The sequence below is a fragment of the Prunus persica genome, chromosome G3 (genome assembly GCF_000346465.2).
Source record: "Prunus persica cultivar Lovell chromosome G3, Prunus_persica_NCBIv2, whole genome shotgun sequence".
Classification (NCBI taxonomy): domain Eukaryota; kingdom Viridiplantae; phylum Streptophyta; class Magnoliopsida; order Rosales; family Rosaceae; genus Prunus; species Prunus persica.
In genome coordinates, this window is record NC_034011.1 from 3,235,323 (window position 1) to 3,303,315 (window position 67,993).

At 37.1% G+C, this 67,993-nt stretch overlaps 11 protein-coding genes across 19 annotated transcripts; 6 read left to right on the top strand and 5 right to left on the bottom strand.

Moving 5' to 3' along the window:
• Positions 472 to 5,654, top strand: LOC18781751 (U-box domain-containing protein 52). Its single transcript, XM_020559270.1, has 11 exons — positions 472 to 643; positions 1,091 to 1,188; positions 1,577 to 1,698; positions 1,835 to 2,070; positions 2,204 to 2,209; positions 2,292 to 2,313; positions 2,654 to 2,921; positions 3,212 to 3,313; positions 3,411 to 3,839; positions 4,064 to 4,846; positions 5,123 to 5,654. The coding sequence occupies exons 1-11, from the start codon at positions 472 to 474 to the stop codon at positions 5,168 to 5,170; spliced, it is 2,286 nt and encodes a 761-aa protein (XP_020414859.1). The 3' UTR covers positions 5,171 to 5,654.
• Positions 6,812 to 7,882, top strand: LOC18783605 (mitochondrial import inner membrane translocase subunit TIM23-2). The gene has a single exon (XM_020560216.1). The coding sequence runs from the start codon at positions 6,966 to 6,968 to the stop codon at positions 7,533 to 7,535; it is 570 nt and encodes a 189-aa protein (XP_020415805.1). The 5' UTR covers positions 6,812 to 6,965; the 3' UTR covers positions 7,536 to 7,882.
• Positions 10,188 to 16,681, bottom strand: LOC18782859 (dihydrolipoyllysine-residue acetyltransferase component 3 of pyruvate dehydrogenase complex, mitochondrial). Its single transcript, XM_007215484.2, has 19 exons — positions 16,292 to 16,681; positions 15,364 to 15,445; positions 14,784 to 14,860; positions 14,505 to 14,599; positions 14,386 to 14,426; positions 13,650 to 13,705; positions 13,490 to 13,564; positions 13,267 to 13,359; positions 12,889 to 13,134; positions 12,720 to 12,792; positions 12,431 to 12,525; positions 11,895 to 11,980; positions 11,738 to 11,813; positions 11,332 to 11,399; positions 11,188 to 11,254; positions 11,008 to 11,103; positions 10,822 to 10,924; positions 10,651 to 10,746; positions 10,188 to 10,541 (listed from the first exon to the last, which is right to left on the bottom strand). The coding sequence occupies exons 1-19, from the start codon at positions 16,328 to 16,330 to the stop codon at positions 10,471 to 10,473; spliced, it is 1,635 nt and encodes a 544-aa protein (XP_007215546.1). The 5' UTR covers positions 16,331 to 16,681; the 3' UTR covers positions 10,188 to 10,470.
• LOC18782232 (telomere repeat-binding factor 4) lies at positions 24,223 to 28,786 on the top strand. Of its 6 annotated transcripts, none has more exons than XR_002270682.1 (8): positions 24,223 to 24,591; positions 25,047 to 25,330; positions 26,060 to 26,144; positions 26,582 to 26,671; positions 26,823 to 27,108; positions 27,205 to 27,246; positions 27,346 to 27,423; positions 28,318 to 28,786. XR_002270682.1 is itself a non-coding variant. In XM_020559424.1 (7 exons), exons 1-6 carry the CDS (start codon positions 24,442 to 24,444, stop codon positions 27,234 to 27,236), a joined length of 927 nt encoding a protein of 308 aa, XP_020415013.1. In that variant the 5' UTR covers positions 24,223 to 24,441; the 3' UTR covers positions 27,237 to 27,246; positions 28,318 to 28,786. The 6 variants fall into 6 exon arrangements, 3 of the variants coding, with proteins under 3 accessions (XP_020415013.1, XP_020415015.1, XP_020415014.1); XR_002270683.1 differs by having other exon boundaries at positions 28,325 to 28,786; XM_020559424.1 differs by lacking the exon at positions 27,346 to 27,423.
• Positions 29,458 to 32,338, bottom strand: LOC18783585 (glycylpeptide N-tetradecanoyltransferase 1). Its single transcript, XM_007215348.2, has 2 exons — positions 32,110 to 32,338; positions 29,458 to 31,324 (listed from the first exon to the last, which is right to left on the bottom strand). The coding sequence occupies exon 2, from the start codon at positions 31,297 to 31,299 to the stop codon at positions 29,995 to 29,997; it is 1,305 nt and encodes a 434-aa protein (XP_007215410.1). The 5' UTR covers positions 31,300 to 31,324; positions 32,110 to 32,338; the 3' UTR covers positions 29,458 to 29,994.
• On the top strand, positions 34,863 to 38,370 carry LOC18782110 (eukaryotic initiation factor 4A-11). Of its 2 annotated transcripts, none has more exons than XM_007215393.2 (5): positions 34,863 to 35,016; positions 36,356 to 36,425; positions 36,512 to 36,618; positions 36,877 to 37,307; positions 37,419 to 38,370. In XM_007215393.2, the coding sequence occupies exons 2-5, from the start codon at positions 36,358 to 36,360 to the stop codon at positions 38,052 to 38,054; spliced, it is 1,242 nt and encodes a 413-aa protein (XP_007215455.1). In that variant the 5' UTR covers positions 34,863 to 35,016; positions 36,356 to 36,357; the 3' UTR covers positions 38,055 to 38,370. The 2 variants fall into 2 exon arrangements, with proteins under 2 accessions (XP_007215455.1, XP_020414798.1); XM_020559209.1 differs by having other exon boundaries at positions 34,873 to 35,016; positions 36,353 to 36,425.
• LOC18782151 (eukaryotic initiation factor 4A-6) lies at positions 40,500 to 42,712 on the top strand. The gene is made up of 4 exons (XM_007217706.2): positions 40,500 to 40,625; positions 40,993 to 41,112; positions 41,381 to 41,811; positions 42,022 to 42,712. The coding sequence occupies exons 1-4, from the start codon at positions 40,502 to 40,504 to the stop codon at positions 42,661 to 42,663; spliced, it is 1,317 nt and encodes a 438-aa protein (XP_007217768.2). The 5' UTR covers positions 40,500 to 40,501; the 3' UTR covers positions 42,664 to 42,712.
• On the top strand, positions 44,507 to 45,246 carry LOC18784395. Its single transcript, XM_007215101.2, has one exon. The coding sequence runs from the start codon at positions 44,676 to 44,678 to the stop codon at positions 45,027 to 45,029; it is 354 nt and encodes a 117-aa protein (XP_007215163.1). The 5' UTR covers positions 44,507 to 44,675; the 3' UTR covers positions 45,030 to 45,246.
• Positions 47,542 to 49,105, bottom strand: LOC18781878. The gene is made up of 2 exons (XM_020559271.1): positions 48,549 to 49,105; positions 47,542 to 48,312 (listed from the first exon to the last, which is right to left on the bottom strand). Exons 1-2 carry the CDS (start codon positions 48,999 to 49,001, stop codon positions 47,791 to 47,793), a joined length of 975 nt encoding a protein of 324 aa, XP_020414860.1. The 5' UTR covers positions 49,002 to 49,105; the 3' UTR covers positions 47,542 to 47,790.
• Positions 50,313 to 55,840, bottom strand: LOC18784485 (casein kinase 1-like protein 2). 2 transcript variants are annotated; one of them, XR_002270674.1, is made up of 15 exons: positions 55,374 to 55,783; positions 55,228 to 55,268; positions 54,199 to 54,268; positions 53,956 to 54,104; positions 53,783 to 53,878; positions 53,586 to 53,656; positions 52,663 to 52,724; positions 52,491 to 52,554; positions 52,324 to 52,408; positions 52,092 to 52,218; positions 51,908 to 51,990; positions 51,771 to 51,834; positions 51,347 to 51,489; positions 50,685 to 51,180; positions 50,313 to 50,543 (listed from the first exon to the last, which is right to left on the bottom strand). XR_002270674.1 is itself a non-coding variant. In XM_007217161.2 (14 exons), exons 1-14 carry the CDS (start codon positions 55,447 to 55,449, stop codon positions 50,884 to 50,886), a joined length of 1,428 nt encoding a protein of 475 aa, XP_007217223.1. In that variant the 5' UTR covers positions 55,450 to 55,840; the 3' UTR covers positions 50,313 to 50,883. The 2 variants fall into 2 exon arrangements, 1 of the variants encoding a protein (XP_007217223.1); XM_007217161.2 differs by having other exon boundaries at positions 50,313 to 51,180; positions 55,374 to 55,840.
• Positions 57,198 to 64,422, bottom strand: LOC18783861 (probable phospholipid-transporting ATPase 4). Of its 2 annotated transcripts, none has more exons than XM_020559359.1 (11): positions 64,001 to 64,422; positions 61,421 to 63,359; positions 61,211 to 61,321; positions 60,449 to 60,725; positions 60,270 to 60,358; positions 60,047 to 60,134; positions 59,740 to 59,976; positions 59,475 to 59,600; positions 58,583 to 58,681; positions 58,196 to 58,387; positions 57,198 to 58,108 (listed from the first exon to the last, which is right to left on the bottom strand). In XM_020559359.1, the coding sequence occupies exons 2-11, from the start codon at positions 63,235 to 63,237 to the stop codon at positions 57,437 to 57,439; spliced, it is 3,708 nt and encodes a 1,235-aa protein (XP_020414948.1). In that variant the 5' UTR covers positions 63,238 to 63,359; positions 64,001 to 64,422; the 3' UTR covers positions 57,198 to 57,436. The 2 variants fall into 2 exon arrangements, with proteins under 2 accessions (XP_020414948.1, XP_020414949.1); XM_020559360.1 differs by having other exon boundaries at positions 59,740 to 59,949; positions 64,001 to 64,421.

Below are 67,993 nucleotides of genomic sequence, written 5' to 3' on the forward strand. Positions count from 1 at the left end.
CCTTAAAATACACATGTCATATATGCACGTCACGAAACATCAAATCTATGATATGTGTCTTTACAACTCATTTCATGCCGCTTGAGCTAAGACTCGTAACAATCCATAGTCACGCCCAATTCTTTTTATTTTTATGAATTCAATTGCAGTTGCTAGATGTTCAGTTAGTACCTAGACAACCAGAAAAGGCAGGCTCTCTACTTCTAGAAGTGTGGCCTGTGAGAACAACCAACTCCAAGTTCCAGCCCATCACTTTGCAATGCTAGCTAGAAAAGAGAGGATAGCATTCTATAAATTGGTTAGTGGAAGTTGGTTTTTCCCATGTCACACCATCCAAATATATAGCACAACAGCAATAACCAAAACACCACTTTTCCTCCCTTTTTTTTCTTCCTCAACTCTCAATCTCCCTCCTTGCAGCTACTTGCTTCCGTGGCAGAGGCGGCAGCAGCAGGCAGTGCTTGGGTTTAAATGGCGCTTTTCAGATCAAGATCAGTGGGTGAGGACGTCGGCCCCACCCTGGTTGCCATCAACAAAGATAAGAACAGCCAGTGTGCTGTAAAATGGGCAGTTGACAACCTTTTGGGCGACAAGAACGCTCATTGCACCCTCATTCACGTTAGAAGCCACAGCTTTCATCATCGTAGGTATCCGTCTCTTCATCACCATCATCATGATCATATCATCACCACCATAATTAATAATTATCATCATTCTATGTGATCACACTGAACATAATATTAATTGGTTGCATTGGAATTTGTTTGGTATATAGTTTTTTTAATTTTTTAATTTTAATTCTCCTCTCTTTTTTTGGATTTGGGAGGGGGCATTTGCCCTTCAGTGCATGGTTTATGGTCACAATGCAACATATGACAGTCATGGTTGCATATCCAAAAGCCCTTTTTCCTTTTCTTTTTGTGCAAGTAGAAGATTAATTCTTAACCCCACTATAAGCCTTGTGTATTGGAATTTTGTGTCATTAATTTTGATGTTAAATGTAATGATCATGCATCATCATTTGACTTTTCATGGTCATATATCTCATTAAGATTGTGTATGTGCTTGATATGTGCTCTTGGTTTTGCAGATGATCATGGAGCAGTCTCTAAAGATGGCCGCCCACCAACTGAAGCCGAGTTGCAACAGTTCTTTCTCCCCTACCGAGGATTCTGTGCACGAAAAGGGGTTAGTGATTGATCATTTGATTTCCATATAGACTGAAGCCTTTTCAACCCTAGTAGCTCACCGGGAACACTTAATTGGAAGTGTTTGTTATGGTGGACTATAAAAATATATAAGCTTTTGTTTAATTAGTCCTTATGCATATGCTTTTTGGCTAGTTTTTGAATCGTTTAAACTTACAATTTCTCTCTTGATAAAACACAATCTTGTATGGCCTTCAACACAGACTTGGTTAGTTCATGTGTGCTAAAGAGCAGGCCAGGGATGTGTAGATAGATATATGTATGGAAGGTTAACAAGAACTGGCCAAATCTTTTCACATGGATATTGTCTGATAGATTAAGATCATGATGTGACCTGGTTTTTCTGTTATTGACAATGAGCTTTTCAGATTGTAGCCAAGGAAGTTGTCCTCCACGACATTGATGTTCCAAATGCGCTTGTCGATTATGTTGTTCGCAACTCCATATGCAATATTGTTGTTGGTGCTTCCCATCACAATGCTCTGACAAGGTCTCTCTCTCTCTCTCTCTCCCTCTCCCCACAGTAAAGTAGTAAATAATTTCTGTGATAACTAGTATTAGACCATGTTTATGTTTTTTTTTTTTTTTCTATTTAACAGCTACTCTTGGTACTTGTCTTGATGCAGAAAATTTAGGCCTGCAGATGTGGCTACTTCCTTACTCAAATCTGTACCAGAAACCTGTGCTGTATATGTTATATCCAAAGGAAAAATTCAGACTTCACGGTCAGCAACTGGACCTCAAACACCGAAAAGTAATGGAGCTACTCCCAGGAATAATAGCTCGCAACGGACACCGCTTTCCAGCTTTCTTCACGGTGTGTCAGCCTTCGAAGATGTGATCAGGTATCATTTTATGCTTGGTGGATAATATAACTGGACATCAAATCTATAAATTCCGGGCCACTAATATGCACACTCTTTAGTGATCATTGTTAAAAGTTAGTAAACAGGAACTTGATGTTAGCCTATTCTGACTAATTGTGTCCATTGTAGATGATGGTAATGAGACTGATTCAAAATGTTTCTGCATGACTTAATATTATCAGTTCTATGATTTCTTATTAAGACTTTGTTGTTTCAGCAAGTAAAAAACACATCGACTGGTATCTTAATAAAGTTCAGCAGATCTGGCAGTAGGCAAGAGAAAATAGAGGGAAAAGATTGTTAGTTTATGTAGCTTATCAGGAACTCAGGATCTTCAATTTCCGGATGTCATTAGGATCATGAAATGTCGTATCGAATATGAAAATTAAATAAATTTATACTGACTCTATCCACATATATGTACTCCTTGGATGGTAGACAGTGAATTACTCACATTTGCAAATCCTGCATTTACATGTTTTATGTTGTATCTCCCCCACAAACAAGTTTATGCTGCTTGGTTTTTTTTTTTTTTTTGTTGTTGTTGACTTTTTTCCTGCATTGCACAATACATTTTAGTCAAGGGAGTTCAGCTGGTAGAATACCTTTGGATAAAAAAGCTGATTTTAAGCACGTCCCGCCAAAAGCACATAGGTCTGGCAGCAAAACAAATTCACCAACGCAGTCAGTTACATCAGTTACGTCAGATAAGCTATACCATGGGAATTCCATGTCAGGTGGTAGTGATTTCTCAGGGCCACTTAGTTTCCAATCAAATGGATCTGACAATGTAGACTTCTCAATGAACTCGGAGGGTTCCATTAACTCTTTCTCCTCACATACGCCGGTAAGTACAATGATCGTAAACTTGTAAGACCACTCTATTTTATTATCTATCCAGATCATGACAGCATACTGTATGAGAATTGACCATAAAAGGTATTGTATTGGATGGTTATAGTTCACATGGTAGGAAAATGTACTACCTACGCTGTTGTCAAATAACAGAAAAGAAGGAAATTAAAGAGAAAAGTGAATGCTGACATGAAATACATGTTCATTTCAATGGTTTGAACTTATTTCTTTTGATAGTAAGAGGATAGAGGATTGAAATGCATGTTGTTGCATGAGTTACAGTCCGCCTTGGATGCTGAGATGAGGAGATTAAGGCTTGAATTGAAGCAAACTATGGATATGTATACTTCAGCTTGCAAAGAAGCTTTGGCAGCTAAGGAAAAGGTAAGAACATGTTAGAAGATATGGTTATGATTTTTTAACAGTCTCCAATATTGTTTACTCCATTGAAAACCTGAAAATGTGGTATTTGTGCATCCAGACGCGGGACCTGCAAAAATGGAAGACATCAGAAGAGCATAAGCTAGAGGAAGCCAAGCTTGCGGAAGAGGCTGCACTGGCTTTGGCTGATGTGGAGAGGCAGAAGAGCAAGGCTGCAACGGAAGCAGCACAGATGGCACAACGACTAGCAGGTATGGAAACCCATAAGAGAAAAATTGCAGAAAGGAAAGCCAAGCAGGAGGCTGGAGAGAGAAGGAGAGCAATGGATGCTTTGGCACATAACCACATTCGGTATAGAAGATACACCATTGAAGAAATTGAACTTGCAACAGATTACTTTAAAATTTCAAACAAGGTAGGGGAAGGTGGATATGGACCTGTTTATAGAGCCTGGCTTGATCACACTGCTGTTGCCATCAAGGTCTTGAGGCCAGACATATCACAGGGGCAAAGGCAATTCCAACAAGAGGTAAATTATGGTCCTTGTACATTTTTACAGGAAGCAGATGTATGGAAACAAACGCACATAGACAGACAACATGCACAAAGATTAGGAGAAAATCCACTTAACGCATAAGATAACTTAAATTATTGATTTAATGGAGTACAAGATCACAGCATGGAAAAAGCTTCTCATGTATCATTTTTCGAAATCGCATAATCTTTTTTTGCACAATGATGTTTCCAATGCAGGTTGAGGTTTTGAGCTGCATTAGGCATCCACACATGGTTCTCCTAGTAGGTGCCTGCCCAGAGTATGGCTGCCTCATATATGAGTACATGGAAAATGGAAGCTTAGAAGACCGGCTCTTCCTGAAGAGCAACACTCCTCCAATCCCATGGGGAGTCCGATTTAAAATAGCTGCTGAAATTGCAACTGCCCTCCTTTTTCTTCACCAGACAAAACCAGAGCCGTTGGTGCATCGCGACCTCAAGCCAGCAAACATTCTCCTAGACCGAAACTATGTGAGCAAGATTGCTGATGTAGGCTTGGCTAGGCTAGTTCCACCATCTGTAGCTGATGCTGTCACTCAATACCGCGTGACAGCAGCAGCCGGTACATTTTGTTACATTGATCCAGAGTATCAGCAAACAGGAATGTTGGGTGTGAAATCAGACATATATTCTTTAGGGGTGATGCTACTGCAGATCATCACAGCAAAGCCTGCAATGGGTTTGTCCCACCAGGTTGAGGAGGCTATTGAGAAAGGTGCATTTGCTGAGACACTTGATCCTGCAGTGACAGACTGGCCTGTTGAAGAGGCTTTGTCGTATGCAAAAATGGCCTTGAAATGCTGTGAACTGAGGAGGAGGGACAGGCCAGATCTCAGTACAGTCATCTTGCCTGAGCTGAACCGGCTAAGAGATCTTGGGATGAAAAATGAAGCGAGTGAAGTTGCCAATGGACAAGATCCATACGTGTCACAATTTTCAACGTCGCTTCCACCAGTTGGATCAACCTCATCTGCAAGCCAGGTTAGTCATAGCTAGCTTTAGTTGTCCAGCTTCCTTCAAAGGAAAGTTAACTTGTTTAACATGAAAAGGCCTCTCACAAACTCACATGCATGTTGAGCACCTAGAGAGAGAGAGAGAGAGAGAGAGAGAGAGAGAGGGTTGATTTGATACTTAGCTACTTCTCTAGACTGGCATTTTGGACACCACATAACCATTAATTAGTAAGCATTTTCTAGAATAATTAAGCCTTCCCCTCAACTAGATTTTCAGCTGTAAATTTTTATTATGTATAATCAGGAAGGAATGAGAGAAAATCCTAATGTGGAAAATGGAAATTCAACGTAGATCAATGTAAGAAGGCTGCTGCGGATGGAGTCTGTGGGGAAAATGTGGAGCTTCAAGAACAATTTTCAGCTCAAACGCGGTTCTGCTACATCATGCAGCAGCAGCAGCAGCAGCAGCAAAAAACATGCAGGAAAATTAAACAAGAAGCAGATGGAGGGTTGTTGGTCGTTTGTAAGCAATTGCTCTTCTGTGCCTCATGCTCCACCTTTGAAGAGGTTCAGTTCATTTGGATTCTAATGAAGTGAACTCATTCTTTGATGCCTTCATTGAAGACATTTGACATGGAACTTGTTATGTTACTGTGATGTTAAGTCAAAACAAACGCAATAAGCAGTTTCCAAACAGAGAAATATAAAACTAGAGAGAGAGAGAGAGAGAGAGAGAGAGAGAGAGAGAGAGAGAGAGAGAATAAATCCATTTGGAGTGATGTTGCCAAAAGAAGAAGAATTTTGAGTGAAAACAGGGTCACTCGAACCGCGTCACGTCATTTTAAATTCATGTCAGGTACTAATCAATTCGTACATTGTGTCGCATTAGCATTGATACACAAACGGATCACACATATATCCCTATAAAATAAGAAGTTGGTTCAATCACAATGTTTAGCAAAACCAATCAAGAGAGAAAATTCCATTTTTGAAAGGATCCATAAAATTTGAGATGAAGTTATATAAAAGAAAATTAATATTTTCTTCATCTAATAAAAGTTAAAATGATTTTTCATGTTATAATTTATAATCGAGTTACTCGTCTTTAATATCAAACTTTACTTATTCATTAGCCATGTTAGTATGTCTTGATGTATGTATTTATGTTTTAAACCCAAGGTTTTTTTTCTTTTATCAAAGCGTTTTAATCGAAGGTTAATTAGTCTTTACCCAATATTTTAGTGAGTTTTAATAATAAAATAAATAAAAAGTCGATATAAAAATTATTAAATCTATATCTATATATATAAAGCAAAAGGCAGAGAATTATGAAATATTCAAAATGCCAGAAAATGCCCTTAATTCATGCAAACATTAAGGATTAAAATTATTAATTAATTAAAAATAACATGGTAAATTCACATTTTTTATATTAAAACAATTAAAATAAAAATCAAATAATTGATTCTATTTTTATGAAACACAACTATTCATTATCTTTTTTAATTCTAATTTAAATTTAAATTTTTTTTAAAAAAAACCTCTCGCAGATCCAAAAATGCGTGCGAAGAGCATAGTAAATAGATAATCGTTGATATTTTCAAGTTTATCTATATATATAAAGCAAAAGGCAGAGAATGGTGAAACATTCAAAATACCAGAAAATGCCCTTGGTTAATGCAAACATTAAGAATTCAAATTATTAATTAAATGAGGATAATATGATAAATTCACACTTTTTCATATTTAAAAAAATTAAAAGAAAAAGAAAAAGCAGATAATGGATCCTATTTTTATGGAACACAATTATCCATTATCTTTTTTAATTCTAAAAATAAAATAAAAAAGAAAAAGAAAACCAATTGGCACATGCGTGAGCATGTGTCAAGGGGCTAGTACCAAGAATAGGAATATTATTTTTCGCCCGACGAAGGAGTTAGAACCCGACCCAATTAACCCCACCGACCTTGTACTTATTCTTCTCTTTTTTCTTTTCTACTTTTAATTCGATTTGGGGAACACGTAAAAATCCTCTCTTTCTCTTCGCGCGAGGCAGCCAAACCCTAACCACTCTAACCCTAGAACTAGAAGCCTTTTCTTTTCTCTCTCTCTCTCTCTCTCTCTCTCTCTCTCTCTCTCATTTCACCATGGCTCATCACATGTCCTCTTCCGATCACGACCCGAACTCAGATGCGTCCAAGGCCCGCCTCTACAACCCGTACCAGGACCTCCAGGTCCCGATGCGAAACCTCTACCAGCTCCCAACGTCCCCGGAGTTCCTCTTCGTCGAAGAGGCTCGCCGTCAGCGTCGCTCCTGGGGAGAAAACCTAACCTTCTACACCGGCTGCTCCTATCTGGCCGGCGCAATCGGCGGCGGCACAACCGGTCTCGTCTCCGGTGTCCGCTCCTTCGAGGCCGGCGACACCACCAAGCTCAGGATCAACAGGGTACTCAACTCCTCGGGCCACACGGGTCGGGTCTGGGGAAACCGGCTGGGCGTGATCGGGTTGATCTATGCGGGTATGGAGAGTGGGATTCAGGCGGTGAGAGATACGGACGATGTTTTGAATAGCATCGCGGCCGGACTCACCACCGGCGCGGTGTACCGAGCTGCGAGGGGCGTGAGGTCGGCCGCGGTGGCCGGAGCCGTCGGAGGAGTCTTGGTCGGTGTGGCTGTCACGGGGAAGCAGGCGCTCAAGCGATACGTGCCGATATGATCAGGGAGGGTTCGTTTGTGATGCCAGTGGTGTGGTATTATTGGCTTTTTCTCTGTCTCGTTAGGGTTTGGAAATTTTGATAGTCCCGTTAGGAATCGGAATTTATGATAAATGAATATATGTGGGCAATGCATGGTGTTGCTGTGCTTGGAATTTTAAATGGAATTGATTATTTGATTAACAAGTAGTTGAGCATGGGAGTGACCATGCTTTCATACTAGTTTTCTTGTTAAAAGTTCTATTGTAATTTGTCGAATTGTCCTGATGATGAATAATTGGGATGCATTTAAACTTCTGGGTTGCATTGTATATTCAATGATTTTTCAAATTTGCTTTCTTTGATAACATGTGATGTTCAATGTATTTAGTGATTACTTATTCTGCGGTGGAATTGTTTTGGTTTGATGTTCAGTCGACATCTTTTGTATCTATTGTTTTCAGTAGTTGATTCATTATGTCTGTAGCATGTTCTGATTTTAAAGATTGTCAAAGGATGTACGTTGCTAATGCTACTTTAAGCAAGATGAAAGGGTTTCCTCAGATGTTGATCATCTATTTTTTTTTATGTCAAATTTGTTTCAATCTGTCTTCGTTTCATGTTCGAAATTATGAATCCCTTCAGGGCTATTGATGCTAGAGAGAGGGCCATTGTGGCCTTTGGCATTCATATTGTTAGAATCTCTCTTATGTTACTGGTTCGCTTATACCTTTACGGAGATGTGAAGATTGGGTGTGGATACTGTTATGGTAGATATTTGTTGAGTGGTGCAGGGCACCCTTATTTTGAGCGAATTTAGGAATCTGATAAATTTTGATTTGGGAATAATAAGATTCTTGTTTTGTGGTCTTCTATTAATGTAGGTTGCATACATCAAGAAAGTGAAATATAGACATAATAGCACATCTTTATGAACTACTTTGATACCGTAGCTTTGTCACATTGTCCGTAGTGGTAATATTACTCTTGTATTCCACTAGGTGCAGTATCTTACGAAATTGAAATCACGCCTTTGACGTTTTCTCTCCATATATTATCGTATCTTGTTTTTTTGCCTTGTATTTGAACCTGGTTGAGCCAAAAAAGCTACCAGTTTTGTCACCTGGAATGCTGTCATCTCTCACCAGGAACCCTATAAGTGTTTTACTAGCTACTGCAGGTGGTGTGGGTAGTTTTGAATGTGAAACCAACGACGAAGTACTAAGAATCTCAACTCCAATTTGAATTTCTTGGAGCCATCCTAAGGATCAGCAGTCTAATACGATGAAATTATCACAAATCGTATTTGTATGATGTTGAAAGTAGGTTTACTGAGTTCATACAGTGCTTTATGATTAGATAATTTGCTTTGGCAGTATTTCTGACCGGACAATCTTCAACCATGGAAGGTCCTCCCTCTTTCAATGTTGGATTGCCATAGTTGTGATTTACTTCGAATTTGTGAGAAGGTTAAGCACAATAATACATGACATCTGGGGAGTTTACACTTCTAGATTAATAGTTTTTTTTGTGAATTGGGGATGTGAAGAGAATCAGTGAAGTTGATTTGTGAATTTTGCTCATGAGCTATTTTATTGAATAATGCTACAATTGGTCTTCCGGCCTAGTGGATGCTTTTCCTCGTTAAGCATACGAGAGGGGTGAGGTTTGGAATTTGGAGTTCAATATCTGCCCTGTGCAAGATTTCCCTGATTAAAAGAAGAAAAAAAAAAATCTAAATAGAGATGGAAGAGAAATGGATTAAATTAGAGTGGTATGTTTGTCTTTTCAAAACATCCTTCTAGTGTTAAAGATAATGATCATGGTCGTCGTCGTCGTGGCCTCGGCTCCATCCATTTTGCTCTCCGCTGTGCGAAGTGCAGGAGAACAGTGCACGATGGGAGGTGATCCCTGAAGTCGTCCCAAAAGCACATTTGGGATCATCCCCTACTAGAAGTTAATAGTGGCTCCATTATCTATGCACACTACTATCCTCATCCACCTCAACGCAAAGGTTGTATGAAACATTTCAGACCTATATATCAACTACTGATATGAAAACGTTTCGCCCAGTTTTTTTAGACTTTTAAGAATTTTAACCAGTCAAGGAAGTTCGAGCATTCAAGAACGGCTCATGACTCATGAGGCTATATTTCTCAAGATGTATTAATGAAAATGTTAGTTTTCAGAATTTCCCAAGATTTGCACATGAAGAAATGTGAAATGTATTTCTGAAGGCTATAATTGATAGCTATAACCACGTATAAACCCTAAACTGCTATAAAAGTGAAATGTGACTCGCATAGAAGAGGTTATGGCCACTTAATGGAGAAATACTTACATGAAACAGAGATAACACTATTTTGCTCTCCTCAGCCAATCACAGTATGCCGCGCGTGATGACTTTACTACGTAACAGTATGTAACTGGTTGGGGATAGCATTGTTTCATACAAGTTTTTCTGCACTTAGTGAGGCCTAGTTACCACTTTGTGATAGAAAGAGCTGCATGGTGAGGGTAGTAAGAATACATATTACAAATGCAAATAAAGAGTGATGAGCTAGGACAGGATAACAACAATGTTATTTACGTAAGAAATCAATATTTGAATAGAAGTCGTAGCATTATAACCAAATCTAAACCTTCCAATATTCACAATTATCTGAGGAAAAACATGGGTTAAAGTCAAATTTATTCTCGCATACAACGGGGTATTGTACTCTACATGAGCAAAATTACTTCCGAAATCTGAACCCTCGATCAACCCCTTTTATTTCAAAAAGCTATGCCAACTTTGAATTAAAAATGAACCCTACAAAGTGAATTCCTCAGTTATACAATCATCCGAAGCCCAAGTTAAAGACTGAGAAGAAGAGCTGGGTATCATACAATTCCCTCGTCTTGACAAATCACACAAGGGAAAAAATTATTGGAATTGAAGATCAAAAAGCCGTTTATTTAGAGCAACATCGACTCGGGGTTCTCAATGTAGCCTTTGAATGCTTTAAGCCATTCCGCACCGATTGCACCTAAACAAGAGCAAGCGGCATTAAGTTGTTATGTATTTCAGAGACGTATACAGCTAGTCCTAATGATTTGAGATTTTCAATTCCAAGAATACATCAGAGATGGACATACCATCAATAACACGATGATCACAGCTTAGTGTTACAGACATGAAGGAAGCAAACTGGTATTGCTCGGGCCCAGAACTAGGTACAACCCTCTTCTCAGCTGCTCAGGGACAACACAGAATAAACATAAGAATAATTTTGGTCCAAAGAAGACATAATTAAGTTCCAAACATACCTGATCCAACTGCAAGAATGCCTGATTGAGGAGGGTTAATGATGGCACAAAATTGCTTGATGCCAAATGGACCTCCCAAATTCGTTACTGTAAATGTGCCTCCCTTCAAAGAGTATAAAACAATTTTAGATCAAAACCACAAGGTTATTACCTGCAGACAATAAGGGACATAGAAATGTTACTAACCTCATAATCTTCTGGCTTTAAGCTGTTCTCTCTGGCTTTTTGGGCCAGCTGCCTGACCTCCTCAGCTATGCTGGAGAGTCCCTTCTTGTTTGCATCCTACAAATTTTACAATGTACAATCAGGTAAACTGCCGTTATAACTAAGTATTCCCAACAGCACAGGACCAAGCCAATCACTCACCCTAACGACAGGCACAAAGAGTCCATTTTCTGTCTGCACTGCAACATTAATGTTCACATTGTGAAACCTGAGAATAGAAAACCGCAAAGTGTTATTTCAACTGTAATATGGCAACTTAATTAAGACTTTTGTATCTAAACTCACTGGCGGATGTGATCATCTGTCCATGAACTATTGCATTGAGGAACCTTTTGAAGAGCCAAAGCAGCAGCCTGCAGTAATAGTAGCATTTGGAGTGAATATACAGTCATAAAGGTGTTATATACCATCCAGTATACTTCATTTTTTATTTGCTCTTACAAGAACTTATAACTTATCTGGGTTCTAGTGATCTCTAGACCCATCAGTCTCCCCCTTCATATACCTTTTTTGATAGACTAGAAGCCACTCTAATGATCATGAAATTTCATTTCATCATTCTAGAGATCACAAGTACCCGTTATCTCATTCTGCATTCAAGCACCTCATAAATTCCATTGGTCTTACCATGGATGGAAATTTGTACCTCAATTGGGTTCTCAAAAAATTCAGTGAAGAAAAAATTGTGTACCTTAATTACGAGATCATTAACAGATAACCGCTTCCCACCTGATGCTTCTTGTAATGCATTGAGTTGGCCTCTCAAACTGCAGATAAAATAAGAGTTAAACGTATTGCAAGATACGCAATTAGTACAATCTTTAAATTGTTCAGAAAATTATACTCACTCCATGAGTCTGTCAACACATGTATCTACAGTCAAATAATAATGAGGAATTGTTTGCTTTGATAATAATAATCTCGAAGCTGTGATCTGCAAAAATAAGACCAGATATAGCTTCAGAAAGAATAAACTTTGAAGTAACAACAGAGAATAAACAATTAATAGATGAAAAGTCCTTTGAAACATGTAAGTGAAACAAACCAAAGAAACATGTCCAACATTTTCAGAGACAGTACTTCAGGTACACCAAAGAAATAAATATAGCAGTGAGAAGGAATGGATAGAAACAATTTTGCCACAAGGAAAGGGCAATAGCAAGAAAAATAAACAAGAAGGAATGTTATGGCCCTGATGAGGTTGGAGCCAAACACGATTCATGCAGTAGACCCCAGTAGTTAAGATCAACTACAAGTACAAATCTTGACACATGAAACAAACAGAAGATATTGGCCTAGATATCACATAAAAACGATTCCATGCATCCTCTCAAAACCATTAATTATGACATAAAATAAGTAAAATAATTACTTCTAATATTACCTTCCGTATCTGAGAATGAGGGATATCGGTGTAATCTAATGCTAATGCTGCAGGTGCCCCGCCCTTAGCTTTGGGAGCTTCCTTCCCACGGGAAGCTACATAATTATGAGAAAACAAAAGAAAAAGATCAAACACAGTTTTTAATCATCAGCTGGATTAGATTTTTCTTCACAAGAAAAATATGGTAGACAAAACGTTTCAAGGACGAAATGAACCAAAAATAAATTAAAGTTAAAATAAAAAAGAGTGACAAAAGTATTAATTATTAAACACGAGTCTTGGATAATACCCAAATACTCTTCAACATCAGCCTTCACAATGCTTCCATCAGGACCCGTTCCTTTGATACTTGATAGGGGCACCTAAAGCAACACAGAAGTCAGAATTGGCTCAATGACGGTAAGTGTTTCCTACCATCAAATGATAATAACTCAGCCACAGCAGTTTATATGGCATACCTTGTGCTCTTCAGCCAAGTTTCTTGCAAGAGGACTAGCAAATATGCGATCACCAGAAGGGGCAGCTGCAGTGGGCTTTGAAACCTTTGGCTCTGGAGAAGTAACTGGTTCTTCAACCACCTCCTTTTTGGGAGGGGTAGGCTCAGGTGACGCTTTAGCTGCAGCAGCGCTGGCACCTGATGCTGATGGTGTGTAATCTTTAAATTTTGCAATATCTTCCTCATCTTCAACAGTTATTGCAATCACCTATGTGCCAACACCATTAGCAAGTACTCACATTATGCCAAGATGTTTCTTTCTATTTAGTCTAATTTACTCCCATTGGAATGATGAAGTAAACATCTACCCAAGATCCGTAACAGTTAACTAAATCAATACCTCACCAACTTTGATTCCTTGGGTCCCATCTCCTCGTACAATCTTGGCAAGATAACCGTCTTCCATGCTTTCCATCTCCACTGTAGCTTTATCCTTAACACGTAAGTGGATATAAAGTACATGTCAGCTTTCCATCATGAAAAGAAGCACATAAAACTAACAATATGCAGATACGCAATCAACAGACTCAACAGGTAAGTGGATGTAAAGTACAGGAACCTACAGTTTCAACTTCACAGAGCACTTCACCAGGAGAAACTTTATCGCCCTCTTTCTTCAACCACCTTGCAATATTACCCTGCATATCATAAAAGCATGACTTAGAAGGAAACAGTAAATTTTGGAAGGTATGACATTCCAATAAGCCTCAAAACAGCATGTACCTCAGACATAGTGGGTGAAAGAGAAGGCATTCCAAGTTCTTGGTGTGGAGGAAGGGCTGAAGGGTGTTGCACAGATGAGTTAGATGATCATATGACTCAAGATAACACTTTTGAGGATGACCAATTCAAAAGTACAAAATGAAAGAAGATCGCACTTCAAAAGGAGATGCATATCCCAAAAATAATCAAATAAAATATTCACAATAATCTCATAGTTTCACACAATTCCTTTTGGAATCCTGCTGTGCAATTATGCTGAACAAACTAGAAGATGAGAAATGTTGATCCATGCACACATGTGCACGCACTCACAATAAGTTGAAATAAATTCACATTAAGAAAACTACTTCCCTATGCATTAAAGTAGCACGGATCTTGAAAATATAATAAATAAATCATTATTAGAAGATTAATGGCTAGTACCTACCATCGAATCAAAATATCCAAACAGAGTTATGGGAATAAAAAATTAACCAACACAACAAAGCCAGTCATTGATGACAACAATACACTTTCTATTTCCATCATGACTAACCTAGAAATAGATGAGCTTGAGAAATCTCTGAACAGATAATAAATTATTATGGCTCTATGCTAGAAACTTGTGTAGTTGAAACAGCTCTCTATAAGGAACATGAAATGCATCATCATAATAGGAGATCCAAAAGCCAATGTTCACTCAAGGACACAAAAGTGCATAACAAAATTAGATAGATGCAAAAGACCAAGATCATACCTGCATCGGATGAAAAGCCTCTCCTCAATTGCACCTGCATACTGATAAGGGGAAAAGCAGATGTATCAAATAAGAATTTTCCACACAGATACAGAGTAACAAAATCTAGGACAGCATACCATGAAAGCTGTTTGTTGGATACCGAACCAGAAATTGAATTTCCTAGTTTCGTTGTCGTTGAGACATCCCTGGTAAATGTACCCGACAATGATTTCTACAAAACATGACATATGATGGTGTTATATAATTGATACAAAGTTCACTTTGTAAAAAATAAAAAATAAAAAATAAAAAGTTTTTGAAAAGATTAATAATAAAAATAAATATATAAAAAGATAAACGATTAAAACTTTTGCATCTATTGCCATATTAACATGATGGAAACTAGTTTAACTTACAGTGGTACTGCTGAAAGACCTACAAACTCTTGCTCTTTCTGAAGGCACATAACTGTGGCGATGGGCCTTCCGTATATCTGAGATAAAATTGATCTTGCTTAAATCAACTAAACAAAATTTCAGAAGCAATTTGAGAAATAATCCAAGTGGCAAGTTGCATCCAAATGACGCCATATATCTTGTGTCGCACATTGTACAACAAGAAACCTTTAAAAAAACCAACTAGGAAATCCTTGGACTCCAGCTTAAAGACAGCCATAGTAAACTAATGCAGTTAGGTCATCAGGTCAGCAAGTTATTACTTATTTCATTTTCACACGGAAAACAAAACAAAAATAATAATAAATAACATAGGATCACCTTCATCATCTCATATCTACAAGATCACCTTATTTAATCTGCTTAATTCTAACCATCAGGTCTGAACAAATATATTCATGGTAACAATTTATCAGGATTAGCTACTTCTGTAGTCATAAGCAAGATTAGCTTGAGAAATTGACAGGAAGAACTAGTTAACACTTGAAACAAATACATACGTATACCACAAGAAAAAAAGGGGGCATTCCAATTCACTTACCAATAGATGGTTGAGCATCATGAGAAAAAAAACGAACCAAGAGGGCCTGCTCTTGCCGTAGTAAGTTGGAAGCATTCCTTAACTGCAGTGCACACAAATATTGTACAAAATTACGTCTTAAAAACCATAAGTTACATAGATTAATACTTGAAACATACCCAAATCAATTATATAAAGCACCTACAAACAGAAAAACAAAAAAAACAAAAAACAATAGCAATACATTTTATATAATTGCCTATCTTAATTCGGCAATGTTAGCTAGTAAACACTATTTGGTTAATTGGGCAATGTTAGCTCGTAAACACTATTTGGTCATGGTAACTACAAACAAAAATAGAAAAACTTGTATCAACAACCAACACTGAAAAACTAGACTTCAAAAAGCATGATACTCTGCCTACAATTCCAAAACTAGTGAAATTCAAATTAATGACACCCTGGACATAGTATAGCTAAATTACCCATTTGAGAGAATTCAGTCTGAAAGTAACACTACCTACCTCCATCTATATAAACACACGCCCAGCCTCAACAAACGAAGAAACTAAGGCCATATAAAGGAAATATATACAGAAGACAGTCCCTACCTGCTACCAAATTTCGAGTTACTCAAAAAGAATGAAAAGGTATGCTGAAGTATAAACAGTATCCTCCAATTACTACCAAGTTAGAGAATTTAAGTCTTCGAGTGAATTAAAATCACTATAATCAATCTAAAACGAGGCTGAGATTCAAGATTTGTGAAACTAAAACAGTAAAAAAGTAGTGCCTGGCGACAAACCCATTAACACAATAAGCTTTAAATTGAGAATCTCAATGCCTGAATAAAAACCAATCGCTAAAACTCTGAAAATTATCACCAAAAGGCAAAAAGTGAAAAAATAAATAAAATTTTCATGAGATAAATGGTGAAATTGAAGCTCACCTTTTTCGAGTGGTGGATGATATGAGATGCGTAAGACATTTTTCTGGTACCAAACCGATCAAATAAAAAGTACCCAAAAAAAAAACAGTGAAGCAGGGTTTTTAGGGTTCGATGATCGAACCAGATCGCACTGACTTTGTAAAATATATATAGGTTTTTGTGAATTTTATTTGTGCGTTGGAGAGACTGAAATGGAGGAGGAGATGCAAAGAGAGAGTTTTTGGGCTGGGCTTTGTTTATTTGTTTGTTTGTTTGTTGAGATGAGTAGGCGCCCGCCTTTCTGGAATTACCTAACTTTGTTTAAGCTTCCAAAACTCACTCCCTCACTTGAGTAGGTGCGTCTGCTGTATTTCACGAGCCGTCAAATTTTTACAGCTGAAATGGTCCTTTTTTTGTTGGGGCCATAGTCTAGCAAAAATAAAAATAAAAACGTGATTGTTATAAAATAACCTGGAATATGTGCGAATTTTGAGCTGCACATAAAGTAGATGAGACACAGTATTTAACGAGGTTCGGCTACGCCTACGTCCTCGAAGAGCAGCAACAGTAACTTTTCACTATATAATAATATGACTACAATAGTGTTTACAATATGCGTGACTCACTGAATTTTCTCTCTGCTTACTTACCCTCTTCTTTCCTCTTCTTTCTCTTTCCTCCTTTCCTTTTATTCTTTCCGTTTCCTATCTCTTTCTCTCTTTTTCTTTTCCTTCTTTCCGTTTCCTATCTCTTTCTCTCTTCTTCTTTTCCTATTTTCTTTCTCTCTTCTTCTTTCTCTATTTATAGACATGTTAAATGACACCCGTGATTCTACAATACACATCCGTGAGTGTGCAGCTGATAAACCTCCAAATACTTTGCTTAATTTTCTTTGTGGGCCCCATAAATGTGGGCTCCACATGTTTCTTCTTTACAACACTCCCCCTTGGAGACCACATGTCTCTAGATTGGTTGCCTCATTAAAACCTTGCTTGGAAAAACCCAGTGGGAAAAAACCTAAGCGAAGGAAAAAGAGTACAACGTGCATATGTCCTATGTTAGAGGACTTTTGAATGCTCCCCCTGATTTTGCATGCTCCAACTTGATTGCTTGCAGAGTTGTCGTAATCCGATGTCATGCACTAACTTTTGGAATGTATATTTCGGCAATGATTTAGTGAAGAGATCTGCCAGGTTATCACTTGAACGGATTTGTCTGACTTTGATTTCTTGACTCTTCTGGAGCTCATGTGTATAGAAAAACTTTGGTGATATGTGCTTGGTCCTGTCACCCTTAATATATCCTCCTGTGATCTGAGCAATACAAGCTGCATTGTCCTCATTCAGAATTGTTGGAGTGTCTGTTGTTGAGGGTAGGGCACATGTGCTTCGGATGTGATGGATTACCGACCTTAACCAAACGCATTCACGACTGGCTTCATGGAGGGCAAGTATTTCTGAGTGATTAGAAGATGTGGCCACTAATGTTTGTTTTGTTGAGCGCCATGAGATCGCAGTTCCTCCACATGTAAATACATACCTAGTCTGTGATCGTCCTTGATGTGGATCAGAGAGATATCCTGCATCAGCATAACCAATAATACTCTGGGCATTGGTCGATTCACTGGAATAGAATAACCTCATGTCTGTTGTCCCACGAAGGTATCGTAGAACATGTTTGATGCCGGTCCAGTGTCGCCTTGTTGGAGCAGAACTGTACCTTGCTAACAGATTTACTGAGAATGATATGTCTGGTCTGGTACATTGTGCTAGGTACAATAAGGCACCTATTGCACTAAGATATGGTACTTCTGGACCAAGGACCATTTCATCATTCTCTTTTGGACGATATGGGTCTTTCTTAGTGTCAAGCGATCGAACGACCATTGGAGTGCTAAGTGGATGGGCTTTATCCATGCCAAACCGTTCCAATACTTTCTCAGTATAAGTTGATTGATGCACCAAAATTCCATTAGCACTGTGCTCAATCTGCAAGCCAAGACAATATTTTGTCTTTCCAAGGTCCTTCATCTCAAACTCACGTTTGAGATAATCAACAGTCTTTTGAAGCTCTTCAGAAGTTCCAATTAGATTCATGTCGTCGACATATACTGCCACTATCGCAAATCCAGACTCTGATTTCTTAATAAACACACATGGGCAAATAGGATCATTTGTGTATCCTTCCTTCAGTAAATACTTACTGAGACGATTGTACCACATTCGTCCAGATTGTTTTAGCCCATATAATGATTTTCTCAATTTAACTGAGAACATGTCCCGTGGTTTGTTTCTGGCTGCTTCAGGCAACCTGAATCCTTCTGGAACTTTCATGTATATATCTGTATCCAATTCTCCATACAAATATGCGGTAATGACATCCATGAGTCTCATTTCAAGTTTTTCTGAAACCGCCAAACTTATTAGGTAACGGAATGTAATTGTGTCCATTACTGGAGAGTACGTTTCCACATAATCAATTCCAGGCCTTTGTGAAAAACCTTGCGCAACGAGTCGCGCTTTATACCTTGAGATCTCATTTTTCTCATTGCGCTTTCTTGTAAATACCCACTTGTAACCTACAGGGTTCACATTGGGTAGAGTTGGACTAATATGTCCAAAAACACTCCTTTTTTCCAAAGAATTTAATTCTACCTGGATTGCATCTTTTCACTTGGGCCAATCTTGCCTCTGTGTACATTCATTAACAGAGCACGGCTCAATATCATCATCTTTTATGATCTCAGCAGCCACTGAGAATGCAAATATATCATCGATGATCATCTCATTTCTACTCCACAATTCATCAGTGGACGTATAATTTATGGAGATTTCTTGACTTTCAGGTACGGTTGCCACTCCAGGGGCACTTGTCTTACCAATGACGTTTTCCTTGTCAGGAAGTACCTGTCCCTCTTTGGGGGCATTTGAATTATGAATTGTGGGCTCTCTATTTATTTCATTTGGATTCATTTTGTCCATCAACTTCCTCTTTCGAGGAATTGAATCCTTTGAGCCTAGTGGTCTACCACGTTTTAGGCGTGCAGCAGATGAACCATTTGCTGGGACATTGCTTTGTCCATTATGGACATCAATCCGTGCGGGTGTATTTGCAGCTAGGATATGAGATTTCGTCACCTTTGCTGCATCATTAAATGCATCTGGCATCTGATTGGCAATACTTTGGAGGTGAACGATCCTTCTCACTTCGTTTTCGCATTGAGTAGTATGAGGATCGAGATGAGACAATGTGGATACATTCCAGGATAATTCATGTCGTTTTTCATGAATGAGTTTGCCTTGTTCTTTAGACACAGATTTTTCTCCCCCTAATGGTGGGAAGATTGTCTCATCAAAATCACAATCCGCAAATCGTGCGGTAAAAATATCACCCGTCAGGGGTGCCAAGTATCTGATGATAGATGGTGAATCAAAACCAACATAAATTCCCAATCTGCGTTGAGGGCCCATCTTAGTACGTTGCGGTGGTGCAATGGGCACATATACCGCACACCCAAAAATTCTTAAATGTGAAATGTTTGGTTGATTTCCCAATACGAGTTGTATTGGAGAACATTGATTGTTGGTGACGGGCCTCAATCGCACAAGCGATGCTGCATGTAAAATGGCATATCCCCAAGCAGAAACTGGCAACTTTGTTTTCATTAGCAAAGTGCGTGCTATCAATTGAAGGCGTTTAATTAAAGCTTCTGCCAAGCCATTTTGAGTATGCACATGGGGAACAGGATGTTCAATATCAATGCCTAGTGACATGCAGTAGTCATCAAAAGTCTGAGATGTAAATTCACCAGCATTATCGAGTCTGATTGACTTAATGGGATAATCTGGGAATTGGGCTCGTAATTTAATTATCTGAGCCAAAAGCCTAGCAAATGCCATATTCCGAGTAGATAAAAGATAAACATATGACTATCGGGTAGATGCGTCTACCAAGACCATAAAGTACCGAAATGGTCCACATGGGGGATGAATGGGTCCACAAATGTCCCCTTGAATTCTCTGCAAAAATGATGGAGACTCAACATCAACCTTTGGTTGTGATGGTCTGATCACCAACTTCCCTTGTGAACAAGCTTGGCAAAAGATGTCGCTTGATAACATAATGTGTTTAGTCAACAAGGGATGTCCTTTAGAGTTGGTGATGATCCTGCGCATCATGGTGGATCCAGGATGACCCAACCTGTCATGCCAAAGCTTAAAAGCATTTGAGTCAGTGGACTCTTGGTCCATGACACTATGTGCCTCAATTGTCCGTATGGTTGTGTAATACAACCCTGATGAGAGCTCACAAAGCTTTTCCAGTATACGCTTTTGCGTATCACTGGAGGTAATACAAAGATATTCCATGTTTTCCTCTTTCTTTTTTTCAACATGGTAGCCATTCAAACGTATATCTTTGAAACTCAACAGATTCCTTCTGGAGTTAGATGAATACAAAGCATCTGGAATGGACAGTATTGTTCCATTCGGTAACATAATTTGGGCTATTCCTGAACCTTCAATCAGATCTTCAGGACCTGATATGGTTGTTACCTTTGCTTTTGTAAGCATTAATTTTGAGAAATACTTCCGATCTTGAAGGATCGTATGAGTAGTTGCGCTGTCTGCGAGACAAATATCTCTGCCATAGCCTTTGTTTTGAGGGCATCCATAATTTGCATCCATGCCACCAAATAAGTAAAATAAGCTGGATTAATAAAGAAGAAAACATTACCACTTTTATTGGATTGAAATTTAAACAACACTTCAGCTAATACAAATAGTATATTAAGGAATTCAATCTAATTCGGACACATAACCTTCATTCCCTCTTTCAGTAACAAAATCAGAAACATCTAGATGCGTCTTGTTTAGCTGACGTGATATTTCTGATGAGCCATCTGTGGCTGGCGGAGCATGATCAATGTAATTTATCTCCACTTTCCTATTCTTAAGTGAAGCTTGATAGAGATCCGCCAAATGCCTGGGCGTACGACATGCGCGCACCCAATGTCCCTTTGCACCACATCTGTGACAAGGGCTTTCAACATTTCTAGGCACATGGCTCATCTGTGCATTTCCCTTATTACGGGATGCATTTTTGCCATTCGTGGATGGACTGCTCCTTGGACCTAAACCCTCTGAACGAGCGCCACGATTTTTTCTACTTCCTTGCCAGTGGCCACGCTTGCCCCCTCGCTCACGTTTGTAGATACTGCCACGAGATGAAGTGGCATTCACTTCCTGAGATGCAGCATTTATTTCAGGAAGTGGTGTTGAGCCCGTTGGGCGAGATTGGTGATTCTTTAATAAGAGCTCATTATTCTGCTCAGCTAACAAAAGGCAAGATACAAGTTCCGAGTACTTCTTGAAACCGCTATGTCTGTATTGCTGCTGAAGGAGGACATTTGAAGCATGAAAAGTGCTCAGAGTTTTTTCGAGCATATCCTCATTAGATATATTTTCCCCACATAGCCTCATTAATGAGGTAATTCTGTGCATAGCAGAGTTATACTCGGACACTGACTTGAAATCTTGAAATCTCAAGTGGGTCCATTCGTATCTAGCTCTTGGGAGAGTCACCGTCTTCTGGTGATCGTATCTTTCACCTAGAGCTTTCCACAGAACCAACAGTTCATCAACCACCACATATTCGCTCTTCAACGCTTCATGGATGTGGCGGCGAAGAAAGATCATGGCCTTCGCATTCTCTTCAGGCGAAGCATCATTCTCATCTACAATTGTTTGTCCGAGGTCATTGGCTCGTAGATGAATTTTGGCATCCAGGACCCATGATAAATAGTTGTCCCCGGAAAGGTCCAAGGCAGCAAACTCTAGTTTTGCCAAATTTGCCATCCAAAACTTTAGGCTCGAGATCTGGAATATTAAGCCACTTATTAATAGGAATTTCAGGTCCTCATTATTCAGGTATATTAATTGATGATAAAAGTAAAGTGTTATGAATTTGCTGGTATGGACGATAAACCCGCACCATACCTTAAATGTGCGGTAAAGTAAATGTGCTTGTATGTGCACTAATTCTGCTCCATACATTTAAATAAAAGTAAAGGCGTGGACGATAAACCCGCACCACCCTTTAAATAAATATTACCGTATGGGTAATAAGCCTACACCATACCATAAATAAAATTAAATGTGGGGTTAAAACCACCACCGAATAAGAAAAAAAAAGTTAGTATTAGTAACGGTCTCCCACTGATAATATGTTTAGTATTACCAAGGGTCCATTTTTGTTAATGGTTAGTAATAGAGAAGCAGATAAATATAGTATATTATATAGTGTTGAGTTGAAAATTTTCAGAAATAAAAGGAGAGACTATCGTGCTGATAACGTGTTATAAAATAACCTAGGATATGTGCGAATTTTGAGCTGCACGTAAAGTAGATGAGACACAGTATTTAACGAGGTTCGGCTACGCCTACGTCCTCGGAGAGCAGCAACAGTAACTTTTCACTATATAATAATATGACTACAATAGTGTTTACAATATGTGTGACTCACTGAATTTTCTCTCTGCTTACTTACTCTCTTCTTTCCTCTTCTTTCTCTTTCCTCCTTTCCTTTTCTTCTTTCCGTTTCCTATCTCTTTCTCTCTTTTTCTTTTCCTTCTTTCCGTTTCCTATCTCTTTCTCTCTTCTTCTTTTCCTATTTTCTTTCTCTCTTCTTCTTTCTCTATTTATAGACATGTTAAATGGCACCCGTGATTCTACAATACACATCCATGAGTGTGCAGCTGATAAACCTCCAAATACTTTGCTTAATTTTCTTTGTGGGCCCCATAAATGTGGGCTCCACATGTTTCTTCTTTACAACAGTGATATCTTTCTTGGGTTTAAAACCGACTGCTAGTCGGGCTCTGTGCAGGACGTTCGTTCTTTGATAAATATTGAGTTGTCGATATGACATCAATAATGTGTCGATATCATTGTTGTTAACAAAACGTATTAATATATTATCGCTATATTGATATGTATCGACAATACGATCTTTTTACATGATGTCATGCACATAAAATTTCTATTTAAATAACTCCAAAAACACTTTTTAAAAGCCAAAAGTATAAGTTGACCTTTTTCCCTAATGATTTCATTTACAATCAGAAGTTTATTCTCCATGCTATAGGGATGTTTGGTTGCATGAAGGAATGAAATGGAAATGACTAAGGAGAGTGAAATAGAAATGATATAACTTGGTTGAAAATTGGAATCAAATCTAGGCTCAAGTTTCTAGTTCAGATTTTTGTCCCAAATTCCATGTCGAATTTAGGGTTTAGGTCTCATTTCATCAAGTATTAAAAATTAGTTTGTTTCTAGGGTTCTTGGTTTGGTATGTTGATTCAAGTTCAATTTCAGAACTTAAATTTAGAGTCACATGCCAGCGGTCTTGGCATCTTGTCAAAGTATGAGTTTTGGAAGTTGAAATATTTTAAAGCAAGTGAATTGTATGAATGAAATGTGCATTCCCTACTCTAGTTTGAAATGCCATTTCTAGTGTATTGGAGGAAGGAGAATGAGCGTCATCAAGTTATATATTTGAACCAAATAATGGAGTGGACCTTCAGATTTTGCATAAAACTATAGTTTTTTTTATATATTTCTTTTGAGGGATAATTTTAAATTTTAAGCTAAGTTCTCACTTACTTTTGAGGGATAATCACAAGCAGCAATACATCCAAGTAAACAACTGCAAGCATTGTCAACCATTTGTTTAAGACCTTCATAGCTTCAAAGAGCCAAAATCCATTTCTTTGACCAAGCCAACAAACCTTCCACACTTGTGAGAAGTAATTTATTTTTTATTTTTTAATTGTTTTTTTGGGTGCCCATTTGAATTTATGAAGAATTATTGGGCCGCAAAATATAATTTTGCGTGTCTGGGCCCATCGTGACATCGATCTTCTAACATGGGCTTTATCCAAATAAACGAAAGGACACGGGAAGCGGGAGAGAGACAGATGTCGTCCTCTTCCCTCGAAAACTGTTTAAGAGAGAGACAGAGTGAGTGAGAGAGAGAGAGAGGGCTTTAGACAGAGAACAGAGAGAGAAAGCTTTGAGAGGGGAGAGAAACAGAAAGCTTTGAAGGGGAGAGAGAGAGAGAGAGAGAGAGAGAGAGAGAGCTTTGAAGGGGTAGGGAGAGAGAAGGAACGTATAATGGGAAACCAAAAGCAAAAATGGACGGCGGAGGAGGAAGAAGGCCTACTGGCCGGAGTTGCAAAGCACGGCCCGGGCAAGTGGAAGAACATTCTCAAAGATCCCGAATTTGCCTCTGTCCTAATACACCGCTCCAATATCGACCTCAAGGTTCCCTCCTATTTACATATATTGCCACTTACTTCCCTCTTTCGCTCTGTTTTTTGTTTTTGTTTGTGTTGCTAAGTTTTAAAATTAATAAATAAATAAAAATTTTGGTTTTTTGAAAGCTGAATTGGTGGTGGTTGAACTGTTAGACAGATAGACAATTCAATCAAGTTCTGAGAATATGTAATTTCCGGCTTAGAAAACAGAGTGAAAGAAACCCTAGGTTTGGTTTTGTCTGCATTTGGTTGTGGTTGTATTGGCTGCTGCTGTAAAGCTTCATGGAATTGAATTAGCCCATAAAATGTGACTCTCCTTGGTCTCTTCTTTTGTTTTTAACATATGATGGTTTTCAAATGCTGTTTACTTGTCTCATTTTTGCTGTTTGGTCCCTTCTTTCGTTTTTTTTTTTTTGGAAAGAAAAAAGCTGTTTACTTGTCTCATTTTTGCTCTTGTATCAGGATAAGTGGAGGAACTTGAGTGTTAGTACTTCTGGACATGGTTCTAAGGACAGACCAAGGGGTACAAAGGTAAAAAATAGAGTGTCTGCCCAGCACCTTGTTCGTAACTCTGCTCCTACTGCTTCGGTTCGTCCCAATGCATCTCCTGCTTCAGCCCCTCCCAATTCATCTCCTGCTTCAGTTCGTCCGAGTGCATCTCCTGCTTCAGTTTGTCCCAATGCATCTCCTGATGCCATGATGGACGATGCGGTTAATAGTGCACCAGAATTGAAAAGTGCTTCACAGTGCGTGTTTTTCTGATCCTTATGTTGTCACTCCATAGAAACTGTGTTACATATTTCTGGTTGATACTGCTTTTTTTTTTTAGACCACGTTTTAAATAAACATGATGTTTGTGACTGTGTTTAAATTGTAGTAGAAAGTCTAGAAATGTATGCTATGTCTTATAAAACATTTTAGATTATGGGTGCCAAAGATGGAGGGATATATTCCTGAATCCCAACATGCTGCTGAGAAGAGCCCTTTCAATTTTCCTCTTTTTTCAGACAACTTGAATTAAGAATTGAAATACGTTTGCTTATCTTGGACTGGGTTGAAACACAGTTTCAGGGGGCATTAGAAATCTTTGAAAATGTCAAAGCTGTCTAAATTTCTTAAACTAGATAGAGCCAGTGTTGACCTTTTGTGTATTATGATACAGTACGGTAGGAGGAAATGAGCTATTTACTACAGATCCAGCATGTTTGTATGATATAGATGCAATCGTGCAACCTCTATTGTGATAGACATTGAAATTTAGTTTGTTCGTTAGTTTGATTGTTCCATTATTTATCACAAGTTAAAACTGTGCTATTTACTGTCTTAACCATTCAAAAAAAATTCTGTTTTTATTTATTTATAGAGTTGATAGCCACACTTGTTAATGTAATTCTTCTGCCTTATGGATAGGTTTTTGTTTGAGGTATCTTCAAGGTACTTGATCCATTCTTTATTTATTTTACTATGTTCAACAGGTACGATCCAATGATTTTCCAGGCCCTTTCAACGATGAAAGATATGAATGGATCTGATTTAGGTGCCATTCTTAACTTTATTGAGGTCAGAAAGAGGTCTTTTGTTATGTGTTATTAAAAATATTTTATCAAATCCATTTATTCTGAAAAAGCTGTATTAGCTTATGGAATATTTATAGCTTAGTTTGGGAGCGCTGCTGCTGAGATGTAAAGGAATTATGATGAGAAGAATCCTGCATTGCATGAATCTTTTCAACTCATCATATATTCAAAATTAAAATTTTGTTGCGTGAATTAAAGACTCGAGCAGTGTAAGGTTGGGAAGGTATATGCTAGTTTCATTCACCTTCCATGGGGTTACCAGTTGACTTGATATTTCTTTATCTGAGCAGTAGAATGGCACAGTTACTGACTCCTTGCCTCTCACTTGTATTTTTGAGTTAGCAATTAATCTCTAGCTGTCTTTTTAAATTTCATCTTAGTACAAGAAAGATGGTGACTGTCTTGCTACACATACTGCAGCAAAGGCATGAGGTACCCGTACCACCAAATTTCAGAAGGTTATTGGGTCCAAGGTTGAGAAGGCTTGTTTCACAAGGAAAACTGGAAAAGGTTTATGATTTTTTAGTACTTCTATTTTCTTTCTAACATTTCTCTACGTTGCTATGTTGAGTGCTTCTGTCCTGTCAAAATTTTGTTCCCAATTATACGACACTCTTATGATGCTTAAACATTCTGAGATTTCCCTTCCTCCTAAATGTAGGTACAAAATGGCTACAAGTTAAAAAAAGATGCAACATTTGGAACAAAAACACCTACACTTACGCGAAATCAAAGGGATGTTAGGCCCCGGAAATTGCAGAATTCTGGATCAATGACATTTACTGAAACAGTGCAGGATGCAGCTGAAACTGCTGCCCATAAACTTGCAGACGCTGAAGACAAATCCTTTGTGGCTGCTGTTGCAATGAAGGAAGCAGACAGGATTTCAAAGATGACAGAAGACAACGAGTCAATTTTACAGCTAATTGAAGAGATTTATGAACGATGTAATGCCGGAAACGCATATGCTTACTTTAGTCATTGTTAGTCTTTCCATTATCTTGATGCGTCTTAACTTCATAACATTTGTTTCAATCTTACAGGTTCACGTGGTGAAGTTGTCGCCTTGGCGTAGGTCATCAACTGTAAGTCTGATTAGTGGATTCCTTGTAATTTATCCGTATGTAAATTCGTTGATCCAATCACACAGTTTAAGCTCTTTCCTTTTCATGAAAATGCATCAGTATGCGGTTATACCAGAAGTCAATTCCATTTGGATGGTGTCTTGAGTGTTCCTGGATTCAACCTACAGCTATCTGCTTGTAAGATGTTTTCCTAGGTGTTTTTGTCTGTTTGTCTTGTGTACTCTAGCTGCTCGATGTCTAGGGTTGGTTCAATGTTACATGCCCATTAGGAACTGGGAAGATTAAAACCATGGACATGGTTTAATTAGGGCTTTTAGCAATCCCTTTTGATCTAGTTGACGATATCAAAACAAGAGGCAGAGGCTCATTTCCGATTTACGGGGTGAATTCAATTGGGATTTTAAAAAACTATTTAGGGATAAAAGAACTAGTGGATTTATGCAGAATATAATGACTTATAGGATTTCATTTATGGATTTCTATAATCAAGATTTTTTAGTTATGGATTGTAAAAGATTTATATAATAGGATTTATAAGATTTGAAAGGACCACATGGATTTAACTATCCATCATCATCCCTATTTAGAGTTAGCCTCTTGTTCATGGCATAACTACACCTCTCCACTCTTGAGGTCCACCATGACTTGGATTAAGCAACCGCAAGTGATAAGATCCATTATGCAGAACTATAATCACAACCATGATGGAGCACATTGTGCTCTGTTAGGGCACAACTGCCATGTCACCCACCATTTATAGATGTCCTGTTAACCCATTTGTAGGAAAATTAATGAGAGAAGATATCCACAACACAGTATGTGAGTTCCTGAGTAATGCATGTGATTTGTTTGGCACTTCTATATATACATGCAGTGAGGCCAATTTTACCTAAAAAGAGACAAATATGAACTGGGATTTTCTAAAGTGACAGATCAAAAGGCTCTTAAACATGTTGAAATCAACTATAAAAGTTCCTTGAATTTAACTTTATTATTATTAGATTTTCATTATTCTAAATAAAGGATTGTCCATCTAATGATTTCATATTGTTCTTCGTCCTTGCGAGCTAGCTAACAGTCCAAGTTATCAGCAAGCTTCCCATCGAGGAGGTGGTGGGCGGCTCCATGCAGCAACTGCTGCTGCTGCTCAGAATGGGGAAGCTCTTTGGAGTTTCCCGTCAGGTGGTGGGTGGCTCCACGCAGCAACTGCTGCTGCTGCACAAAATGGGGAAGCTCTTTGGAGTTTCCCATCAAACAGGTGGTGGGCGGCTCCAAGGGGTTGCACAACAGCCCACCATGCCTACCAGGGACCTTATAAATAGATTCTTCCACACAACTCAAGTGTAATGAATCACATTAGGAATCAATTTAGGTGAAAGACCTATCACCAGTAACAGCTTCACCATGCGTTTTATTTGCTTACAAAACTACCAAGTTGCTCCATTTGCCAGCTTTCATGAGAAGCAACATGTTCATGGAAAGGAGTGCATTGCTGCCAAAAACACATAGTGGATTTATTTTTATTTTTTTGTTTTATTAATATCCAGAAACATTTCTTCTATTTAAAACCAAGCATGCCCGTTCATCACCATGAAGAGAAGAAAAGTCGGGTTATTATTATACCTCCATCTTCACCACAAGTTCTTTGGCTTTTGGAGCAGAGACAACTATCTGCCGAGCACATAGGTTGATGAAATCTTCAACGCCAGCAGAGATAAAATCTCACACAAAAAATCAGATGGTTTAGGGTGGGATTTGCGATAGGGTTTGGTATTTATATTCTCACTAAAAAATCACACACAATTCCACATTTAGAAGAATCCTTCGAAATTATCAAGTTTTTGAATACCATAAGACTTTTTGTTACTTGTTTAAAGTCCTGATTGAATACCACTAAATTTGGTAACTCTTTTTTAAAATTCTTAATAATCTTAATGGAATACCACAAGACTAATTTATCTCAAAATTATCTTTTAAGATCGTGTTTAGTTGTGAGAATTGTCAGACAATTTGTAAGATGGGATTAAATCGGACATGAAACTTATAAGGATAGGAACATTACCAAACAAGCTACTTTTGTTGATGGAGTGACAATTATCCAGGGCGTGACAGACCAAATTAACACAAGAAAAGTTATCAGTTGATAAATCGAACCGAAACAAATTGTGGATTATTTTAATGACATATTGTTGTGTGTCAAGTTATTATTCGTTGGTTGAATGAATAATTATGAGATTGCACGCACTAAATTAATAAAACCACTCTGGAAATTGCAACCCTCTCATCTCTCAATCTTACCCTCCCTCAACTATCAGTCCCTACATTTAGAATCGGTGCATTTTTTCGCATTTCACTTCATCTAGTCCATTAGGTTACTTTCTTCATCTTCATCTCTGCACATTGACAAAACCGAACCAACCAATAAATGGACGAAATCGAACTAGCTGAATTGTGCCCGGCCCAAGTGAAACTGAGCATCCCCAAATAAACATGCCTCGAATCAAAGTCCACATCAAATCAAGTTCATGGAAAGACTAACAGCCCGTCAGCATTTCAATATTCTTTTGCGTCTCAACAATAGAAATTCCAGCAAAGAAACTTTCACAAAATTGCTCGACTGGCAGACAACCTAAGAATCTGAAGGAGTGGTATCCCACAAACAATGCAACCTCACAATCAATATTATAAGCACATATAACCTAATGTGGCTCCTAGTTGACGCCACAATCCAAATATCAGGGCTCAGATTTATAAGAGGACAAGCCCGAGCTCCGATGGTCTCAATGCACTTCTGATCCGATAATTGTAGAGATAATAATGAAGCTTACCATCACCTGGCCCAAATTTCAGTTCCTTCAAGAATGATTCATTTTGCATGACATCCAATGCATTGAAAACATCATAATCGTTGCGCTTTGCAACAATAAGAGCATCATTCATCAACTGTAGCAAAGGCGTCTTTGTCGAAACATTATAATAGGAATAAGCTGCTTTTAAAGACGAATAATTCTGATTGCCAAGGATAGTCGAAGGAAGAGTGTAAAAACTGCAGAAATCAGTGATTACATGAGTTTCTGGACTTTCAACCAGATAACTGTTCACAACATTCTCCTTTGGAAGAAGCCAGTGCTCCACATCGTTTTCATCAAGATCAGGTGCAACAACAAACTGGCTCAAATAATCCCTAAGTAGCCGTGTAACTGCAGGAACATCATGGAGCTCCATTTTTCTGAACCCTGGGGTGACTGTTGACTCTGGTAACCTGTAAAGTTTGATTGTTCGACTCATTGTCATTCTTGCACCAAGTCTAGAGAACCCAACATCAATCAGCTTCTTTGGATTCAAAGATCTGTGCCAATATTGGCAAGTTGATATAGGCGTAGGGAGAACAACACCAGCAGTATAAGCTGCTTGCCATATATTCTCCAAGTGAACCCTCCTAGTCACCTCTTTGATCATAACAGGGGCAAGTCTCTTTGATCTAAGCTTCTTATGAACACATAGGAAATTAATCTCTGCCATGATAACAACATCATTACGAACCCGGATTCTAGAAGGAACACCAGTAATGAAGGCAACCAACTTCTTTGAACTTATGACCCGGACACCAATGTGCCAACTCCTGAAATAACCTGGAGGCCGTAGCGCCCAACGAAGAAATTCCTTTGAATAATTAAATCTAAACATGTTCTCATCATCCTCAACATAGTTATTTGTAAGAAGGTTATAGACCTCAGTGCACATCTCTTCAGAGTCTATATCACATGTGGTCCATTCATAGAGGTTGGGAAGTTTGTACGGTTCCTGTTTGACTTCAGATAACGGTGTTGGGTCCTCAATTGAACCTTCAGGCAAACTGTTGTCCCCGAGGTCCTTGAATTGCCCGACAGGTTGGGTTTCCCAAAATTTATGTTTCTTTCCAACAGAGAGAGATTCTTGAACCTTTCGGGATAGAGAATCAAGTGTAAGGTCATTCTCAGAAGGTGCATTTCCATCAGGATTGGGGTTTGGAGTGTCTTCAGGTGATCCAGAAGATGGGTTGCTATCAACCATTTTGAACTAGTTTTAAGAAGATAGCCTGAAAGACAAATAACAAAGCCAATTCATTAATCAACAACATATTTCTTTTTCTTTTTGCGCCAATATACATCATAAAAAAGAATCTTCACATAAGCTTGTTAACTGCTAACAAATATATATACTTTCAGTTACAACAGGTATATATTTGCTTTACTGGGATGACCAATGAGGACTTCATTTTCCTCTCTTTTTTCCAGTTTTGTAAAAACCTAAAAAACAACTAATATCATCCTAATTTAACCATACTGCACTGACTCAATGCTTCTTTGAAAAAAAAATTAATAATTAAGTTAAACAAGCCAGGAATAACTATCTAAGTTATTTGAAACTAGTTTTCCATTTCCATTCTGTTTTCTCTTCTTTTTTTCTCACACTAAACACATCCGAGAAACAAAATTTCAATTTCTTTATATTATTCTCTTCTTAGCTCAATATTCCCACAAAACTTTCCTGGATCGATAGTGAACCTCAATTTTCCCCGCGTTCCCTTAATTTTCTCAGCAACCAAACATGTTGAGAGACAATGCATACAGAAAACAGAATGCCTGGACGATCTAAGCAGCAAAATGATTAGAAAATTCCAAATAATCACTACGAGTTCAGCCACAATTATAACCAATTTTAGATTCTCATTTCTCTAAACCCATACCAAAACCAGAAAAGACAACAGGGAATATTACGCTGCTACTAATTAAGATTTTCTTTTCTATTTCATTTTCCGAAAGCAGATAAACAGAGATTAAACATATATAATTTTTATTTTATAAAAGGATGAACTGTTACCTGAAGTTTCTCTAATCACAGTAAAGTTTGGAGCCGATCTATCAGAGATCCGTCTAGGGTTTCAAGAGAGAGAGGAGCTTTGGAGAAGTCGAAGAGGGTGTGTCATGGATGCTATTGAGTCGCTCGATCATATGCAATCATATGCAATTTTAAACTTGACTGATGGGCAAATTTGTCATTGTGTACGCGTGCGTATTGTTATGGATTGATTGATTCGATTCGCTCCAAATTTTCATGGAAAAGTTGGCTATAATTATACCTCAAAAAATGACCAAACAAAAAAGAAAAGAAAAGAAAATAGAGAAGCACACGATAAGTGTTTCTTCTTGAAAGTGATTTTAGCCTACAAACGAGTTCTAAGTGATTATGAATATTTATTTTTGCACACAATGTTCTACGTTCAAATTTCTTTTTTTTTCCTCAAGATTTTATGTTGTGATTCTTCCTTTTTATGAGGTTCTATAGTTGTTCCAAAAGATTACAAGAAGTGAAAATGAATATGTTCAAACTATATTTCCTAGTTAATAATTTGAGGAAACTACACTAGTCTCCATGGGAAATTTAGGGGTGCATTCCTTTGCAGTAAGGTAAGACCCTCTTGCTAATCCTCCAACAGAATGTTGATCCAACAACACCACTAGACCCTCCAATTAGAGCTCAATAGATAAAACATGAATGATCAAATCTTCAATATGCATTCCATAACAATAGATTTTAGGAGGACCTTGAGGAAAATGGAAAAAGGGCTTGAAACTAGGATGAGGAATATGTGGTGAAAAAATAGTCTTGTTGGGGTTAAAGTTCGGAAGGTAGTTTGAACAATAATTATTTTTTATTATAATACAAATGATATTGAGGGGGAAGATTTTCTCACACACATTGTTAAGGTGCCATGAAAGTTCGAACTTGAGACTACTAGTCTGCAAGTCAATATCCTTTTCTATTAGACTATACCCCTATTAGCCCACAAAATACCTTTTGATTAACTAGTTTGCTAAGAAATCACAATTTAACATCATAAGGGTGACCTAGAACAAAACGAAGGCTTTGCATTCTTGGAAACCCAATATAATAGTACCAGGAAATCCAAAGTGGAAAATTGTTTCTCATTTGGCGAAATTTTATAATAAGGGCGTCATATATGGATCATTCATGTGAACTTTCATATTATCCACAAAATTATTTTATTAAATTTAAATGAAATCACTATTCATATGAATCATTTTGCTAAAATAAAAGTTCACATATATAATTCATATATGACATCCTCATCACAAAACGGATGTGTTTGATGTTGGCATGATGATCTTGCTGAACATATGACAAGTTTTTTTGACAAGTTGGGCTGTCGAGTCAAATAAGAGTAAAAAAATGCACGAATAATAGTGGCTGACGCTTATGATGCTTTGCACTTAGCCACAAACCTCCAAAAAGCACTGGCTTTTTCCTGTTTTCCACGTCGTTTTATACAAAAAAGGGCTACATTCCACGTTGGATGCAAGTTTTCAAATTCCACTATGATTTAATGTTTATCTATAATACTTGGGTGGTTTGAATATCTATCCTTTTACTTAATTATTGAGAATCCTTGGCCTTTCCTTTTTAATTTGGTCTTTTGCACTTTTAATTAAAAAAGATATGAATTTTAAAAAAATTTATATTAAACGGAGTTAAAAACTGAGGATTTTTTTATTTTATTTTAATATGGTGAAAATTATGTGACCCTAAATCAAATGATAATTAGAAAACTATGACATTTTTATTTGTACATTTTAGTTGAAGAAAAATTTATGTGAGCTCATCACATTCCACACCTTGTGGAATTAGACAAATAGTAGTAGGTTACACATTCATTATTAGGGGAAAATAAACTTCTATGCGACAACCTCAACAAAATTATATTCAACTGATGGAGCTTATTTTTTTGTTTTAAAGACTTTTTCTATTGAGAAATGTGATAATATACTAAATTCACACATACTATATGGATACTATGACTCAAACTCATGACCTTGCCTGTAAGAGTAATTCCTACAAACCACTATACTAGTGGATCATTTGCGGGGTGAAGCCACCGTAGGCTAAAGTGAGCCCTAGAGTAGTCAAAATATTTAGAATAACAACAATTCAACCTTCATTTTTAAGAAGTTTAGTGGAAATTAGCCCACCCAATTTCATATTATATTAGCCTGTCCTATTACAACAACTCCTTAAATGGAAGATTATAGCCCACACTAAAATAAATTAATGGCTCTGCCCATGTTTATATTTATATGCTTAGCTTTCTCATCATGTAACTTGAAGACGTAAGGATATATATTGATATAAAAGATCAATGAGATCATTTTAAGAAAATTTATCATATCTTACTATTATTATGAAGACGTATTACACGGTCTATATATTAGAAGTTTTGTTGCTTCTCTATCTTTAGATGATACCGATTGTCAATATTATTATTAATTGATTTCAAGATGAATAAGAATTTAAGAGAAAATTTGTGTCCAACAAGCAAAAGAATTGAAGAGAAAATCAAGTAGCCATCCCCCATTTTAGTAAAATAAATAAAAAGTCTCCCTAAACACCGTCACCATGGCAAAGTTTAAGTGGTAAACTACTTGCAAAGTTTTCTTTTACTTGTTGGACACAAATTTCGGAGTGACCAAACGGGCCCCGGGAGCTGGTGATAAGAGAGGAAGCCCAAGGGTATATATGGAATTTCAAGCGGGAAACACCAAAACCTAAAACCTAAAACAGAGTGAGAGTATAAACACAGCCTCTTTTTAACATTCGCCTACTTTCAAACTCCACGGCGCAGATCCGAGGAGTTTGGGAAACCCTAGCTCTCTTTTAGCAACCTACTATTCTCCTCTGTTTTCTCTCTCTAGCGCTCATCAACATCATCAGGTCGCTTTCTCTTTCTCTCTGTCTCATACATGTTCATTCATATTCGTATATATGTGATGGGGGAATTTTAAGTTGATTGATTTTTGTGGATAAAGTCTTTGTTTTGTTGGTGAATTCTTATGTTTTTATTTGCGTTCTGGATCTAGATCCATGTGCTTGATTTGTGTGCAAGTTCTTATTTTTCTCTGTTACAGATGGATTTTAATGGTACTCTGTTTGGTTATCGAGAAATTAGGGGGAGACTATTTGTGGGTTTTATCGTTCTGGGAACCAATTTGAGCATGAAATTGAAGAATTCTTCAGTTTTCTCAGCAGCCCATCAGCGAGTGATCAATGTTTGTGTAGCTAGTTAGTGCGGAAAGTGACAGTTCATATTGTTTCATTGATATGACTCTCTGTGGGGCTTTTATGTAATTGAAGGACAGCTAAATTTATGGTGAAATAGGTATTAGGATACTCTGTCCAGTCTGTATGTTTCCTTGGTCACCTTGTTTCTATGCTGAAACGCAAGATTTTTATTTCCACGTGTTGGTGTAAAGTAATTGTGTTGTCTAGGAGTTGGGGGCGAAGAGTTTATAACTTAATGTTTTTCTTTTCTTACATCTAAAGAATTGTACTGTAATTTCCCGATTTGATTGTTAAAGCTGATTTCCTGAATAATGTAATTATCGATTTGACCTTCTTATGCTTAGATGAAGAGGCTTATTATTTGTTACCTTTTGTCAAATTATTTGTTTGATATGGTGGTGCTTGAACCTTGTTAAGATTTTGGGGAGTGGGCAAAGCGATGTATGTTTGCTTGTGCTTTAATTCTCTCGATAGTTGATGGGCACATGCCCTTTCAAACAGCTTTTCCAAAAAGTAGAACAAGAGTTAATGCTTGTTGTCCTCTTTGTTTGGTTAGCAAGTTTGGCTCTTCTGTGACGTATTCTGAATAAATGTTCTTTCAAGGCGTCTTGTTTGATATGGAAGTGCTTGAATCTTGTTGATATTTGGAGGAGTGGGCAAATCGGTGTCTGTTTGCTTGTGGGTTCATTCTAGCAGAAGGACATTGGCCCATTAAAACAGCTTCTCCAAAAATTAAAACAGGAGTTAATGCTTGTCGTCCTCTTTGTTTGGTTAACAAGTTTGGCTCCTCTGTCACATTTTTTTTAATTAGTATTCTTTCAAGCCATCTTTGGTATGCCGTTGCAATTCCGTATTTGTTGTGGACAGAGTAATAAGTGCACATAATCTGGCTCCATATTTTATTTGTATGACTGGATTCTATGAGTCTTCAAGATAGTGTTCTTTTGGGTATTATGGAACGTTAAAGTTACAAATGGTTTTCTTTCAGCAGTCATGGCAGGTGTTGCACCCGAAGGATCACAGTTTGATGCAAAGCAATATGACACTAAAATGAGTGAATTGTAAGTTTCCTTTCTGAAGATAATAATCCAATGCGTATGATTAGATTTCATCTTGTACAATGTTTTGACGAGTTTATTTGTTGTAGGCTCTCAACTGATGGACAAGAGTTTTTCACATCATATGATGAAGTTTATGAAAGTTTTGATTCCATGGGGTTGCAAGAAAATCTTCTGAGGGGAATTTATGCTTACGGTAGGTATAGCTAAGTTCATTATGTGGTGGTCTTTTGTTTGATTCAATCGTTTTCAATTGTGAAGTTGTCATAAGTCGTGATAAATCCCAGTGGGGAAGGAATACATAGATATTATTTCTAATATTCTGCTTTGCAACTTCTGAATTTTCATTATTACTTTTTGCAATAGGGAATGTGAATACCTTTTTTCTTGTAGTTATATTCGTGTATACATATCCTATATGTTTCAAGTGTATAATCTTGTTTATCTTCTGAAGGTTTTGAGAAGCCTTCTGCAATTCAGCAAAGGGGAATTGTTCCATTCTGCAAAGGCCTCGATGTGATTCAACAGGCTCAGTCTGGAACCGGAAAAACTGCAACCTTCTGCTCTGGAATTTTGCAGCAACTTGATTATGCTGTAGTCCAGTGCCAGGCTTTGGTTTTGGCACCTACCAGGGAGTTGGCACAGCAGATTGAGAAGGTTATGCGAGCACTTGGTGACTATCTTGGCGTGAAGGTTCATGCCTGTGTAGGCGGGACAAGTGTTCGTGAGGATCAGCGCATTCTTCAAGCTGGTGTTCATGTTGTTGTTGGAACCCCTGGTCGTGTATTTGACATGTTGCGGAGGCAGTCTCTTCGTCCAGATTACATCAAGATGTTTGTGTTGGATGAGGCCGATGAAATGCTTTCTCGGGGTTTTAAGGACCAGGTTGGTTATTTGTATTGTGGTTTCGATATTCGTTTTACTTGATTTGGCCATTTAGAGTTAGATGGCCTTTTATATTCATTATCTTAACTACTTGAATGTTTTGGTGGTCAGATCTATGACATTTTCCAGCTTCTGCCATCAAAAGTTCAGGTTGGGGTGTTCTCTGCTACAATGCCACCTGAAGCACTTGAAATCACGAGGAAGTTTATGAACAAACCTGTGAGGATCTTGGTGAAGCGTGATGAGCTCACCCTTGAGGGTATCAAGCAATTTTATGTCAATGTTGATAAAGAAGAATGGAAGCTTGAGACACTTTGTGATCTGTATGAGACCCTGGCCATCACCCAGAGTGTCATTTTTGTTAATACACGGCGAAAGGTGGACTGGCTTACTGACAAGATGCGAAGCCGTGACCACACTGTCTCAGCTACTCATGGTGACATGGACCAGAACACTCGTGACATTATCATGCGTGAATTCCGCTCTGGCTCGTCCCGTGTTCTCATAACCACTGATCTTTTGGCTCGTGGTATTGATGTGCAGCAGGTATCTCTCGTCATAAATTATGATTTGCCGACCCAACCAGAGAATTACCTTCATCGTATTGGTCGAAGTGGAAGGTTTGGAAGGAAGGGTGTTGCCATTAACTTTGTGACTAGGGATGACGAGAGAATGCTCTATGACATTCAGAGGTTTTACAATGTGGTCATTGAGGAGCTGCCATCAAATGTCGCTGATCTGCTCTGAGGAGATGATTTTGTTTTGCTTTTCTTTTTGAGGCAGATTTTCTTTATCCTGTTTTGAAAGTACTATTTTAATGCTTTTTTGTCATTTTGTTTTTTTTTTCATCAATTTATGCTGTCAAACATATCTAACTGTTTAATGGTATGCGCCTTCTTGCTCAATTTCGTCGTATGAAAAAAAGACTTTTAGGATGTCTGTCTCATACTTTGGCTGTGCTTCTGGCTTTTTGTTATTTGGTTTTCAGTCAGTTTTCTGTTGTACCTATTATTTTGTTCTTACCTTGAGAATTTAGTACACAAGAGGGGTAATTTTGCTCTTACCTTGACAATTTTGTCTATGTTAATGGTTGCATATATTTGCTTACGTAAAAGTTACTAGTCATTTATTTATGAGATTTCTTCCATCTTTAATTTTCTTTTGTATTTTTAACCCTTTAACAACTCACCGATAAAAAGAAGGGAAAACTCAATCTTGATAGGAGGATTTTTGTTCTCCAAGAAAAAAAAAACAAAGGAACTTGAACGCATAAGAGGGCTTTACCTAAACCCAGAGCCGGCCTTGACTTTTGGGTGGCTCTAGGCTAGAAATGAAAATGAGGCTCATTTCTCTTTCATTCTCCTGAATATAAAAACTAATATGGAAATAAAATTATGCAATTAAATACAATTTGGATAAATAAACATGGCTCTAGTATTGGTCATATAATCACTGTCCTAATCTGAAAATAAACAAGAATGATGATACGAATAATATGCACTCTTCCATATTTCCTTGCTAAATAATCTACTAACAAGAATTTTTGGATAAATAATGGAATTTCTAGTCCCTATTGGCTTTCTTTCATTGATTGCTACTTTTAGCAATTAAAATACTTTTTGGTAATTAAATACTTAAATACATGCAATTGATGTTCGTATATTACATAATTTTCATTTGGACTCTTCAAAAACACTTGTAATCAAATTTGGGGCCTCCAAATGCCAAACTATTGAAATTATTCTCTAAAATCATATTCTTCAACTTAGTACATATATAATAGGCTAAATTGTAGCAATGGCTCCCGGATTGAGGTGACGGAAAGGACGATTTCTGAAAGTGGATGCATAATTAAAGTACCATTGTAAATATTTAGCAATATGAGAGACAAAAAGTAAAGTTTGATCTTAGTCCAGGAACCACTACTACAATTTTGCCTATATAATATATATAATTTGGGGCACTACAAATGCGAGACCCATGGCCATCGCCCTCCTTGCCCACCCTCATGGCCGGTACTGCCTAATCCAACACTTTCAAACTTATATTCTAGTATAGTTATATAGAAAACAAATTCAAACTTTGGCGAAAAAGAAAAAAAGAAAGCAAATTCAAACCAATATCATTGATAGAGGACAGTTGTGGAAGATAACCACAGGTATTTTTAAACTAGACTTGAGTAAAACAAAATATGAAAATTTTGAAAGTGAGAAAAGAAGCTGGAGTTGAGAGAATTTTAAAAATAATAATGGTCTGTTTGGATGAGGAATTTAGACGAGATATTTGGCCTTTCTTAGGATTTATAAATCCACATGGGCTAAATAAATTGTTCGGTAAGCGCTAAAGGAGGAACTTGAAAAATGACTTGCAATTTGAAGGAGGGCTTTGTAAAGCCCAAATTCCTTTATGAAGTAACGCCTCACTATTATCAGTATTGCAACAACTATTCATTATACCCTTCCTACAGATTTTGGGAAAGCATATTTTGATAAGCAACTTAAAAACTCCTCATTATCATGGATTTATATAATTCTTCCTAATTAGGAAAATACTTTTCTCTTTCCCTTGAAAAGGAACTCCTACTTTTGTACAATCACAGTTTGACATGTATATAGAGATTTTTGTTTTTACATTTATGATTAATTATTTTTACTATATGTGTTAAAATGTGATTTGTTATAAGTAAAAATACCTTCCTCCAAGAAGGGGGGAGTCAGTGTCCTTGTTGAAATAGTATGAACTTTCAGTGTTTTACCAAATAGACAATTCCGATCATAATAGGAAAGGCACCATTGCTTGGATATCAAGCAACCAAAAGGTTTTTGTTTCCTATATAAGTAAAGAAGAAAGATCGGTATACCAATAAGCTCTATCTAATATCTTCTTATTTTCTAATTACTGAACCAAGAGATTACGGTACCACCGCACAGCAGTTATCAATGGAGTGGTCTGAATCTTCTGATCAAGAACAGACCTCCGGCACCACGGTTGTCTTGGCATCCCTCACTGGCTTAGCAATTGGAGGGTCACTTGTGGCCATGATAGGGTTCAGCATCTTGGCCTCAGTGGCACTAGTTTTGTTGACCGCCAACATCACCCTACTACTTTTTGCTGTCTTTGCGTTTGTGGGAGCAATTTCTGGGTTTGTTTTGGTTCTGGCCATGGCTCTCGCCGGCGTGCTTATGCTGGAGCGGATGCTCCAGAAGCGTGGAGGCACAAGCCTTTTGAGTTTTGTCAGTGAGACTGAGACTGAGACTCTGGTACCTCAGACTGAGATAGTGAAAAAGGAACAAGTCCAGCATGAGAATAATGAGCAGGGTAGGGCACAGAGTACCTTCTAGTTCTAATTAGCAAAGTCATTTATTAATTGCATGTTGATGTTGATGGTTAATTAGCTATGGTAAATTTTAAAACTCTTGGGTTTTAGTTGTTTTTGGCGTCTTAGTAAGCAATTTCGAACATGACAATTAAGAATTCCTCAGTTGTCTCAGCAACCCATTAGCCGATGATTAATTTTTTGTTTATTTTTATTTTCAATGCTAGTTAGTATGTCTCTTTGTGGAGCTTTCTGTATCTGTGTTTTTGTTGGACTGCAATACTTCTATGTTTGAAACTATACTGTATAGAAAATCATGTTTAGCCATTTGAATGTTGAATTGAATTCCTCATGGTTTTCTGTCTACAGATGATATGGCCGGTCTTGCTCTTGAAGAACAAGAGGATTTCGCAACATTCGATGAGGTTTACTGTGATTTTGAGTACATGGGATTGCAATGTAATCTTCTGAGAGGCATTTTTGCTTATGGTAAGCATTTATGATTACATGGGCTTTGCTTTTTTGTATGATACAATGGCTTTCCCTTTTGAAGTTGTCATGATTTATCCTAGAAAACTAGGAATCCATTTATTTTCTTTTTGTTAATTTACTTTTTATAATTTAGTTTCCAATTTTTTGTTTTTCCATTAGGCAACATTATCCAGTACTTTCTTTCAAAACAGAAAAGAAAATACTATCTTCATCTCTACCTTTTGCCTTGATATTTCAAGTGTATGATTCTGGTTTTGTTTGGAAGGTTTTGAGAAGCCTTCTGCAAGTCAGCGAAGGGGCATTGTTCCTTTCTGCGAAGGCCTGGATGTGATTCAACAAGCTCAGCCTGGAACTGGAAAAAGAGCTACTTTCTGCTGCGGAATTTTGGAGCAACTTAATATTGATTTGGTCGAGTGCCAGGCTTTGGTTTTGGCACCTACCAGGGCCTCGGCACTGAAGACTGAGAAAGTTATGCTAGCACTTGGCGACTATCTTGGGCTGAGGGTTTATGCTTGTGTCCGTGGCAGAACTCGTCATGAGGGTCAACGCATTCTTCACGCCGGTGTTCATGTTGTTGTTGGCACTCCTGATTGTGTATTTGAAATGTTGAGTAGCCAGAACCTTTACCCAGATCACATAGATATGATTGTATTGGATGAGGCTGGTGAAATGCTTACCGGGAGCTTCAATGATGAGGTTAGTTATCATGAACTTCTTTTGCCAAACAGTGTGACATGTTATGTTGTTTTCGCATTGAATGTATGATCTAGATTGATAGAACGACAACATAACACACTACATTATATATGCAAGAGCCCTTGTTATGCATTAAGATTGTTAGTCTTTTCTTTCTCCCACTACTTTTTATGGGTTTGGATTATTATTTGACATGGTGTTTTGGTGCAGATCCTTCACATTTTCCAGCTTCTGCCATCACCAGTTCAGGTTGGGGTGTTCTCTGCTACAATGCCACCTGAAGTCCTTGAAGTCACAAGAAAGTTTATGACCAATACCAAACCTGTGAGGATCATAGTAGAGCATGATGAGCTCACCCTTGAGGGTATCAAGCAATTTTATGTCAATGTTGAGGAAGAAGAATGGAAGCTTGACACCGTTTGTGAGCTCCATGATTCCTTATCCACCTACCCAACTGTCATCTTTGTTGATACAACTCACAAGGTGGAGTGGCTTACCGACAGGATGAGAAGCCTTGACCACACCGTCTCTGCTATCCATGTCGACACGGACCTGAACACTCGCGACACAATTCTGCGCGAATTTCGCACTGGCTCTTGCACAGTTCTTATCACCACAGATCACTTGGCTCGATGTATGGATGTGCAGCAAGCACGTGTTGTAGTCAATTATGATTTGCCAAATCAACCAGAAAACTATCTTCATCGTATAGGACGAAGTGGAAGTTTCGGAAGTAAAAGTGTGGTCATCAACTTTATGATTAGGAATGAAGAGAGAAAGGTGCTTGACATTCAGAGGTTTTACAAATTGGTCATTGAGGAGCTGCCTGCAGATTTTGCTCATCTCTTTTGAGCAGCTTATTTTGTTTTCAATCCCTCCCCTTTTTCTTTTTGAAACTTTGAGGCAGAGTTTCTTATCCTTGTTTTGCAAGTTATATCTTAAACTTTATCTTCTTGCATTTTGTTTTTCACTCAATTAGTGGTGTCAAAAATATCCAACTGTACTTCAATTAATGGTTTTGTTACAGAAAGAAGGTGCTGTTTTGGACTGGTTTATATGTAAAGCTTGGTTTCATATGGTTGCTGTTTTGGAAATTTTTCCCTAATTCTCGAATAAGTATTTTATGTTAAGGATTGGTTATTTACTTTTAATCTCGGCAGTTGAATTGCATTCATTAAATGTGTTGATAGTCTCTTAAATGCAATCCAACGGTCGAGATTAGAAATATATATTTAATCCTTAACTTAAATACTTATTGGATAATCTCTTTTTTTATTTTTTAAACTTATTATTTTGGATCATGAGCCATATATATTCTTGCATGTGATAGGATCAAACCCTCCAGCACCACAATCTTGAAATCTCACTAAAAAAAAAGCTAGGCCACCAGTTATGATCATGTTGACTTTTGTTGTCTAGCCAAATTTAAACTCACACCAAATTCAACCTTCTCAAAGACAACTTATTTTTCACATAATTAAAGTAATTAATTCTTATTTATTAGCAAATTGATAATCTGCTAGAGGTAGTAGCTACAGGAAGACATGATGTGGTTGCTATCTTTTTCCAATAATGCCAGAGACTACTTTCAAGCTCCCACAAACTATATACTTATTAACCTTTGAAAGAGGAGAATTAACTTCAGTTTAACACACTAAATTTGAGCTCCAGCATAATAATTATGTGAGATTGCTTATTCTATATATGTTTAAAATTTTAACACAAAATTTGCGAAGTCAACCGGGCGACTCTCTCCTCTGTCATGTTGTAGAGAGATTTTCCTCCCAAATTTTGTTGGGGTCTGCTTCTTCCCAGTTTTGTGTTGGGTTTTGTTTTCCCCCAGTCCTTTTGGACTGGCTTTTAAAGATCCTTTTCGTTGTGGAGGTAGAATAATTATGTGAGATCATGTGGGATGTGTTGTGATTTTCTTTGGCCAAGTGGATATTGAGCGGTAAGGTCTTTTCACTTTTGGTGTTTCTGGTTCATGTTCAGACAGAATTAATTGTTTTCATAGACTCTCTATAGCAGTGGGGCTGTAAAGAGTTTTCTTGATCCGCTATCTGTCAACTTTGAGTGAACTGAGCTTAATTTTGTAATAATTTTTACTCACTATCTTGCTAGATTTATTGTATGCAAAAACCTCCATTTGAAGCTTGTTCTTCTTATACATCTCTTATATTTATCCCTTTATTAATGAAATTCTGCTTGTTCCACAAAAAATTTGAAAAGTCAAGGCACGCCATTATTATAACTCTCTTTCTCTCTCTCTCTCTCTATCTCTTTCTCTCTCTTGATACCAAATTTTGTATCCAACTTTAGCTGTTCCACGTGTGTACAAACCCAGTCAAACTTGGCAGCTAGCTTCTAATCCAATACAAATTACAACACAAGATGAATCAAATCTAAATTTCGAAAATTAAAAAAAGATTCAGATTTACTTACTACCAGGATTTGATGAAAGTTGTTGACAATCTTTATTAAATCATAATGGTGGCCAAATATAAAAGAATATAATGATTTTTCAAGAAATAAACAGTGATATATTTGTATGCATGATGTCAAATTAGGGAAGACAAGAATGGTTGCACTGCATGTTATTGATTGTTGACACCTTAAATAAAAAAACAAGACCTTGAACTGTTCCAAAACTAGAATAAATAAATACATTTATGACTTAGACAAAGAGATTTTTTACTAATTTTCACTTCCACACACAAACAAAGAAAAGCAAACCCAACAAAAGAAAAGTCCTTGCCTCCTCCTTCCCCGTTGTCTTATTGCCGTTCTTTGCATTGAAACCTTCGAACCCCTGTCTGCTCTGCTTCTTCTTCTTTCTTTTTTCTTCTTTTTTTTTTCCTTACCCCATGGAGGATTTCAGATCTAAGTCATGTAGAGATGGGAGGATGGAGGTTTACTATGGAGGCAAGGCAGCTCCAACAAGCATGCAGGATCTAAGGAGTTTCAGTACCAATTATGCAGGTTCTTGTGTTTCTCAGCCAAACCATCAGATGGTTAAGGATGTGAAGATCAAGAAAGGGAAGAGCAGTTTGGGGTCCACCTCAAGGAGCTGGAGCTTAACTGATCCAGAGTTGCAAAGGAAGAAGAGGGTTGCTGGCTATAAGGTTTATACTGCAGAGGAGAAGATGAAAGGGTCTCTGAGGAAGAGTTTTAGGTGGATCAAGAACACCTACACCCAAGTAGTCTATGGCTGGAAATAATTGATTGGTACTTTGAAAAAGAAAAAGAAAATTGAAAATTTTAAATAAATAAATCTTTTGGGTTTGTAGTCAGCTCATTAGTGTTTTTTGTTCTGTGCATTTGTGAAGTGAACTATGCATCTGTGTAAGAGTCTTGATTGCCAAAGAAATTAATTACATAAAAGAATCCAATATACTTATGCTTCATCTCTGTTAATTATAGTTCAAGAATTTCTTATATCCTTTTATTAGCTGAGCAAGAAACCTTTGTCTGTGAAATCAAATTTATATACCTCCTTAATCATTTTCCCAAGCCTGTGTGATTGTGATTTCTGTGATGGTTGTTCTTGGACTTCAAGTTATTGAAGGTATGTTTTTGAAAATGGTAAATCCTTTTTCATTGTAAAAAGATCAAAATACCCAGTGAAGTATTTTTGTGTGGAGATTTCCTTCATTTAGGCCACTCTGTTGAGTAACTGCCCTCCTCTCTCGCATTTCTTTTTGAGCTTTTCATGGTTTGATCGAGGTGCTTATGCTGAAATGCGCGAATGCAGATGGTAGTTTCGTTCGATTTGGTATCTGGAGTCTGGATTATGAATGGAGGGTTCCAAAAGGCATGATGCTGTTAAGATGCAGTCATTCTGTGATCCAAATGTGTCCTGACAGAGTGTATACAGTTTTTATATGCCTAAATATGTATATGTTTTGATGAGATTTATCAAATCTGATGTGATATGTTGTGGCTCTAGATGTGATCCAGATCACGTCTTGATCCTACTGTAAAGTGAACCATAGCATATACATCTAAAACACATGTAGACACAACTCAAACAACATCTGGACACCTTCAAGACACATTCTGATCGCATCTAATTGCATCTGGACCTTAAAGGTGTTTAGGATATACCCAGAAATTGTAAGAAGAAACTAGCATAAAGAACTTCATGCTCTGTCACTTAGGAGTTTGAGTTGGGTTAAACGGAGTTCAAATTGCAGATATAAATTGTTTGGAATCCAATCTGAGTACCAATTTACAGTGCCACACAACTCTCTTTCTTTAAGCATGCATCTCTCAGAAGAAAGACGGTTGAATGTATCGTATATGGATATGAAACCTCAAGGTATAATGAATTGCCATAAGAAATTAACTTCTCACATGTCACCTGAAAAGTACATCTTTGTGTGCATAGTCATTTAAAAGTCAATCTTTACAAGACAGAACGAAGTAAAAGAAAATGTTCAAAGTAGAGAAGGATTTGACTGTTTGTGGGAGCACAACTTACAATGAACAAGGGGTTCTTATGATCCTCTTAATCATCAAATGAATAAAAAACACTGAACAAGCTTCATCTTACAATCGTCTCACTCCACCTCTATGCTCAAATTCTAATCCGAGTTCTGCAAGACCTATTTTCCCATGAAGGATGCTCAACAATTCAGTACTTTCTCTTGATAGTTGATCAAAAACCTGTCCAAGAAAAACTTCTTACTCTTCATCAGTATGGTGTTGAAAGAAAATTCTTCCTTTACTATTAAGCCTTTCAACACTAGAAAACCACCTAGGTATGATCCACTTCTCTAAACCATGAGATAGAACACCTGAATTTCCAGCCACATCTGGAAGGCTATTTCGTTCATAAGAAAATCAATTTTACTAGAAAAATTCATCTCCGATAAGTTCATAAACAAGGGATTCTTTCGAAATTCCAACAAGAAATCATCTTCAGTCCAACCACGCTTCCTATAAAAAAAAATTTCCCATTTTGATGCATCCATCATGGACATCACATGCGGTGCTTTCATAAACGCTGCAGATGAAGGCCGAAACGCCATGCTCATGACCTTGTCGGACATCACAACAGGATAACAGGTCACCCACAAGGAGATTGAGGATTCTGGCACTCCAATCCAAGTGCTCTGAGAACTAAAATATTGGAAGCAACATTGCCTATTACTTTGTCCATCAATATCTTTTTCGGTGTTGCTTAAAAAATGAGCAGACTTCTCATCGAGGAGAATTACTTGTCCCTATGTTAGCTCCCTCTCTGTTTTATTATCCTCGTCTTTGATAAATTGGGCTTTACTTGTCATTAATTTCTAGTTAACCACAAGAAAAGAACAGAAAAAAGGCTGGAGAAATTTTTAGAATGTATTAAATTTGTACTTGAGTGTGAATTTTGCAACGTTAAGAATTCCAACATAACAAAATGGAAAACTGGGGAGAAATCACATGGAACTAACAAAACCAAAGAAAACAAGCAAAAACCAAGAACCATATAAAAAGTAAAGATGTTTAAACACAATCCAAGAACCCTATCCATCGATTGGTTGGTGGATTTCTTTTGTTGTCAAACCTGAAAAGTCTCTGGTGCCCAACTTCGAAGCTAAATTAGACACAAATATGTGAAGAATCTAGCCTCACTTGTCAGGTGATACCACCAGAATTGACAAGGGCAAGTTTCCCTTTCATCAAGCCCTTATTTTGAAAAATAAAAATAAAAGAAGGAATTATCTAATATAGAATCTCAGAGTATAATGAGAATGCCATTAGAAATTAATACCTTCCAAATCACTTTTTTTTAAAATACATGGTTCTGCATAGGTGTATGAGAATCATTATTTACAAAACAGAACATAAAAAAAGACATTCTATTGTAATATTCGAAGTAGAGCAAGATCTAACTCTTTGTGGCAGCAGAACTTACAATGAATAAGTAGTTCTTATCATCCAGTTAATCATATATTTAAGTACAAAACTAACAAGCTTTGTCTTACAATTGGTTCACTCCACTTCATTCCTAAAATCCAAAGCAGAGTGTTCCACAATACCGATTTTCCCTTGAAAGATGTGCAGTAATTCAGGTACTTGCTCTTGATATCTGATCACAAACCTATCCAAGAAGTACTTTTCGGGAATCATAATGGTACCTACAGAAAATTCTCCCTTTACGATCAAGCCCTTCAACAGCAGAACTCTAATAACCGAACACCTAGGTATGATCCACTTCTCCAAACTATAAGTTAGAACACTTGGATTTCGAGCCACATCTGCCGGTTGCCAACCCATCATAAGAAAATCCATTTTACTCGAAAACTTCTTACATGATAAGCTCATAAAAAAGGGATTCTTTCTAAACGCCAACAAGAAATCATCTTCAGTCCAACCGCACTTCTTATATACTTCCATCTTTTGATCCCATGTTAATGCATCCGTCAGACTAATCACATGGAGTGCTTTCATGAATGTCGCAGATGAAGGGGCGAATCCCATACCCGTGACCTTCTTGATATTTTCCTTGAACTTCTAAGTATCAAGGGACACTACAAAAGGATGACAGGTCACCCACAAAGAAATTGAGGCTTGTGGCACTTCAAGTGCTCTCAGAACTGAAATATTGGGAACCATATTGATTAGTTTGCTCGTCATCACCCAATATGAGCTCCTAAGAAAAAGAGCAACCTTTTCATCGACAAGAAGTAAACTTTTGATAATATCATAACAAGGTATGATAGTTCTCTCCAGGCTGTTTTTCAATATTATATTTGGGTTGGAATAGAGGACCCGAAAAAGGCCAGTGCCTGAAAGGCCAACAGAACTGAGAAACTGGGCACAACGGTCTTCTCAGCATTGGCTGAGAGCAGCTTTGGGCGTTTCCTAACAAGTTGGGAGATGTGGTCATCAGAGAATCCAGGGTTTCTTAGAACATTAAGAACTGAGTCTGGTCCTTCTCGGTTATCAAACTGTACACTCTTGGAAGCAGAGAGAGCCAGTTTTGGGGACAACCCACATGAGTTTATAAGGCATGAAACTGTAAAAGAGAATACTTTTTCTTGTAGCTTATCATTTCCAGAAACTAATGATGATTTTGATGAATATGAGCTGAAAAAAATAGGTTCTTTTTGAAGGAAATGCAAATGGGTCAATGAACCGCCAACATTTCTACAGCTTGGAAGCAGTAATTGCAATCTTTGACAAGAATTAGAACCAAGCATAATTGCAGTGGACCCAGAAAAGATCAGACAAAAGCGCAGTACTTTCAGTGAACGAGAAGGGACTCACCAAAGACCAATGATCTCTATGCTCAGCTTCGACCGCCAGCAATTAACTGTTCCAAGAACTGATTACTTCCGACACCAATTTGGGGTTTAGGGTTTGCTCCTCCGCTCATCAAAGAACAGAACTGACACAATGGGCCGGTGGAAAATGCTGCAAATTCATGCCTATACTCTCATTTTTTACATGTGGGTTTCAGTTGTAAGGGCATTTGAGTCTTTAAAGTAAGTTTTTTTTATTATTTTTAAAAGTTCAAAGGAAAAAAAAGAAGTTTTAATTATATAATACTCTTTGTTTGAGTTTTTAAGTGATTAGTTGCGGGTGTGATTATTGTACTCAAACTTTTCGACTTTTATCAATTATATTTCTATTGTTTAAAAATAAAAAATAAAAAAGACCAAAAAATAAAAAATTTAGTTACCTTAATTTTAATTTTGTTGCCAATGCCATCATTCAGTCACACACGTTATCCATAAGCGTGTATCGTTTTCTGGGACAGTACAATACCTTTAAATTAGGTGTAACTATTTGCAAAAGTCTGGTATGAATCTCCGGCAAATTGTATACCGATTACGTAAATTTAAATTAATGCTCATACCAATTCCAATATAACAGTAACAATACTTTTCACAACCATCTCACATTTAATATTTTGAAAAAAGGAAAATAAGTTGGTGTTATACTTGCACATGCCAAGATAATTCTTTTGTTCTCAACCCACTTTAGGGAAAAAATGGCCGGAGACGCCATATTTTCAGATTATTAATGATCCCTAATTCTGAATGACTTTGTTGTGTAGCATCTGAATGAAGACGGGGGTTACAATCAATGAGGAGAATTAAGGATCAAATTTATGACTTCCACAAGGATTGGGGTTCCTTGGCCCTCAGAAAATAAAGGCTCAGATCATCAGCGTTTCTTTTTGTCACGGTAACTTTGCAAAAACTAAACCAAAAAACCAAAACAAAACAAAAATTGAAATTGATTGATCTTGGAGATCCCTGAAACGATGACAATCTCATGTATATAAGTTTCATTCTTGCCATTCTCAGCTACCAAAAGGCTAAATTGGAAACTGAAAATTTATCAACAAAATCCACAATGTTTATAAAAAGTAGTATCTAAACCAAAAATTCTCCCCAAGTCAACTCACCCAAAAACCCAAAAAAATAAAAATAAATAAAAAAAGAAAGCGAGAGAATGGCTCAAATCTTTTATAATCCAGGTAGGGGAAGAGGATACACACAACAAAAATAATCAAACAATCTTATACCATAAATTCCTGAACGTATTTCTGTCACGCAACCAAATATGTCAACATTGTGCGTGAAAATATAACGGCAACAGAAGTAGCACCCACCTCAACTTGTAGGCTTAATCAGGTTCTTTAACTATTTTATAAACTAAGGAAGAAGGATTACAATTATCATAGACAATATGCATCACAAAATCAAAGCATTTGGTGTACTTACAGTGTCTATCTGCATTTGACCCACACATTGTAATGTTTGATGAAAACCACAAACATGCATGATAAGATATGAAGTTAAACAAAGGTATTAAAAGAAGGTGAAACCAGGGCAACCCAACTCGAACTCTATTGACAAAGGCCTTTGTTTTACCTGGGTTGGTTTTCTGGGCATCCAATTTCCACTTCTGTATCTCGTCTTTATTGCAAACTGCTTAGAGAGAGACAGGCCCCGAATTGTTGCAGCTTTCCTCAAACATAATACACTTAAACCAAATTCCACCCCAAGCGCGTGACAAATGTATAGGTTTTTTAAAAATTTACAGTAGACGATAAATTGGGAGAGGCCGCTACTAATACTGTACTCTCTCATCATTATTGAAGTGCAGGCTCTCAATGCCCCTGAGTGTGGACTCTAAGGTCTTTACGTTTGAAATATTTCTTCCAGAAGATGTACGATTGTTCTCTGAAGGTACAACTGGTGAACTTCTTTGGCCACTAGAAATTTTACCTAGTGTTCCGGGGCTCAAATCTGAGGTTTGAGGGCGAGAGAGATCAGACTCACTGCCAATGATCACTGCATCACGACTGCTAGAGACTGCAGCCCTCCTCGATGATCCACTTGACCGCAAGAAATTAGAACTTGATAACTGCATGAATCCAAACAAAATGAACGAAATAAATTAATCTAAGACTGTACAACAAACCCAAATAGTAATGAACTTGCACAATGCTGTACTTGTCAAGCTGGTCAGTAAAAAATAACCGAAGGGGATAAAACCTCATTTGAATCAGAATACAAAATAAATTCTTTACCATTGCGTCTTTAGATAGAGATGGATCATTTGCAGCAGGACTTTTTTGTCTAGACAAGTTTCCAGAATTTACAATTGGCCCAGAGTTTCTCCTACGAGAGGGATCTGACAACGACCAACCTGTAGGTCTACCTTCCTCACCACCTTCAAAAAGTTAAATACAACAAAATTAAAATTTGGGTTACGTGAAGAGAAAAAGACATTATGAATACTGGACTTGAATATGATAAGAAACACTTAAAGATAACAATAGGGGAGTAGATTTATAATAGCCATATAAAGTAACCCGCTCTATGCAGCAAAACAAGTACATGTGACTGCATTTTCCAGGACACTGAACTAAGTAAGTAGGGAAACACTAAACAGAGTTTTGACATGTAAATGGATTCCTATTATGCAGAAAATGAAAAGAGTGGCGGAATTACCAGATTGTCTTTCAGCATTTGCAACAGCTGGAGGCAAGCCAGAGCTCGGTCCAGCACTAGCACCCTATTAAATAGTAAATAATGTAAGCTAAATGGTTGAACTAACAAAACACTAAAAAAGTTGTCACATCACTTACAAGAGCACGAGCAGGAGGTGTGGCAATCTGTGACTGCTGATATTTCAAGATGGTCCAATCAAAGACATAATCAAACTGAAAGCCTGAAGCAAGAAGGAAACCATATAAGTAGACGTGGTTAATGTGACACACTATAACATCAGTAGAGCAGCCTCGAGTAACCTATCAAAAAAGAATTTCAAACCTTCCCGAATAAAAAGGTCACGAAAGAGTCTCTTCAGATACGCATAATCTGGTTTATCATCAAACCGCAGAGACCTACAGTAATGGAAGTACGATGCAAACTCTGTAGGATAACCACGGCATAAGGCCTAAGAAAGAATTAAGAAAGAGGCAGTGAATATTCCATACTGTAATAAATATCATTGTAAATAAAAGATAAACGAAGAATTCATTATCATTAGATTTCAGCTTACCTCGATAGAAGTTGACACTTTCTTTTCACTGATCTTCTCATACTTTTGCTTTTTCGTTCCCGCTTTCAAGCCCTGCCAAGGAAGGCTAAACAGGAAGAAAAAAAAGGTCATAAATAATTGAATATGCAAAAAGAGATATATACAACACTGGCAGGCACAATAGTCACCTTCCTCTTAGAAAGTACATAAGCACATATCCAAGTGATTCTAAATCATCCCTGCGGCTTTGTTCTGTGCAACACAAAATAACATGATCAGAATCACATGAAGGGAGAGCGAGGGAGAGAAAAAGTTAGGGAAGTGGAGAGAGAGAGAGAGAGAGAGAGAGAGAAGGCTTACCAATGCCAAGGTGAGTATTCATGCTTGCATATCTTGCAGTGCCTGTCAAATTCTTATTTTCTCTGCGGTTATACAAGTATCAAATTAGTTTTATTTTTGAAAACTGCACCCTTCATATCTATTATCACTCATAGATATTAACAGCATGTCATTTTTTTTCCAAGGAAACACCTAAGATAAAAGGCTAAGCAAGACATATGAAAGTCACAACACTTGAACTTGGGCAGTACCCCAAAGAAAAGGCCAAGCAAGACACTATTGATCACAATATAAAGATTAAATTGCTTTTAAAGAAGATTGGGTGGTTTTCTTCCTTAATCATTTGTTTGTGGTTTAGACACCGACCCCTCCAGCCCTCAATCCTCCAGGTTTTGATGGTTAGCAACAGGCAAAGGAAACCGATAGATAGTAAAATTACTCAAATCCCCAAAAGTATCATTACTAAAAAACTACATCAAGTATTATTAGTCAAAAACTAACATTACTGAAATGATTCACCATATTCCTATAATCATTAACAGCCTGGCTGATGAAACCTGCTATAGACCAGAGTCATAATTTGACCCAACGAAATCAGATGATATTTGAAGACAGTTCCTGCACCCAACATATTTTATTTAATTAAAAGAAAATTTGTGTTATAGATTAGTATGTGAGTAAACCCTCCACTATCTTGAAACCAACGAGAATCAACCAGCAGTGAACTAGGTATCTATTGCAGCAAGATTTTAAAACAAACAGACACAATCAAGAGCAACCACATAAAAATTTGGCCTTAAATCTTGAAACACATTTTACTATTAAAAATAGGGACAAGAGGAACAAAACTGACAGCATTTTGGATTTAGGGCGGACTATTTAACCAATTCATACTCGATACATCAAAGACAAAATCGAATATTGAAGAATTTAAAATAACCAACCTATAAGGAATATGCTGATGAGTTGAAGTGTCTCTATACTTCTTAGCGAGACCAAAGTCAATGACGTAAATCTACACGAAAGAAGAGATAAACTTATGCATTTAGATAAAAATGCAAAATCCAAACCAAAATTACAGTGAGTTGCACAGAACTCAAAATCAAAATAAAAAATCAATTTAATTGCAAGTTCCAAGTACCTGATTTGCTCGCCGACCCAAACCCATTAGGAAGTTGTCTGGTTTGATATCACGGTGTAGAAATGATTTGGAATGGACAAACTCAACTCGATTGATCTGACACAAATTCCAATATTAAGATTATCAACCTGCAAAGATTCTAGAAGAGTATGCATCTGTGAAAATAATCCTACCATTTGATCTGCAAGCATGAGAACAGTCTTCAGAGACAATTTCCTACTGCAAAAGTTGAATAAATCCTCAAGACTAGGTCCCAGTAAATCCATCACAAGAACGTTGTAGTCTCCTTCAGTGCCAAACCATCTCACATTTGGAATTCCAGCTGCCAAAGTTGTATACAGTGGTCAATTCAGAAAGATAAGTAATAGACCATGCAAAATATTGAAAAGAAACATGAATAGTGGTAAAGGCATTACTTCCTCCCTGTAGTATTTTGTACAACTTTGATTCATACATCAATTGTGGATGTTTTGTCTTGACATTTTCCTGAGAGAAAGAAGCATGGATAATGAAATTTAAGCAACTGAAACATTGATTATCAACAACATAATTCAGCAAGCAGCAAATTGTGGAAATGCATATTATTAAAAATAAAAGAATCAGCAAACCCATCCAAACATGCAAAGAAAGATTAAATATACCAATCAGAATTCTGGCATTCATTCTCACAACAGGGTTCAGAGGATCAGACTACAGCAGTCTGTGTTAATGAGAAACATTACAATCACACAAAGACTTACTAAAGAAAAGAAAAATAAAAATGCATAGGGAATACATCTTCAAAAATCTACTAGAGCCTCGGCACTGTAACCTAGCAAACACCAAGAGTTGTAGACATTCCAAAATCTACTTCTATTGTGGGTATACATCTTCACACAGATACAAGTTCAAGAGAGTGTCCTAGCTCAAGAGGACACAAGAATCATCATATTAGGTGGAACCTTTTCAAGCCTACCAAACTAACAGGAATTGACGCCATATCATCATACACATTACCCCACTTGGGACATCCCGTACAGTCAAACGACATGCCCCAAACTCAGCTGAACCATACAAATCATATTTTGCATTTTCAAATTATAATTTCCCAGTATCACCAAATTTCAACCACTCACAACGCAGAAGGTAGGTAGATAGCTCCACATCTAAAGGCCAGAAAGGATACTGAGTTCAGTTACAACTGTGAACATTACGCCCTAGATTGTAATGTCCTCTTTAAGATCACACCAGAAAAACACATTTTAAGAGCCACCAAAGTCTCAATTATGGATTAAAATGAGCCCAAATTTCCACTTATACAACACTCGTCCCAATAAAGTTCATTACTATACAGTATGATCATCAACTAGCAATGACGGAAAAGATGATCATACACAGCATAAATATCCAAGAAAAACCAACAATTTCCTAATGCCGTAGAAAAAATAATATGTAATTCAACTCACAAGCTTAATCGCAACCTCCTCGTTTGTCTGAATATTGGTACCTGAAAATCACAGCACAAAAATAATAAAAAAGAAAATTGACCGAAATTTTTTCTTTAAAAAAAAAAAAAGCAAAGTAAAAGACACCAAAAGTAACAGTACAAAACCTAGGTAGATCTCTCCGAACGATCCGCTACCGATCTTCCGGCCAAGTCGAAACCTTCCACCAACCCGAGGCTCCATACCCCCCAAAACGCAACGATCACAGAGAAATCCTAGCCCTAAAAGAAAACCCTAAGACCAAAAAAATCCCTAAAAGAAAGAGAGACAAGCGAAAATTGGGGACCGTACAAGGCCTTGACCAAACCTAAGTCTTGGAGAGGAGTTAGATGGATAAATCAGCAGCGGAAGAAAGTAGAGGGGGACAGGGACGGGAATGGAAGGGATGAGTAGGGGTAAAAGTGGAAAGCCGGGGACTTTCTCTCTCTAGAAGTCTAGGGTTAGAGTGAGAGGGAGAGATGAGAGAAGACCACGAGAGAATGCGTTATGACTCTCTCACACCATGTCGCGTCCGAAGCGCGATTTTCCTACGGCCTTTATAAAGACTCTACCCCTTTCGTTTCTGTTTTCGGGTAATCAGCACCGACGACGTCGTTTTTTAATAAAACATATGCATAGCATATTTCGTCAATTTCCTCTCTTTCTATATTTATTTTTTCTCTTCCTTTCTCTTTGTTCAATGAAATGAAACCCACGTTTTTTTTTGTTAGCTGCAATGAAAAACACGTTTTTGTAGAGGGAAGTGTAAAACCATAACGCAACCAAAAATGAGAGAGAGTGTACTTTCTTCTGGCATGAATTCGCCAATCGGATGTTAGGTGAATTCAAAACAATAACTTTTGATGATAAGATAAATTCGGCAAGTTATAAGAGAACCGACAAACAAAATAAATTTTCGTTTTTCTGTTTGTGACGTGAGACAAAGCCAACAAGTTGGAAGAGAATCACGAAGAAAAAAAAAAGGGGTTTTCAAATATAAAATGTTATTATCAGAATTAAATTTGATATTATTAATGTGCATTTTGGGTTTTCTAAAAAGAATTATTTAAAAAAAAAAATTGGAATGAGAATAAACTATGTACTCTTTTTAGGGGTAACATGTTTGGAAAACAATCAAACATGTTTAATAACATGGATGATAGGTTAGGTGAACAAGATTTTATAACTTTGTTTAATAAATATGACAGTGGAGGAGAGAGACTTTTTATGGTTATATCACACACAACCACCTTGATATGAAGTCAAAGATATGATGATTTAAAATGAACTTTCACTCTTCTTTGGTGAAATTTATCTCACTAGTCTTTTATAAAACAAATTATTTAGAGGACAAAGAGAACCTACTTGCATGAAGCAAGGTTTCACTACAGAGAGTGATGTTCTTGTAAGATAGTTGGGTTATGCTTATATTGAATTGAATAACCAACACCATATTAAGAAATTCTGTTATATATGGAAATAAAATAGTAGCAGGATGATGTGAAAGTTTAATCTTATGTGTAAATGAGTTCATAAGAATGGACATTCATTTTATTAGTAGACTAGACTGGTTGTTTAGATTTAGTAAATGCATCAATAAGTAGTCTACTAAATTAGACTTTGAATTGAATTGGTCCAACAATGCATCAAGGGATCAAAAGTTACAAGAGCAATGCTTTGGATTAGTCGCCCTCGTGCAAGTGAGCGGTTCCCAGCCATTGACGATTAGCAGGAGACTGTACATAACAAGATCTTGTATTGAATTAACGTTTTTACGATACATTATTTGGTTTCGGTCAACAATTGTTTTACTGGGTTCTAAAGATTAACCTCAAGGCACCAGGGGCAGCACAGGGTTGATTGATTGAACTGGAAAGGAACTTGAGCTTAAAATAGTAAAATGGTTTTGAGAGTTCTGTCTGTAAACTCCAGAAGATATGTAGAACAACAGGTGGGGCAAAGAAACATAGACAAATGACATCTATCTTCACTCACTTTAAATCTTACAAGATATTGTACATATAACAGCTCCAAGGCTTTTTTCTATAATGAATGGGACTTTTAACCAACCCCACATAAGTGGATAAAACAATACCAAGAAAAGAATTACAAAGGGCCACAACGTAAAACTGCAATCGGCCTCAAACCCTAAAAAATTAAGATTTTCAAAACTGTATAATCATGGACATGGTCACAACGGAGACATCGGACTTTGTGTACTTACAGGGGTATGCTTCTTTTGCAGCTTCCCTCTCAAATGCCTGATCTTGGCATCCACTCTAGCCGTAAACCCGATCTTGGTTTCTTGTCTTGCTTTAGACGCCTCCCGCTTCCACATGCGCTGATCCTCAACATCTTTCTTGTAGTATTTGATTTCTTGGATGATATGATGATCCATTGGATTGAAACTTCTTTGGAAGGCTAAGTGGACAATGTAGGGAAGATTACAAGCAATTGTTACTAGAAGGGTGGCTGACCAAAATAATGGTGCCGGACCAAGAGCTTCGACTAGAATTTGATAGGCATTCTTGGAGTGAACTGGAGACAGCATGCCGTAAAGTAAGAGAAATAGGTACCACATTGCAATACTGCCCCACACAAAGAGGTGCTGAATCCATGTAAAGTGGCTCATTGTGAGAGCAATCTGGCAGTTAACAGCCCAGACAATGCAACTGAACATCGTGGTACCCATAGCAGCCATATCAGCAGTCTGGCCATTAGAACGGAAGGCCTGGTCATAGAAGATGATAATGTTGAGGAAGAAGATGATTAGAGAGCAATAGACACCATTGCCCATCCACCCCAGTATCCTGTACCAGTCGAAGAACAAATTTCTAGGTCCTTGCTGATACAATGCAGGGAACTGCAAACAAATAATTTTTTAAACGTCACCACGGAGCCATAGAAAAAGGTGTTTAGTTGTTAACAAGGCATTGTTTGGAGGACTAACCTGTAAGCAGACCTCGGAAGACACATCTTGTTCAAAGACTCCAAGTGATATGACAGGCAATGAGGTAAGAATGACATTGAACGATAACATGTACCAGTCATCATATATTGATTGCCCAGAGAAACCCGTGAATGCCTCAAAGTAGAAGAGGGTGAGACCAAATGCAATATTTTTGTAGAAGAAATAGCAAACCTGGATACAAAATATCCCCATTAATAGGTGGATGACTTTAAAAATAAATAAATAAAGACATGGGCACACACACATGCAAATTTGTTTCTAGTATGAAGCGTGTGCCTTTGACCAAACATACAGCACTTGAAAAATTACAAACTTATCAAAAGTCAACGAAAGTAAAGTAATAAGATGGACATTTATTGATATTACCATCTGAGCAATCCTCTTATAGCACCAATGCCCATGGACTACCAAAAGTCTCTCCAAAAACCGAAACTGGGCAATAGAAAAATCACTAGCCATCACAGCCTGCAAGTAATTAGCAAGTATTGTGAGATTCACCATAAACAAGAAAAAATTCATGCTTCTACATTCCGCTCAGGATACTTTGCTTCCCATTCGGACAGCTAATACAAACCTTCTCGCAATTAATCCAAATATGATGCACACTCATATACAAATGTATACCAAAATATAACATAGACCAAATTCGGAGGGCACTAGAGAAATTTGGGTTTTGAATGATGATTATGCCCCTGGAAATTGTGAACGTCATCAATTTTAATGGAAAATATAACAGACGTACGTCATGTCAAGATTTAAAAACACTTAAAAGTTCAGGGGGCAAGGTGAGCCATCTTAAAATTCCATGACCAAAGTGGAACACGGGCCAAGTTCAAGAGATGCCAGTGTAATTTAAGCTATTTTTAAAGATTAATGCTACTCTAAGCACATTTGTATACCACATTCCCATGCCACCTAACGTGGCAGATAAGGTGTACATCCACATCAATTAAAAAGTGTCAATAAATCAAAAAAGAAAAGAAAATGTAAAATTAATTTTAATTGATGTGGCTGTCCACCTCATCTGCCATAAAGGTGGTATGAGATTGCGGTATACAAATGCGGTAAGAGTAGCATTATTCATTTTTAAATGTTTATAACTTTACCTGTGCCTGATAGGGGTTGACAGCTACTAGCTAGTGTATAAAAGAAAAAGATGATATTCTGTGTGTGAATTTGAAGATAATAAAACAAAAACCAAAAAAAATGTAGCAACAATAGTATATTATAAGAAAGAGTAGTCAGAAAAGATACCAACCTGCATACCTTCAACCCCACTGATTCCAACACCAATGTCAGCTTCTTGTATCATTCCAACATCATTTGCACCATCGCCAATTGCTAATGTGGTTTTTCCAGTTCCTTGTTTGACTAACCTTGTTACCTAGTGTAAAAACAACTGAACAAATGAAGAAACAGCACAGCTATACCCACATTCATAAGGATATCTCACTCATTTGACAAATGAAATGGAAAAATGAAAAAAATTTGAATCGAGTAATAGCAACAAAAAATCCACTTACCAGTGCCTTCTGCTTGGGAGAGACACGGCAGCATATGACTGATGCACAGTCAACAGCTAAACCCAAGAATAGATGCTTCATATCATCCTCCAAAGCATAGGTTAAAGTTTTCCCATCAATAATTAATGCAAATGCTGCATGTGGATCTTTCTCCAACTTGATCATTTGTGAGGCATTGGTAATTTGATTCAAAATGTTATCTTTCACAGCCTGATCATTTGTCAAAAGACACAAAGTCTAACATTATATAAATAAATCTCCTGAAAAAGAAAAAAAATCATGTTCCTTTTCTCAATGAAATATGTACCTCTTTGCTATCTTGTCCCAACGTGTCGAAATTCGCTGTTGATATACAGATCTGCTTCATGCCCTGTCGGAGCAAACTACATGCAAATCTGCACAGCAAAAACCCCAAAAAATAAAATAAAAACATTACATACATCTAGAGGAGCATATTCAACAGTACAACAGGCAATGTTTCATAAGACGATGCATAACAGTGCTTTCTGCTTTAGTGGTTCGAGACAAACCCTATGTTGATTGCAGTTTCCATCTTATCCCCTGTCAAAACCCATATCTTAAGACCAGCTTGTGCAAGATTGTCTATGCATTGGGGCACCTAAAGAGAAGAAAAAAAAAATGAAGCTAAGTTGCAGGAAATCAGAAAGGCAACAAATCAAATTACGGCTGTAATCAACCACTTATATACCCCTTTTTGCAATTTGTCCTCCACAGCTGTTGCACCAACAAGGATCAAATCTCTTTCCATCTTATCTGCTACTCGCTCAAGCATTCCATCTCTATCAGCCCCAATAGACGTTTTTGCTTTCTGAAACTCATTGCTCCAAGCAGAGTACTCGGCCTCCTCAAGCCTTCTATAAGAAAGTGCCAATGTACGCAACCCAGCTTCTCCATATTCATTCAAATGCTTCGTAGTAGCTTCCTCATACATTCTTCCATTCTTGGAAAGTCGATCAAAAATGATGCTGCATAAGCCAAGTAAAGGAATGATTCATGGGAACCAAAGTGGATAAGAAAACATAAAAATTATAAGAAATAAATCCCTGTTTTCCTCTCCCTTTCTTTCTCATGCCTTCTCTTTTTCTTTTCTTGGGAAGGGAGAGAGAGAGAGAGAGAGAGAGAGAGAGAGAGAGAGAGAGAGAGAGAGAGAGAGATGAGATAAATTTATTGAACAACTGTTTGTTACAGCTCGATACTTCAGTTTATAGCTTTAAAGCCTTCAACTGCTTAAAGCATCAAACAGTACACTTAATAGTAGATATTTAGCCTGAATGAAACCCCAAATAAACATTTAACACTTGACAACAAACGAAACTAACTGAAGACACTACATAATCCTTCATTGGATAAAAAATTAACACTGAACAACATATGAAAGCTGACTGAAGACAGTAGTCGCAGTACATAATGCAATTCTCAGAAATAATTATACAATAGTTGGGAGCCTAACCTGTCAGCACCTTTGCAAAAAAGAAAAATCTGTCCATCTTCATCTCGTACAATAACAGACATACGCTTCCTTTTGCTAGTGAACTCCAATAGATTTAAGACTTTGTACTCCCTGTAAGTTTCCCAAGAGAACAGAAATGTTAAGACAGAAGGAACTCAATAGAAAGTTTAACTGGTTGTCCTGAATAACATAAATCATTCATACGCTCACCTGTCCACTGGTTGTCCTGAATAAGGATACTTCTCATGGACAAACACACTCGATTGATTTCTTTTACAAAACTCAAAACCTAACTCTCTTGCTGCAACAAGAAAAGCCGCTTCATCAGGTGACTCTGCTTCATACGTATAACTGCCAGTCCCTTCATTTAGCTCGGGAATTGCAGTGTGGCAAACTGCTAATATTCGTAAAAATAATGAAATCACATCAGGGCTGGGCTCGTTCAACCAATTTCCATTCATAAGCCGGCTGTCCTCAAAGCTAAACCCCTTTATCGCAGGTTTCCGATCCTTATCATCTTTGGAAGTAACAACAGTCTCCAGCTCAATTTCTGATCCTACTCCATTCCCCCATGATACACGCGGATTATGTTTTCGCATGGGAAAATTAGAAAGATCATCTTCATTGTCCTCAAGGTCAAAAGCCATCTGTTTTGCTGCTGCAAGTTCAACTTCACTAGAACGGACACCATACGCAGTACCACCAATGGAACACTTGAGAAAGTCCATTTGGTTGCAGGTTAACGTGCCAGTTTTATCAGAGAGGATGGTGTCTACCTGGCCTAACTCCTCATTCAAATTTGATGTCCGTGCTTGAGCAGGATTCCCAGTCTCTTCATCATACATGTGTATGTCTTGGTTAATGAAGGTTGCTTGCAAAACCTTCACAACCTCAATCGAAACATACAGAGAGATGGGTATTAGATATCCATAAAGGATGAGAGCAGTAACCAGATGGATAAGGCCTGACAAGGCAGGCTTTTCTGGGCTGTACATATCTGTTGTTTGATCAGGGCGCAAGTACCACGAGTCTGGCATACTGAATTTTGTCTTCACAGCAAAGCCTATTGAGCTGATCAATGAGATCCCTACAAGGAGGGTGAAAAGGATATAGATAATATTATCCATTTTCCTTTCTATACCACTCCTTTTTGAAGGGGATTTTGTTGAATTTTGCATGACTTTGCTATCATGGCCTGTGAAAATCACCACCCCATACACATAAGCTGTATTCCTGAGCTTCGAATCTCTGAGGAGTATTTGACCAGGTTCGAGAGGATAAACCTGCCGATCGTATTCAAGATTACCCACAAAGGAGTAAAGATTGGGGTTTGGATCTTCACATTGAATTGTTGCAGTGAAATCCTTGAAAGTGCCATCATCCTCCAAAGGTGAGGTTACTTCCAAACATCTCTTTACCTTCAAATTCGTCTCACCATCTAAGTTCATAGTCTCAACATAGCAAATTCCGTCTTCATAACTTGACGACAAAAGAAGCAAATCTGCAGGAAAGAATTGATCCTTTTCCACTTTCAAGATGTCTCCAACCTGAATTTTATGCCATGGCCTAAAACCAAAAACACCATCTCCTTTATGAACGATCACTTTTCGGAGATTAACCTTCATATCCTGCAAGAACCTATTCCAATCTTCCAGTGCTTCCTTTGCCATACTGAGACCAACAACAAATACCAGAGGAGCAATCATGCTCACAGGAGAGAATGGTGAGACAGGGGTGAGGGAAAGAATGGCAGCCAAAAGAAAATACACATTGGCAACCCGTCTGAATTGCTCAAACAGTGCCTTGGGCAAGAACGTGATAGGGTTATACTTGGTGGTTGATATAAAATTTGAACGGTATTTATAAGGCTTCTTCTGATGGAGAAGAGGTTGGTTACAATATACAGTTCTTGAGAACCCGACTCCTTGGATTGGGCGAGACGCCTCTGTCTCACTGGCTTTTGGCTTTTGGCAGAATGTGTAAAGCTGGCTCTGCCGGAGCTTTGCCCTTATCTTTCCTCCTGCCATTTCTATCAATCCTAGCCAAATCCAATTATAATTGGCACATACTCATTAAAGAAAGGACTCAAATCTTTGTCCTCGCCGTAGGATTAATGGTACCCTTGTATCCAAGTTCTCCTTAAAAATGCCTAACATACATAAACCCACATAAAAATTAACTCTCTGCAAATAAAATTCACACTTTCCAGATCAAAATATTCATACAATTAATCAAACATCATGCATTAATGTTTAAAAACACTAAATTCCTTTCTTAAAAGAGCTCCTACTCAAAGCTAGATTGAAATGCCTTCCACACTAAGATTTCTAGCTTTTCTACGCCTTTAGATTTGAGGAATTAAAGCAAAATCTTTTGGTCAAACAGAGAACAAACTTGCAAGTACAGCTACCAAAAATCAAAAGGGCCCTAACAGAGCAATTCACACACAAAATGAATCATAACAATTTTCATTTCCTTTCCAAACATTAAAATTTAGGGAACACAGAAAATTGTGTATAAAAAGATGATTAAAAAAATTAAAACCTACAGAAAGCCCAATGAAAACAAATGTTGTAGCTTAGAATCTGACAATGTCCAGCTCAAACCGTGAAACAATCATTAATAAAAGTACAGATTCCTCGTACCAAAACCTTAAAATCCTCAGAAGAAGGCAACGCATCCAAAAATATGAAGAAGAAAAAACAAATCAACCCAGAAGAAAAAAAATAAATCTTTTCCCCAAAAAACACAAATTTAAAAAAAAAACAGACACAAAAACAAAATGGGTACCTGCCATCAGGGGCCTTGGTCCATCTTCAAGACAAATTAAGAAGAACCCATTTAGCAGAAATGGAACGAGCGAACTTTGAGCTGCAGATCAAGGAGGAAGACAAAGTCTAGAGAGAGAGAGAGAGAGACAGAGGGGGAGAGAGAGAGAGAGAGAGAGAGAGGAGGGAACAGAAAGAAAGAAAAGAAAGAAAAGAAAGAATGAGCTTCCTCTTTCTCTCTCTCTGCCCGTCGTGAAGTCCAAACCAATGGCAGGAATTTCCGGGCCCTCCTTTTCCTATATTTATATATTTTTATACAAAATTTTTCAGTTTTTTTTTTTTCAAAAATGGTTTTAATAAGAAATTCCTGTGATTGATTGTTTAGAGCAGGTTTAGGGATGACCTGGCCAAGTTCTTTTTTCTTGGTCTTTGTTTGGGCAGCCACCAAATGAGAACCGGTCGGTCTTTTGCTCTCCTTTTTTAAGGATTTCAAAAAACGCCCTCCCTCTGCAACAGTAGCAGAGTGTAGGACCCACATTGTCCTACCTGGCGAGTCATGGTTTTTCTCTTTTAAAAAATTATTTATTTATTTAATCTAATTTTCTGTTTCTTTTTATTACAAGGTTACAACCGTTACACTTATTTTTGGTAATTAAAAAAGTAAATAAAATAATAGCTGTGGACAAGTGGACGTACGTGGTTAGTTTTTCTTAACATTTTTTTTTTGGTCGACAGGTTTTTCTTAAGATTAGAACGTCAAATTTGGCAGATGTTTAGGTGGTGCCTTCTTGGGGACGAGGCAACTAAGATCCTTTTCCATCCATAAATCTTGCTGTGTTAGCTGTGATTGCCTTTGACTTCCCATAACTTCATGTAAAAAATTCTCTAATTTGGCATACATCCATGTATGGTTTAGAATCCAATTATTTCCTTCTTCTTCTTTTTTTTTTCTTTTTTTTTAAATAAATTCATAGTATGGGAGAATTCAATGTAGAATTCAACTATTTCATTTGTTTTCATTTTCGGCCATTGTAGATATTAATTATTTGTAACTAATGAGAAATTGTTGAATCAGTTTGTGTTTGATTTCTTTTTTTATACAAGCGATATTGAGGGAGTGGAGGTTTCTTATACACACTGCCAAGATGACATGAGAGTTCGAATATAAAACCATTGATTTATAAATCAATGCATTTTTTCACTGACTAAACTTCGTTGCGTGTTTGAAATTTATTAGTATAATAAGTTTGTATGAATCTGCAAACATATGTGGGTCTCACATCACTATTGTGAAAAGTGTGAATTTCCTTTTTGATTATGAGTTTGTGCAATTAGTCTAAAACATTAGCCTGATTTTGGTTTTGGTTGGTTTATTTCCAAATGGATGATTTTGGAATAATGTAAAATTCATATACCATAGTTTAGTAGCCATTGTTTGGCGTTTTGCTTTGATAGAAACACAGGGGGAGGTTGGTTGATATGATAAGATTGAAGGCGACAATAGTACCACTTTTGACATAATTTAATGCACAAATTACATAACTACCCAGTAAGATCCATCAAATCCGATGGCTGTCAAACTTTTCAATTTATTGGGACCCACGGTGAGGGGTCCCACTCATGTCCATCTGGATGATAACATTCAAAAATGTTCAATCTTGCTACAAAAATTATCATGTGTTTAATTTGATGAACATCCGACGGTCAAGACAAAATGTATAAAACGTGTAACTAAAATGGTATGTTTTCTATTAACGGATAGGTTTTCATGCATCAAAAGAGCTTACATGCTTACAAATTTCCTAAACAGTTAAATGATTTGGATTTTTTTTTTTTGTTTTTTGTTTTTTGTTTTTCTGTTAATCAAAATAGCAAGTGAAAATATAGCCATATTTCTTACACTAAACATATGTTCTTTTTTTTTTAGACAAAGACTGAATCCATTAATCACCCAAGAATATTTCAAAGTAATCGGCATGTTAATAGTGACCTCCTTAAAATTTTCTCGTGGAAAAAACTCTAGGATAGAAAAATTTCCACACATACTACAAACTAATAGAATAGAAGAGTCAAAATTAAGAATACAAAACAGGACAACTGCCTTTAAGACAATTCTAGCACACCATCAACAATAAACTTATGGAAGAAGACTCCAACGCTTCTAATGTACTGTCAAATAAGGTCTCCTATCTATGATATTAGAATTATTGTCCTTAATCTTATATGCATGTAACATGTTGTTCTTAGGGGATTCAAAAAAAAAATTCTTCATGGGTTCATAGAATATTGAGTGAGATTCATCGCCTCAGACCCTTTTTAAATTAAACCACCAAAAAAAAAAAGAAAAAAAAAAGAAAAGACATTTTCTTATTTGTAATAATGATATAATATTTTATCTTTTTTCACTTACTACATTATTCCAATTTGAAACCTATCACTTTCCCACCCTACCCTAATACCATTTTATATGTGTAGCATACTTTTTGTTATGGCATAATAAAATACAACTTAACTATATGATTAGATGAGTATTGCTAATGAACAAAATAAGTTAGCAATATTTAAAATTCGAATATATTTATATGTGAAGGATTTTAACTTCTCATGTTATGTGAAAGTTCAATGATATATAAAAGCATAAAAACTAATTTGATGGAAAGATTATAATCTCACATGTACATGAGAGAACGCGTAATGCAAAAATCTCAATTTTTAATGTTTTTATTTTTCTAATTTGAAGATAATTTATTTGCGGGTAAAGCAAATGTGAGTTAAGTCAATTAGCTAAGACACTCGTATATTAGAGTAGTTTAGAAAAATTTGTGGAACTTTCTTGTCTAATTATAAACTAAATCAAAAAATTGGGGGACAATGACTGTCAAACATCCAAAATTTGTACTTTCAATGCATAAATAGTATTGATTAGCTACTTGATTAATTTCTAATATGATTATAATATTCATTTATATAATTTTTAGTCCACAAAGTTATGGCCTACAAAGGCTAATTGATAATTATGGTGTAGCATATAATTGACTCACGGGCTCCACAAACCATTCATCAAAATCAATATAAAATCAATATCCATAAAATGCATCTAGTTCGACTAAAAGTTCTACCAACAAAATAAACATATTAATTTTAAATATGTTAGCCTGCGCAAGACGTTATTCCAAGAGTCTTACAAAGTGAGCCAATGAGTTCAAAACATAAACGTCCTCTTGCTATAAGGTATATATGCATAGTTGATTCGAACCTAAATTTTCAATCTAATATGTGATATATGAGCTCGTAGGTATTTCTTCATGAGACATTTGGACTTTTAACTAATAATTTTGAGTATTTCTAATAAGGGCGAGCACTTTTGAAAGCGCTCTCAAACATGCTTATATATTATAAAAAATTATTAATTGGATATTTATTCAGATATTTTGTTCATTGAATAGGTCAAGAATTACAACTAGCGCAATTAATTTAGTATGGACACTGCTTCCCTCTTTCCCTGTAAGAAGACATTCATACTTTCTGCAAATCACAGAAACATAAAAGGAACTGTAATTGACAGAAAAATAAGAACTCCTACTTCCATAAGGGAAGACGAGTATTAATATCGTATGGAAAAGAATACAAAGAATAAGTCAAGAATTAGAAAGATGTGTCATCCTCAAGGACCGTTGGTTTTTCTTCATATATGTTTCCATTGGGTGGACTTTCTTGGAACACTGTCTTCATTTTTAGAGTCTTAGATTTTATTATTCTTAGTCTTGGCTTGGGGTCTTTGGCCAACTTGCAATTCAGGGCATTACAAACAAATTAAAGATAATAATCTCAATATTGCTGGTATTCATTGTATAATTAGCTGTTAGCCCTTGCAAACAAAAAGTAAATTATTATTTTTAAATATTTCTTTAAATATACCAATTACCATTTGGGCTAACATACTCAAATTTTCTAATTATTTACTAGTTTTCTTGCCGAATAGTTTGACAGGGTAAATAATCAGATTATGAATTAA

Excerpts from the sequence above, each read along its gene's own strand:
- LOC18781751 (XM_020559270.1), top strand. The coding sequence starts at position 472 with ATGGCGCTTTTCAGATCAAGATCAGTGGGTGAGGACGTCGGCCCCACC. Across the intron at positions 1,699-1,834 it reads CATCACAATGCTCTGACAAG|AAAATTTAGGCCTGCAGATG; the intron begins GTCTCTCTCTCT and ends GTCTTGATGCAG. Across the intron at positions 4,847-5,122 it reads CAACCTCATCTGCAAGCCAG|GAAGGAATGAGAGAAAATCC; the intron begins GTTAGTCATAGC and ends ATGTATAATCAG.
- LOC18783605 (XM_020560216.1), top strand. The coding sequence starts at position 6,966 with ATGGCTCATCACATGTCCTCTTCCGATCACGACCCGAACTCAGATGCG.
- LOC18782859 (XM_007215484.2), bottom strand. The coding sequence starts at position 16,330 with ATGTCTTACGCATCTCATATCATCCACCACTCGAAAAAG. Across the intron at positions 13,565-13,649 it reads TTTCACCCACTATGTCTGAG|GGTAATATTGCAAGGTGGTT; the intron begins GTACATGCTGTT and ends TATGATATGCAG. Across the intron at positions 13,360-13,489 it reads TGCTCTGTGAAGTTGAAACT|GATAAAGCTACAGTGGAGAT; the intron begins GTAGGTTCCTGT and ends TTACGTGTTAAG.
- LOC18782232 (XM_020559424.1), top strand. The coding sequence starts at position 24,442 with ATGGGAAACCAAAAGCAAAAATGGACGGCGGAGGAGGAAGAAGGCCTA. Across the intron at positions 24,592-25,046 it reads GCTCCAATATCGACCTCAAG|GATAAGTGGAGGAACTTGAG; the intron begins GTTCCCTCCTAT and ends CTCTTGTATCAG. Across the intron at positions 27,109-27,204 it reads TGAAGAGATTTATGAACGAT|GTTCACGTGGTGAAGTTGTC; the intron begins GTAATGCCGGAA and ends TCAATCTTACAG.
- LOC18783585 (XM_007215348.2), bottom strand. The coding sequence starts at position 31,299 with ATGGTTGATAGCAACCCATCTTCTGGATCACCTGAAGACACTCCAAAC.
- LOC18782110 (XM_007215393.2), top strand. The coding sequence starts at position 36,358 with ATGGCAGGTGTTGCACCCGAAGGATCACAGTTTGATGCAAAGCAATAT. Across the intron at positions 36,426-36,511 it reads GACACTAAAATGAGTGAATT|GCTCTCAACTGATGGACAAG; the intron begins GTAAGTTTCCTT and ends TATTTGTTGTAG. Across the intron at positions 36,619-36,876 it reads GAGGGGAATTTATGCTTACG|GTTTTGAGAAGCCTTCTGCA; the intron begins GTAGGTATAGCT and ends TATCTTCTGAAG.
- LOC18782151 (XM_007217706.2), top strand. The coding sequence starts at position 40,502 with ATGCTCCAGAAGCGTGGAGGCACAAGCCTTTTGAGTTTTGTCAGTGAG. Across the intron at positions 41,113-41,380 it reads GAGAGGCATTTTTGCTTATG|GTTTTGAGAAGCCTTCTGCA; the intron begins GTAAGCATTTAT and ends TTTGTTTGGAAG. Across the intron at positions 41,812-42,021 it reads CCGGGAGCTTCAATGATGAG|ATCCTTCACATTTTCCAGCT; the intron begins GTTAGTTATCAT and ends GTTTTGGTGCAG.
- LOC18784395 (XM_007215101.2), top strand. The coding sequence starts at position 44,676 with ATGGAGGATTTCAGATCTAAGTCATGTAGAGATGGGAGGATGGAGGTT.
- LOC18781878 (XM_020559271.1), bottom strand. The coding sequence starts at position 49,001 with ATGCTTGGTTCTAATTCTTGTCAAAGATTGCAATTACTGCTTCCAAGC. Across the intron at positions 48,313-48,548 it reads CCTCTATTCCAACCCAAATA|AAGTTCAAGGAAAATATCAA; the intron begins TAATATTGAAAA and ends CTTGATACTTAG.
- LOC18784485 (XM_007217161.2), bottom strand. The coding sequence starts at position 55,449 with ATGGAGCCTCGGGTTGGTGGAAGGTTTCGACTTGGCCGGAAGATCGGT. Across the intron at positions 54,269-55,227 it reads AGGAGGTTGCGATTAAGCTT|GAAAATGTCAAGACAAAACA; the intron begins GTGAGTTGAATT and ends TCTTTCTCTCAG. Across the intron at positions 52,409-52,490 it reads ATGTACTTTCTAAGAGGAAG|CCTTCCTTGGCAGGGCTTGA; the intron begins GTGACTATTGTG and ends CTTCCTGTTTAG.
- LOC18783861 (XM_020559359.1), bottom strand. The coding sequence starts at position 63,237 with ATGGCAGGAGGAAAGATAAGGGCAAAGCTCCGGCAGAGCCAGCTTTAC. Across the intron at positions 60,726-61,210 it reads TTTTGCAAAGGTGCTGACAG|CATCATTTTTGATCGACTTT; the intron begins GTTAGGCTCCCA and ends TGGCTTATGCAG. Across the intron at positions 60,359-60,448 it reads AGGACAAATTGCAAAAAGGG|GTGCCCCAATGCATAGACAA; the intron begins GTATATAAGTGG and ends TCTTCTCTTTAG.